General features: G+C 34.7%; 6 protein-coding genes and 1 pseudogene across 10 annotated transcripts; 2 read left to right on the top strand and 5 right to left on the bottom strand.

Moving 5' to 3' along the window:
* The first annotated feature begins 21,622 nt into the window (after nt 1-21,622).
* LOC107435551 (xanthotoxin 5-hydroxylase CYP82C4) lies at nt 21,623-23,577 on the top strand. Its single transcript, XM_016047182.4, has 2 exons — nt 21,623-22,599; nt 22,818-23,577. Exons 1-2 carry the CDS (start codon nt 21,652-21,654, stop codon nt 23,439-23,441), a joined length of 1,572 nt encoding a protein of 523 aa, XP_015902668.3. The 5' UTR covers nt 21,623-21,651; the 3' UTR covers nt 23,442-23,577.
* Nucleotides 23,578-23,732: 155 nt separating this feature from the next.
* On the bottom strand, nt 23,733-25,347 carry LOC107435555 (uncharacterized). Its single transcript, XM_016047186.4, has one exon. It carries the CDS (start codon nt 24,766-24,768, stop codon nt 23,881-23,883), a length of 888 nt encoding a protein of 295 aa, XP_015902672.1. The 5' UTR covers nt 24,769-25,347; the 3' UTR covers nt 23,733-23,880.
* A 1,332-nt stretch (nt 25,348-26,679) lies between these two features.
* On the bottom strand, nt 26,680-29,149 carry LOC107435550 (pentatricopeptide repeat-containing protein At2g15630, mitochondrial). The gene has a single exon (XM_016047181.4). The coding sequence runs from the start codon at nt 28,897-28,899 to the stop codon at nt 26,974-26,976; it is 1,926 nt and encodes a 641-aa protein (XP_015902667.2). The 5' UTR covers nt 28,900-29,149; the 3' UTR covers nt 26,680-26,973.
* A 531-nt stretch (nt 29,150-29,680) lies between these two features.
* On the bottom strand, nt 29,681-31,728 carry LOC107435558 (diphthamide biosynthesis protein 3). 2 transcript variants are annotated; one of them, XM_016047192.4, is made up of 2 exons: nt 31,454-31,728; nt 29,681-29,935 (listed from the first exon to the last, which is right to left on the bottom strand). In XM_016047192.4, exon 1 carries the CDS (start codon nt 31,717-31,719, stop codon nt 31,462-31,464), a length of 258 nt encoding a protein of 85 aa, XP_015902678.1. In that variant the 5' UTR covers nt 31,720-31,728; the 3' UTR covers nt 29,681-29,935; nt 31,454-31,461. The 2 variants fall into 2 exon arrangements, with proteins under 2 accessions (XP_015902678.1, XP_048336795.1); XM_048480838.2 differs by having other exon boundaries at nt 29,855-31,084.
* A 348-nt stretch (nt 31,729-32,076) lies between these two features.
* Nucleotides 32,077-51,519, top strand: LOC107435549 (uncharacterized). Of its 4 annotated transcripts, none has more exons than XR_007243029.2 (17): nt 32,077-32,319; nt 32,694-37,581; nt 38,129-38,317; nt 39,353-39,467; nt 40,394-41,447; nt 41,751-42,198; nt 42,629-42,682; nt 42,838-45,694; nt 45,805-45,918; nt 46,132-46,262; nt 46,481-46,573; nt 47,249-47,518; nt 47,625-48,282; nt 49,227-49,302; nt 49,380-50,309; nt 50,849-51,068; nt 51,169-51,519. XR_007243029.2 is itself a non-coding variant. In XM_025067987.3 (15 exons), the coding sequence occupies exons 1-15, from the start codon at nt 32,081-32,083 to the stop codon at nt 49,477-49,479; spliced, it is 11,286 nt and encodes a 3,761-aa protein (XP_024923755.3). In that variant the 5' UTR covers nt 32,077-32,080; the 3' UTR covers nt 49,480-50,551. The 4 variants fall into 4 exon arrangements, 1 of the variants encoding a protein (XP_024923755.3); XR_007243030.2 differs by having other exon boundaries at nt 51,150-51,519; XR_007243028.2 differs by having other exon boundaries at nt 50,849-51,519.
* A 2,444-nt stretch (nt 51,520-53,963) lies between these two features.
* Nucleotides 53,964-59,762, bottom strand: LOC107435565 (extra-large guanine nucleotide-binding protein 1). The gene is made up of 8 exons (XM_016047199.4): nt 58,055-59,762; nt 57,814-57,951; nt 57,609-57,713; nt 57,349-57,522; nt 56,895-57,066; nt 55,875-56,107; nt 55,522-55,682; nt 53,964-54,885 (listed from the first exon to the last, which is right to left on the bottom strand). Exons 1-8 carry the CDS (start codon nt 59,144-59,146, stop codon nt 54,288-54,290), a joined length of 2,673 nt encoding a protein of 890 aa, XP_015902685.3. The 5' UTR covers nt 59,147-59,762; the 3' UTR covers nt 53,964-54,287.
* Nucleotides 59,763-63,832: 4,070 nt separating this feature from the next.
* Nucleotides 63,833-63,942, bottom strand: LOC112489446 (U6 spliceosomal RNA; annotated as a pseudogene).
* Nucleotides 63,943-64,539: the final 597 nt, after the last annotated feature.

Below are 64,539 nucleotides of genomic sequence, written 5' to 3'. Positions count from 1 at the left end.
ACCCAAACTAGCTTCATCCAAAATAATTAGAATATAAAAATTTAAAATAAATACTTGTTCATAACAAAACAATTATCAATATAATTAAATATCATCTCATTGATATATTTTTACATATGCATACTCATTGAGATGGAAGTTGACGTCCTCGTGTTGACGATATTATACCCTCATACTACATATGGAAAAATAAAAAAAATTATTAACACTTATGCAAAATAAATTAATAAAAACTTAATCATTAATAAATTAATTTGTAATTTGATAAATGAAAATTTAATGAATATTTACCTTCTTAAGATTTGGTGTGGCACATTTCTCCTAATTAAAGTGGAAAACACATAAGAAAAAAATAATTAATGAATAAATAAATATTGCTTAAAACATAAGTTAATAGATATACGTACCAATTTATTTAGAAGATATTGTTTATCCATATCCCCTCATAGTCATTACGAACATAGCCACTCTCACATTCATCCTCATGATCATTTGCATCAACACTTGTCAATTGTATGGCAAATGGATTGTGAGCCATTGTAATATCGCCAAGAACATCTTCTTTAACTAATTCTTCTTCAACAAAAGTACAATGTCATGGTGGAGTTAAAATAACAGACCATCTCGAATCAAGTTGATCTTCAACATAAAATATTTGTTGAACTTGTGAAGCCATGATGAATGGGTCAGATTTATATCCAATTTTACTAAAGTTAACACATGTAAACCCCATTTCATCAACTTTCACACCACTACTGTCAACCCAATCACACTTGAATTTTGGAATTCGAAACATAGTGTAATCGACGTCCTAAATCTCTTTTATGATCCCATAGTATGCCATCTCAGCTAAAATTGGGTTATTATCCTTAGCACTAGCAAAATGCTCACTTTTGGCAATAACTTTGACACTACTATTCTGGGTGACCCTCTTATTATCCATATTTATAGTATTGAATCTAACCCCTCTAATGACATATCCTTCATGTTTCGTTACCACCCATTGCGGACCATGGGCTAACCATCTTAATGTTTCAGAAACTGTGTTATTAGGTTGACTTCGCTCCTGTGCAATCTAGTCAATTGAAAAAAATATGAAAAATTAAAGATAAAACAATGATATTATATATTGAATATTTAACTTTCCCATACCTTATCACGTAACCAGTACATAAATGTACGTTTGTGTTCGTCTTGAAACCATTTTCCTTTTTTTCCTTGATTTTTTTTGCTTGACTTCAAGACTTCAAAATGAATACTAAAACAAATAAAAGTTGTTGTAATTAATAAAAATATCCAACATATCAACTTATTGATGTATATTAATATATTCAAAATGTCAACTAAATTATACATGTTGATATATATATATATATATTAAAAATATCAACTAATTTATACATTAACATGTATATACGCACCTGACATACGATTCCACTTCTGGTGTATTCGAAAGTACGCATCTATGGACTTGCTCCCAAAGTTATTGATCAATTGATTGATTTTTTTCCACCTTTAATGGGGGCACCAACATCATCCGTATCATTTAACTTTTGATATCTACCAATTGGGTTTCCAACTGCATCTAACCCTCTCTTAAGGTCACTACAAAACTCAATCACTTCTTCACATATGTAACCCTCGGCAATACAACCTTCTATCCGATTTTTATTTCGAACATAACTTTTTAATACTTTCATATACCTCTCAAACGGGTACATCTACCTGAAATGTATTGGTCCACACAATCTTATCTCTCGAACAAAATGTACAGTTAGATGAACTATTACATCAAAAAATGATGGTGGAAAGAATTTCTCTAGAAGGCACAAAGTTGTAACAAGATCATTTTGAATATTTTCCAATTCAGCAACAATGATAGACTTCTTGCAAATTGCATTGAAGAAAAAATAAAGTCTTGCAATTGCATGTCTCACATGTTTAGGAATTGCACGAATTGCAAGAGGCAAGAGTTGTTGCATCAATGTATGACAATCATGAGATTTCAATCCTACCATCTCTAAGTCCTCAATTGAAACAAGATTCCTAAAGTTTGAAGAATAACCATCTGGAACCTTTAAGTCCGCTAAACACTTACAAAACAATTTCTTCTCATGTTTTGATAATGTATAGCAGGCCGGTGGTAGGAAAGTCCGATTTCCTTGAGGCTTAGGGGCCAAGTCTTTTCACAAACCCATTTCTTGTAAATCTAATCGAGCATTAACTCCGTCCTTCGTCTTACCAGAAATATTGAGCAATGTACCATATATGCTCTCACAAATATTTTTCTCAATATGCATGACATCTAAATTATGTTGCACATGGAGAAATTTCTAATATTCCAATTCAAAAAAAATGGACTTCCTCTTCCAACATTCTTCAGAATCAATAGTCCTTTTCCTCTTATTTGAGTTATCAAATCTCATTGCATTAAGCTTATCTAAGATTTCTTCTCCAGTCAATGGTTTTGGAGGCACTCCAAATTCTTGAAATCCATTGAAAGCATTCTTTTACCCTCTATAGTGATGATTTGGAGGAAGAAATCTTCTATGCCTGGTAAAACTCTTTTTTTTTTCCATGCTTTAGCCTTGTAGCAAAAGTATTTTTACTGCAAATTGAACAAGCATAATATCCCTTCACCGCATGACCGGACAAGTTACCATAAGCTGGGAAATCATTTATTGTCCATAGTAACATTGCCTTCAAAGTGAATTTCTCTTGATGGTAAGCATCGAAGGCCGTAACACCTCATTCCACAACCGCTGCAGGTCTTCAACTAATGGCTCCATACATCAATTTGATTTCCGGGTTGCTTCGGTCCAGAAATTAGAAGACTTAACATCATAAATTTCCGCTTCATACACAACCAAGGAGGAAGATTATACACAACCATCATCACAGGCCAACAACTATACCTACTACTCAACATATTATGTGGATTAACTCCATCGGTCGCGGTCCCAAGTCTCAAATTCCTATCTTCGGATGCAAAGTTTGGCCATAAACGATCAACCAACTTCCAAGATGGAGAATCCACAGGGTGTTGCATTTCCCCTGTCTTAACGTTTCTCCCATTGGCATGCCATGTCAAATTCTTAGCCGTTTCAACACTACAAAACATTCGTTTAAAACGCGGAATAATAGGAAAGTACCATAAAACTTTATTTGGAATATTGCTAGCAACTCCATTCTTATCAATTTTCCATCTAGCAGATCCACATTTAGGACATTCATTAAGGTCCACATATTCCTTCCTAAACAGAATACAACTTTTAGGACATGCATGAATCTTGATGTACTCCATTCCCAAAGCACTCAAAGTCTTCTTAACATTGTACATGGATGTTAGCAACATCTCGGATAACAATTGCAACAGTACATCAAAGCTCTTATCAGAATATCCATATCTTGCCTTTAAGTTGTACAATTTAACCAAGGCCGACAACTTGGTAAATTTGGTACAACCTAGGTATAAAGGTTTCTCCGCATCCTTCAATAAGATAACAAATTCATTAAGATCATTATCAAAAGTTTCTAATGCAGCACGGGTCATGTCTAAGCTATTGAAAGCCACGTCTTCCTTACTACTACTATCATTTTCATTATATTCTACATTAATATTCCCAAAATGAGAAGATGGTCCAATACCATCAGCACATGACTTACCATGCCAAATCCATCGCCGATAGTTGACATCAAACCCATTCCAATATATATGGCCGTTAATATCCTAATAGTATGGATTTTCATATTCCCACATTGCATGCAAGGACACCGTATGGCATTACAATCATTGGCATTCTCCATGCTAAATTTCAAAAATTCACTCACCACCTTAGCAAAATTGCTTGAGGTTCTAGCCTTTGTTATCCACGATTTATCCATTTCCCTATCAATCTAAGCAGAACAATATCAAACAATATCACAAAAAAAATTATCGGCAAAAGCAAGATTAAGAAAACCAGCGAACCTAACCTTCGGTTATAATGAATAAATAAATAAATAAAAAATAACCCAATCCACCACATGTCAGGACCCGTCCAGAATTCCTCCTCCGGAACCCTAGACAGCCCTGATCCCAGGGAAATACCACCGAACCTTCCAACGGAAAATCCGGCAGCACCTCCCCTAAGGGATTTACTTACCACAAATTTACCTGCACTGAAAACACACTTCAAAAATATCCCCTTATTCCTCCCACAAACTACAAACTGGTTCCACAAATTTCAGCACTTCAAAACAAAAATACAGTAATCCAGTGCAAGATAAATACAACAAGAGTGAAAGAAATAGTACAACTGCAATAAAGAAGAACAGGGTACAGTACGAACTAAAACAGCGAGGAAGATCAAGTCCGCTCCGAGTGAACACCGACAACCTGGTACCTAGAGGAACGGAATTTAAGAGTGTGAGATGCTAATCATCTCAGTGAGCGACCCTACTACTATACCATATAATATCACAGTAATAAGTATAAATAATAATTATTTGGAAATAATATTTTCTCTCAAAACCCTTACAATTCTCTCAGTTGGAAAGGTTCCCCTTTTAAAACAATTTCACAAAACCCTTTATCCATATTCCCCGAAAACCAAGACATCAATTAAATACCAGAAGCGGTAACAATTATATTTTTAATTCCAATTCAGTTTCCAAACATTTTATTTTTAAAACACAGTTCTGAAAATCATTTGATGCACCCACTATATACCAGTGGCGCCAACAGTACCCAGCGTCCCAAGGTACCGCCAGACAGGAGGTTATAGAAAGAAACCGGCATACGGTCGCGTGGCGTCCCACAGCGCCGCTGTTAACCTGGTGTCCCGGCCAAAGGGGGGTGGCCGCCCTCTCCGATGGCATCCACAGGACACCCTCATAATATCAACCGCGCGCTACTCACACCCACCTGCGCGCTAATCACATCACCTGCGCGCTAATCACACCCACCTGCGCGCTAATCACAACCGTGTGCACACTAACCATATCACATATACCATATCACATAATCAGAACACCAGTACGTGCACGGTGCATCTAAAAATCATAAAATCCATAAATTTAAATCATAAAACAAATTTCACATTTTTCATAAGCATAGCGGGCATAATCCATCCGCTTGAACCGGGAAATTCTCCACAATTTCCTTATAATTAATACCATAAATCCCATGATTTTCAAATCCACCAACTCCCAAATCCATCAATTCAAATATCCACATTTTTTCCAAGCATAAATAATTTCTCGAAATATCATAATCAAATCCCATAATATTTTATGGGCATATTTCATAAAAATTGAAATCACCAACATAACCAAATATTTTCCTTGAAATATTTGAAAATCGAATCGTGCCCAATTTACCATTAAAACCACACCAATTTCAAAATCCTCAAAACCATAAAATAATTCCACATGACATAAATTGTAGAATTCGTATTTTCTTAAATCCAATAAATTCATAAATAATTCTACAATAAATCCAATAAATATTTGGCACATAGAAATTAAATTCCAAATATTTAATTCACACATAATATATTCATCAATTAAATTCCCCAAAATTAATTTGAAGGTGGGTCACTCACCTGGAGCACGCAATTAACCCATGATCCACTACGGGATCAATTCTACGACTCACCGGTGCTCCTAGAACAAAATTCACAGACAGTCAAATAAATTAATATTTTATTCGGGTAAATAATATCCGGTACCCGGGGGGTCAAAACACAAACGATAACTAAAATTTACGAATCATATACCGAATCGAAGCTCGAGTGATGCTAATCACAGATCCGGTCTTAATTTTCGATGATCGTACCCGACGGGGTTTGAATTTTATCGGGAAGCTTTTCGGGTTTCGGCTCCGCAATTCTCCCAAACCGTCGCGAATTGGTGGAAACGGAAGTCGGATTTGGGTTCAGGAGGTCGAACACTGCAGACTGGAGCTGGCCGGAATTTTCGGGTACTCGCCGGAACAGTAATTTCCGGCGGGCCGCCACGTCACCGGCAACCGTCGCCGGAACAGTAATTTCCGACGGTGGCCGTTTGCTGTGAAATTTTGCAGATTTGTAGATCGTGAGGAGAGCAATCCAACGGGACCGACGGTGAGCAAAACGGAGGTCGGACGGCGGAGAAATCACCGTTTGAAGATTTTCGACCCCTCGCCGGAAAACGCTCCGATCCCGGCGCGTCGGTGGTCCGATGGCCGTGATTTTTGGTGGGTAGGCCGGACTTGAGGAGAGGATCAAGGCTGTCAGGCGCGTGTGGCCGGAAAATGGCCGGAACAGTGCCGATTCGCGGTGGCCGGCGGTGGAGGGGAAAAATCGCCGCCAAACTTCGGACGTCCGATCCGGGCGCGTCCGGCGGCCGTTCGCCGTGAAATTTGGAGGTTTTGCCGGAAATGAGGTGGGCAATCTGGCTGGCCGGCGCGTGTACAGTAACTAGGCCGGAAAAACGTGAAAATGGCCGGCGGCCGGCGGGTCCTCTCTCTCTCTTTCTCTCTCCTCTCTCTCTTTCTCTCTCTTCTCTCTCTTTCTCTCTCTTCCCCGAGAGTTTTTCAAAATTAAAACCCTGTGTGACACTGTTCATGCCACGTGGACCACTCAGAAGCTGACACGTGGCATTTCACTGTTCACGACCCAAAAACATTAAAATAATACGGTATCCGGTAAACTTCAAACGTCCATAACTTTTTAACCGGATGTCCGTTTTGAGCGTGCCGCTAGTCTGTGAACTCGTATCGACGAGCACTTCACAACCATGCATGAGTCAAAGCTCAATTCCCCATAAACAAAAAGTCAACTCCGGCACCCCTTGGACAGTTTGGACCGCAACTTGTTTCGTCCATAACTTTCAAACCGTAGCTCCGTTTTCGACGTGCTACCAGTCTACGAACTCGTGGCATCGTGCACTTCGCCACGGTGCCCTAGTCATCTCGAAATTCCCACCGAGTCAAAAAGTCAACTTTTGACCCCTTTGGTCAACGGTCAACAGTCAACCTCGGTCAACGTGCACGGATTCCGGTGCGATTTGGGACGGGGTGTTACACCACATGTCACCACCAATCATAAAATGAAAAGAAACTCACCGAAACCATGGAGACGAAGAAAGAAGAAGCCAAGCTAACCACGAGGGCGACACAGAAAAATCCAACTTCCAGATAGCAATGCAAGCAAATGGAAACTTAAACACGAACTATCACACTCTTCAAGTCTCTTTTAGATTGCTTCCAATTCTAACACCTATTATGAAGTGTACAAACACATATTTTGTGAAAAGAAATGGTATTCAAAATCCCGCGTAAAATTTGAAAACGTGCCAAAAAATTTAAGAAAATGGATAAACAGGCGACGTATTGAGATAAACTGTGTCGCTAAAGAATAAACAGTTTCATAGACGCCCCTTTTTTTTTTAATTCTTTTAAAACAAAAAAGTTTCTTCAAGTACTGTTTATTTCCTTCTTAAACTTTTGGCAATAACTCTAAAATTATAATTTTTTGTTTAAAAAACTAGATGAACTAGCGACTTATTGAAATAAACAGGCGACGCATTTACATATAAAAGGGTCGCCTCATCCAATAGTAATTAAAATTTATTTTTTAATTTTAGTTACTTTTTTTAAATTACATCTAAAAATATTTCCACATAGCATTCCAATGAACATCAAGTCAATTAATCTAAAAATAGAAACAGTTTTATCAATGCTCTTTTCAATTATTCACATATATGTGTACACACAAACACAAAAACACATCTCATGATATAATTTGAGATAGGATATAACAATTGTAAATTGATCTAAAGCAAGGACCCATAGTCCAATTGCTCGACGTAAGTATGTTCAATGAGTTGAACTTTCATGTTTTTGGCTATCAGTGATAGTTTCTTTGAACTTAAATAAAATAATAGATTACATTTGTTTCTTCATTTCAAATAACAAGGGACGCATTAAATGATACATGGGTCGCCATATCATATAAGGCGACCCTTTCGAAGACAATAGGCGATGTATAATAATATTTACGCGTCGCCTGTCAGCAAATATATATATTTTTTTGGCTTTTTTTTTTTTTTTTGTCAATCAATCTGATTTTCTTTTAACATCAAATATCCAGTAAAAATATTTAAGCAACTTATTAACTGAACATATTTTTTTTTTTTTAAATCATGGTAACAGGTGACAGATAACTATAGTTGTGCATCGCTTCTTAGCAAATCTTTTTTTTGTTTTGGTAGGTGCGCTTTCTGTTTAATCAATCTGATTTTTTTTCAACATCAAATCACCAGTTAAAATATTAAAAAAACATAAATGAGTGTTTTTTTTTTTTAAATCATGGTAACAGGCGACGCATAAAAATATTTATACGTCGCTTGTTAGCAAATAATTTTTTTTTTGGGGTGTGTGATCTTTCTGTTTAATCAATTTGATTTTTTTTTAGCATCAAATCACCAGTAAAAATATTTAAACAACATAAACTAGTGTTTTTTTTTTATTATTATAAGTAATAGGCGAAGCATAAAAATGTTTCTGCATCGCCTCTTAGCAAATATAATTTTTTTTTGTTTTTTTTTTAACTTAATCTGATTTTCTTTACAACATCAAATATCCTGTGAAAATATTTAAACAACTTATTAAATTAACATTTTTTTTGTTTAAAATCATGGTAACAGGCGACACATAAAAGTATTTATGCATCGCTTGTTAGCAAATAAATTCTTTTTTTTTTGTGATTTTTCTGTTTAATCAATCTGATTTTCGTTCAGCATCAAATCACCAGTGAAAATATTTAAACAACATAAACTAGTGTTTTTTTTTAATTATTATAAGTAATAGGCGAAGCATAAAAATGTTTCTGCATCACCTCTTAGCAAATATAATTTTTTTTTAACTCAATCTGATTTTCTTTACAACATCAAATATCCTGTGAAAATATTTAAACAACTTATTAAATTAACATTTTTTTGTTTAAAATCATGGTAACAGGCGACACATAAAAGTATTTATGCGTCACTTGTTAGCAAATAATATATATATTGTTTTTTGATCTTTCTGTTTAATCAATTTGATTTTCGTTCAGCATCAAATCACCAGTGAAAATATTTAAACAACATAAACTAGTGTTTTTTTTTTTTTAATTATCAGTAATAGGCAACGCATAAAAATGTTTCCACGTCGCCTGTTAGCAAATATAATTTCTTTGTTTTTTTTTTTTTTAACTCAATCTGATTTTCTTTACAACATCAAATATCCTGTGGAAATATTTAAGTAACTTATTAAATTAAATTTTTTTTTTTAAATCATGGTAACAGGTGACGCATAAAAGTATTTATGCGTCGCTTGTTAGCAAATAGTTTTTTTTTTTTTTTTGTGATCTTTCTGTTTAATTAATCTGATTTTCCTTTAGCATCAAATCACCAGTGAAAATATTTAGACGACATAAACTAGCGTTTTTTTTTTTGTTTTTTTAATTATCAGTAATAGGCGACGCATAAAAATGTTTCCACGTCGCCTTTTTGCAAATATAATTTTTTTTTATTTTTTTAATTCAATTTGATTTTCTTTACAACATTAAATATCCTGTGAAAATATTTAAGCAACTTATTAAATTTATATTTTTTTTTTAAATCATGGTAACAGGCGACGCATAAAAGTATTTATGCATCGCTTATTAGCAAATAATTTTTTTTTTTTTGTGTGTGTGATCTTTTTGTTTAATCAATTTGATTTTCGTTCAGCATCAAATCACCAGTGAAAATATTTAAACAACATAAACTAGTGTTTTTTTCTTTTTTTTTAATTATCAGTAATAGGCAACACATAAGAATGTTTCCACGTCGCCTGTTAGCAAATATAATTTCTTTTTGTTTTTTTAACTCAATCTGATTTTCTTTACAACATCAAATATTCTGTGGAAATATTTAAGCAACTTATTAAATTAACATTTTTTTTAAAATCATGGTAACAGGCAACGCATAAAACTACTTATGCGTCGCTTGTTAGCAAATAATTTTTTTTTTTTTGTGTGTGTGATCTTTCTGTTTAATCAATCTGATTTTCTTTCAGCATCTAATCACCAGTGAAAATATTTAAACAACATAAATTAGTGTTTTGTTTTTTGTTTTTTTAATTATCAGTAATAGGTGACGCATAAAAATGTTTCCACGTCACCTGTTAGCAAATATAATTTCTTTTTTTTTGGTTTTTTTTTTTTAACTAAATCTGATTTTCTTTACAACATTAAATATCCTGTGGAAATATTTAAGCAACTTATTAAATTAACATTTTTTTTTAAATCATGGTTACAAGCGATGCATAAAATATTTATGCGTCATTTGTTAGCAAATAATTTTTTTTTTTGTTGTGATCTTTCTATTTAATTAATCTGATTTTCTTTCAGCATCAAATCACCAATGAAAATATTTAAACAACATAAATGAGTTTTCTTTTAAAATATTTTTAATCAATCTGATTTTCTTTCAAGTATATTTATTTTTTATTTAAACTTTCAAAAAACTTAAAATTTATAAGCTTTTTAATTTTGATAGGCGAAGTAGTTTCTTCTTTATAAGTCGCCCGTTCTAATTTCTTTTTTTTTTCTTTTGTATTTTGATTTTTTCTTTTGTTTGTGTCTTTAAATATTTTGATTTGCCCCTAAAATGTTTTTAATAACCATTTTTTATTCCCCAATATTCAGGAAATATTAAAAATAAAATGGCACGTTATTCGATGGGCTTTCTTTTCAACAATTAACCCCAAGTACAGATACTTGAGAGTTGGAAGCAATCTAGGAAGTATGAGAAGATTTTGAAGGATCATGCTCTCATTAGGCATTCGTGTTTCTTTTAAGGGTTTGAAGGATTTTGTGGGTTTCTTTCCTAAATTTCAAAGTTCCTTCTTCCTCTGCTTCTTCTTCTTGCTGGTGGTTGGGTTGGAAGCACTTCACCCTTTTGCCGTGGCCGTGGCCGTCGCCATGTTCGGTGGGTCGTGTACTTCGTTGTTGCGGTGGGTGGCTGGGATTTTTGCCGTCTCGTTGTCGGGATTGGGTTGCTGGGTTTCTGCCGTGCCATCGTCGTCGCCTGTTGTGGTGGCTTGAAGTTCCTTTTGATTGCTAGATTTGTAAAGGTGTGCTGTTTTTCATCCGTTTTGGGGTTCGGTGGTGTATGTGTTTGCTTAAAAAAATATTCTGTTTGTTGTTTTTTTTTTTTTTAAATATTTGTTCGTTACTATAATTTTGGTGGGGTTTTATGTTGTTAAAATCATGTCTTGTCGTCGACAATGGGTTAGCTAAATTTTGTTTGGAAAAATAGCTATATTTATTGAGTGGGGTTCGATTGTATGTAAAGCAAAATGATATGCTAATATTTGTATTATGTGTTTATATGTTTAAGTTCAAGATATAGCCTTTATAAATTGCGTGGGAAATGTCAACGGTATCACAGATGGTGCTCCGTTGCGGGTCTTAAAATGACGTCGTTTGTACGGCTCAAAATCCATTAGTGATTTAGTCGCCTTTTGTGTTTGAAAATGTTAATAACTGTTAAAGAGGATAGATGTTAAGAGAAGATACTATTACTGCATCACTTGGTAAATAAATTACATGAATTTATCGTTTGTTATTGTTATTAATGGTTTATTCATTATACTACACCCTATGTTCATATTGTTAGTAATATTAATTTGTGTTTATGTTGTTTGTATGTAGAATTATGGATCTTTTTAATGAACATGTCCTCTCGGATGGGGATGGCGCTGGATCACCATCCAGTGATATGGAAAGGCTGAATACGTCATCCCTAAGGCATAGAAAACGAGGGGCTACAACAATGAAAGGCCTTAGGAAGTATTTGGCGGGAAACAAAAGCTTGGAACCTCAATATAATGAGGTTGGAGTTGCTATTAACTCTAAGGCCATTCAACTAAACAATTTGGAGGGCTCGTTGGCTAGGAGCATAATACCAATTAATATACCTAATTAAAAAGATGTGTCAGATAGGTTAAAAGATAACCTATGGGCATCAATAAAGGTACGGAGTGCATTATTGTTAAATATTGTTTATTATGAATCATATTTAATTGATGAAGATTTTATAATTCCTTTTTTGCATTTGTAGCTTGTATGCATTTTACTTGCATTTCTAACTTACCGCATTTACTTGTCAATCAATGTTACTAAATATATATATATATATTAATTTTGCAGCAATATACGGGTAAAGATGATAGTTTTAGGAAGGTAACTTTAAAAGATTGTTGTGACAAATGGAGAAAATTCAAGAATTACTTATACAGATATTTTGTTCGACCATATATTGACACACCCGAAAAGTTGAAGCATCGACCCTCAATGTATGAATTCATAAGCCAAGACGTGTGGGATGATTTTGTACAACAAAGGTTGTTGGATAAATTCCAGGTATAGTTTTATTTAATGCACGTTAATATTGTATTAAATTGCACTGTCATTATTTATATAAAAATTAAAATTTGTTATGGTGACTTAAATTATTTGGGTTTTCTAATATGTATGTTTATAACTTTTGTAGGCATTAAGTCAAAAATATTCAGAAAAACAACAATTAAACAAGTATTCACATAGGATGGGTGCAATGGGCTACACGAGATTAGAAAGAGCCATTGTATGCAATTTATTTTTATTTACATTTAACCATATTAATTTTGTCATTATTACTTGATCACTTGCATTATTAAAATTAATTTATTTGTAACTTTTGAAGCAACTTGAAAGAGGCACTGAAGATTATGTAGACCGAGATGACCTATGGATACGGGCACGTATGGGGAAGGATGGAAAATATGCAAATGAGGAAACTGAACATGTAGCGGAAAAAGTTGTGAGTATTGTATTTTTTATGAATATTTGTTGCATATATTATTATTTAGTTCATTATTATATAAACTGATATATTTAATCATTTAAACAATATATTGTAGAATGACTTAAAGAAGAAGGCAACAGAAGGAGAAATTCGGCCTTCGCCTCCGATGGATATCCTCACACAAGCTTTGGGAAAAGAGGAGTATGGAGGTAGGCTTAAGGGTCGAGGCAAAGGATACACGGTGACTAACGTTTTCCATACTCTTAAGCCGAGTTCACAAAAAAAGACCAAGTCGGAGGGAAGTGGAAACAATGCAGTTTATGAGATGCTGCTCAAAGGTCTAGTGGCGATCAACATAAATTCAAGCAGCAGCAGCGTTGCCCAAGTTGATGCGCTCATATCGGCATGTGGTATTGACATTCCGTCACTCACTCATCTAGCCGATGCTGTTGCTGCTACTGGGACCTAAGTCGATGATGTTGTTGGTCAAGGGACTCTCCCATCCGATGATGTTGATGCTCTTGGGACCTAAGTCGATGATGTTGCTGCTCATGGGACCCACCCAGCCGATGATGTTGATGCTCTTGGGACCCAAGTCGATGATTTTGCTGCTCATGGGACTCAATCTGCATCTTGGGTTGATGCTCCTCGGATCTATCATGAGGTAATTATTTCATTATATATATATATATATATATGTTTAAGTGGGTTATTATTATCTATATAGCTCTCATGGTTGAAGAGCCCTACCTACCGCCATGAGGTCATGGGATCGAGTCTTTAAGTTGAAGTAATATTGTCATGTGAACATATATTAATTTATTTATTTATTTTTTTAACTTTGCAAGGTGTGAAATGCAATCTTGCACAAGGCAATGTTGGCCATATAGTAGCACGTGGCACTTTGGTACCTTCACTGCCAACGGATATGTGCCATGGTGTGAAGCTAGGTGCAGCAAATTATAAGGTCACTATTGATGATGTTATTGATGGATTTGCACCTTTGCCTATTCCGTCATTTGACATTATACGTGTCAGTGATGCTGAAGGTGCATTTGTTGCATGGCCAAGAGATCTTGTTATCTTGCCATCTGAGGAGGTATTGTTCGATGCAGCTATATATATTAATGAAGTTTAAAATAATTTCGTTTTTGTATATAATAATGAAGTTTAAAATAATTTCGTTTTTGTTCTACTTTAAATGTTGTTTGTTGATATTTGTAGGGAAGCTCGAACAGGTCAAATGTTGAGAATGATCAAGATGATAATGTTGATCCCTTAGTCGTTATCCCAACGATCCGAGAGTTGCTATGTCGGATCAAGGACGTCGATAGCGATCATTTATAGTTTTTTAATATGAAAGAAGAGATCTTTGGGGAAGAACAACAATTGGGCATAGCGAGGAGAGATATAAACAATTTTTGTTGCATGCAAGAATTATCTTCCGAATGCATCTTGTTCTACATAAGGTAAACTAAATTTGGATGTCTTTATAACTAATTCTTCAATTTAATTAATTATACACTATAATTACTTGTAATCGGATTATGTAGGCATTTATGTGAGGGATTGAGGGGCTACTTTGAAGGGAATTATTGCTTTGTTCATGTAACAGCCCAATTCACCCGCATGCGATATTGTCTGCTTTGGGCCCAGCTCGCATGGTTTTGTCAAAATGCGTTGCAAAGGGAAATGTATCCACACCCTCTTTTAAGGCATGCTTCATTTCCCTTTCCAACCAATGTGGGATCTCACAATCCTCCCCCCTTGGGGCTCAGCGTCCTCGCGGGCACACCGATCCGGGTACTGGCTCTGATACCATCTGTAACAGCCCAATCCACCCGCATGCGATATTGTCCGCTTTGGACCCAGCTCGCACGGTTTTGTCAAAACGCATCGCAAGGGAAAGGTATCCACACTCTCTTTTAAGGCATGCTTCATTCCCCTTTCCAACCGATGTGGGATCTCACAGTTCATTTGGATATTATTGCTTCGATTGGTCATCCAAACCCTCATGAACGGATGATAAATATATTAAGTAGATGGCAAGATGCAAGAAATAATCAACTATCATTCTTTCCCTACTGTGCAAGGTAATATTGTGTTAGTTTTAATTGAATTATGTTGTGAAAATATTAATTTCGAAAAACATCATATTAACTAAAATATTTTTTAGTGTTTTTAGGAATCATTGGATGCTATGTGTTGTTGATTTATACAAAGCAGTTGCATGGTTTTTTTATTCTTTAAAGACTCATAAGAATATAATTGATAAGGATCTAAAAACTTTGATCGATGAGTAAGTTAATAACTCTAATTTTTTTAATTAATTGTTCTTATATTGGATTTGTACTTTTGAAGCTACAATATAATCTTATACAATATCTATATTTCTATATAGTTCCTTCGTTGCATGGAACCAAGGAAAGACATCTGAAAAAAAACTTTGGTGGCAAAATACTAAGGTAATTATTATATATAAACTTAGCATTATTAGTTGTTAGTTAATTTAAATACTTGTATATATTCGTATATAATATTACACATAATTTACTGTTTGTAAATTTAGACACCGATGCAGCTCGGGAGTACGGCATGTAGTTACTATATTATGATGATAATGTGAGATATCATTAGGCACAAAGTTCCTCCTCGGGACTTAAGAGGAATGGTAAATTATTATTAATTTAATGATTTCATCATACTTCTATTATGTAATAATTAATATTTATGATTATTTGTATATGTATTAACAAAAGTTTTTCATGTTCAGTACGAAAGTGTCACTTGGTTACAAGCTGAAAATGTCAACGAATTTAGAGATGAATGGGCAACAGTAATAATCACAAGTATTTCAAACCAATGAATATCTATGCATGGTAGTGAAATAGCTAGCTTTTGTTAATAGCTTTTGTTTGTACATATAAAATTAAGTAGACCAATTTGTGAAAATCGCCCATAAGGTAATATTTGTTTTGCATGAACATTGGTTTTAAACATACCAATTTTACAAAAATTCAAACAATATTAAAAATAATTAAAATAAACTGTGAACAGGCAACGTACAATATGCTTGAGAGTCGCCTAATACAAATAATGCAAAAAAAAAAAAACAAAAACCATCACAGTTATGTGCTTAAATATTTTAACTGGTTATTTGAAGTAGAAAGTAAAACAGATTGATTTATATTTTTACAAAACCCAAAAAAAAAAAAAAAAAGGTGAACAGGCGATGCACAATAAGCTTTAGCATTGCCTGATACAAATAATGCAAAAAAAAAAAAAAAACCATCACAGTTATGTGCTACAATATTTTAACAGATTATTTGATGCCGAAAGTAAAACAGATTGATTAATATTTTTACAAAATCAAAAAAAAAAAATACAATAAAAGGTGAACAAGCAACGCACAAAATGCTTGAGGGTCGTCTGCTACAAATAAAAAAAAAAAAAAAACAAAAACCATCACAGTTATGAGCTTAAATATTTTAACTGGTTATTTGAAGTTGAAAGTAAAACAGATTGACTAATATTTTTAGAAACAAAAAAAATAAAAGGGTAACAGGCGATGCATAATACGATTATTTGTCGTCTGATACAAATAATGCAAAGAAAACAAAAACAAGAACAGTTATGCTTCTTAAATATTTTAACTGGTTATGTGAAGTTGAAAGTAAAACAGATTGATTAATATTTCTAAAAACCAAACAAATAAAATAAAATAAAATAAAATTGTAACAGGCGACGCATAACCATATTGTGTGTTGCCTTATACAACAAAAAAAGAAAAAAAGCCAACACAATTATGCTTCTTAAATATTTTTACTGGTTATTTGAAGTTGAAAGTAAAATAGATTGATTAATATTTTAAGAAAACCAAAAAAAAAAAAATTCCAATACTAATATAAAAGTCTAATAGGCGACGCACAACGTGATTTTGGGTCGCCTAATACAAATATTTTGTTCCAAAAAAAAAAAAAATCAAGCTCTCTGATTCTGCTTAAATATTTTCACTTGTTATTTAAAGTTGAAAGGAAATCAGATTGATTAATATTTTATGAAAAACGAAAATAAATAAATTTTTAGGGAACATGCGACTCACAATATGCATTTGTGTCGCATGATAAACATATTTTTGAAAAAAAAAAAACAAAAACAAGCTCTGTAAAGCTGCTTAAATATTTTCTCTTTTTATTTAAAGTTGAAAGAAAATTAATTGATTAATATTTACAAATATATATATATATATATATATTAATAGGCGACTCATAGAGATGTTTATGTGTCACCTTATATCAATAATATGCTGACAAAAAAATTAACAATTCAGCTTTGTTATTTTTTTTAAGTATTTTCACTGGTTTTTAAAGTTGAAAATAAAATCAAATTGATTAATATTTTTTTAAAAAGTAAAAAAAATAAATATAAGGGCATCGGGTGACGCAAAATATACCTATGCGTCGCCTAATACAAATATTTTTTGTAAAAAAAATTTAAAAAAAAGCCCTGTGTTGCTGCTTAAATATTTTCACTTGTTATTTAAAGTTGAAAAAAAATCAACTGCTTAATATTTACAAAAAACCAAAAAAAAAATAATAATAATAAATTAACAGGCGACGCATAATGTTGATTATGCATCGCCTGATATCAATAATGTGTGTTGCAAAAAAATAGAAATCCAGCACTGTTATTTTTCTTAAATATTTTCACTGGTTTTTAAAATTGAAAGAAAATCAGATTGATTAATATTTTATGAAAAAGAAAAATAAATAAATATAAGGGAATAAGGCGACACAAAATATACCTATGCATCGTCTGATACAAATATTTTTTGGAAAAAAATAATTAAAAAAAAGCTCTGTGATGCTGTTTAAATATTTTCACTTGTTATTTAAAGTTGAGAGAAAATCAACTGCTTAATATTTACAAAAAACAAAAAAAATAATAATAATAAATTAACAGGCGACGCATAATGTTGATTATGTGTTACCTAATATCTATAATGTGTGTTGCAAAAAAATAAAAATCCAGCACTGTTATTTTTTTAAAAATATTTTCACTTGTTTTTAAAGTTGAAAGAAAATCAGATTGATTAATATTTTATGAAAAAAGAAAATAAATAAATATAAGGGAATAAGGCGATGTAAAATATACCTATGCGTCGCCTGATACAAATATTTTTTGGAAAAAAAAAAAGAAAAAAAGCTCTGTGATGCTGCTTAAATATTTTCACTTGTTATTTAAAGTTGAAAGAAAATCAACTGCTTAATATTTACAAAAAACCAAAAAAAAAAAGTAATAATAGATTAACAGGCGACTCATAATGTTGATTATGCGTCGCCTGATATCAATAATGTGTGTTCCAAAAAAATAAAAATCGAGCACTGTTATTTTTCTTAACTATTTTTATTGGTTTTTAAAGTTGAAAGAAAATCAGATTGATTAATATTTTATGAAAAAGAAAAATTAATAAATATAAGGGCATAAGGCAACACACAATATGCCTATGCGTCGCCGGATGTATATATTTTTGTTAAAAAAAAAAATCTCTATGATGCTGCTTAAATATTTTTCATTTGTTATTTAAAATTGAAAGAAAATTAACTGATTAATATTTACAAAAAACCAAAAAAAAAAATTAATAAGTTAATAGGCGACACATAGAGTTTGTTATGCGTCGCCGGATATCAATAATGTGGAACAAAAAAAAAATTAAAATCCAACTCTGATATTTTTCTTAAATATTTTCACCTATTTTTAAAGTTGAAAGAAAATCAGATTAATGAACATTTTTCTTTAGTATAGCATTTAAACAATACAATTCATATAAAATATACGCACTCTATTAAAGGCGATTCCATTGGGCTGAATATTCAGCGACTCTTAATGGATGCGTCGTATGTTGTTGTTTCTAGCAACTTCTTGATGTCGACATTTTTCATATGTGTCGTCTATTTATTGAATTTTTATTGACGCATTAACCTCAGAGTCGCGGTTTTGTTTTTTTAAACGCATTTATTTCGTGGCGTCGCTAAGAGTGTGTCACTAGATTTTAATTTTCGCATAGTGACTTCTCCTTTCGACATAAAACAAAATTACAAATTAGTTGATTATGAGTTTCTGGTTACTTGAAATTTCATTGACATGGAGCTGTTGTTACTTGGCCAACTTGGTCGTTTAACTCCACTTTATGACGCCCTCCAATCTGAAATTGTTTCCATGTTGATGAGGACATGCAGGACTGATGGGAATTGGCTTGACTAGCCAGCCCATCTCCATAGTTGTTGGCGGTTTGATAAACCTGCTCAAAGGACATGTAGGATTGATGGTAAGCAACTTGACTAGGTAGTCTATCTGTCTCCATGGTCGAATTACATTTTGGTTCCACCAGGGGCACCGAAAAGATGTTGGGCAATTTTCCAACATCGTATCTCTCAATGATGCAGGCATGTCACTTAAAAAATTTAAAGTATTTTTGAAAAAATTAGAATAAGAAAATAAATAAAATTACTGTATGTATAAAAATCTGACTAATATCAAACAATTGAATTAAAGTTACAAAGAACAAAACAATTTAAAAGTTTTTTTAAATGCCTAGGTCTTAATAATGAAATTCATTTAAAGAAAATAGTAGAAATTTAGACAAATGGTAGAACAGGGACAAAAATAAAACTTGCTGGAAAAATAAACTTACTTACAAGGTGATGGCATTTTAGAGATTTCCAAATGTACTCTAAGATAAGATTTCTAAGTTAAAAGTTTTGATATGTATGAAGATGAATCCCTTTCTTCTTCCTTCAATACCTATTTATACGTGAATGATCCTTCAAGTTATGCATAATAAAGGCAAATCATCTTCAATTCCTCAAATCAAGTAATTATTACCAAATGAAGTTTTTCCTTTTATTACTCGGATCAAATTTGAATAAATTTCATGAATAGCCATCAAACCATTAATCTTCTCAATCAAACATAAAATATGAACTCGACCTTATTTAGGCCTTTCTTCAAAGAAACATTTATTATTCCAAAATTATATAATAGCCTTATTCAACCTTTCTGACAGAATTGCTCTCTTGGCCATTTCTAGAAACCCAAGATGGCTCTGCCTAGAGAAACTCCCTTGGCAAAACCGCAGGTTGTTATGGCGACGACTGACCATCGGACTTGGGGTTTTTGGTTGCCTGGACGTGGGTTATCTCAGTGGTTAGTGTGTGTAAGGTTTTGGCATCAAGAAAGGGGCAAATTCGGCATGACCTCGGTTTGCCGTCAAAATGGGTTGTATGTCGGATCGGTTTGGATTTATGGATTTGGAGGGTTTTTAGGATTTTTTGGATATTTTGTTAATTTGTTTAGTGTTGGGAATACTCCTTAATGCATATATATATATATATATATATAAGTCTAGGATTTACTAAATGATAAATTTTAATATTAGATTCAACATAAATAAATATTCATATCAGTACTGATTTTCACACAGATAAATATTGATATTTAAAAATTTTTAAAAGCCAAAATTTTCTAACAAGAAGTGAAAATTAAATAAACCGCTGATTTACGAGCTATACATTAGGATGTTTTAGTCAAACTAAATTAAATTTAAGGTCTATTAACAGTTAAACTAATCATTCCCAATTTAACCACATAAAATTTAAATTCCAATTGTTAACAGATTAGCATGTTTTACAAAAGAATAAAAAATAACTAATCACTCATAGAATTACAGAAATAAATATGTAAAAAAAATAAAATCAATTTAGAGTGGTGGTCTTATCACAAAGATATTGGAAATATGATAACCCATTCCATATTACATATATATTAACACATAATAATAGAACTTTTATTTTCTTTTTCAGTTTTTGGGCAACAAAATTGGTGCAAGAATGATCAAATATATAATATATTATAAATTCCAATACTGATTTTAGTTCTTTCTGTTTAGCTTCTGCCAAAACTCTGTATGGTTTGGGTGAACATTTGCTAGGAGAGACCATCTTTTTAGTTCCCAAGTATTATCTTAAAATCAAATAAATAAAACAATAACTCAAAAGATTATATATCATACTCAAAATAGGAAGTAGAAATTTGCAAGCCAATGTTATTGGGTCTCTAAATTTGGGAAATAAAAGTCAATGTTTCCACAAGATTGCTTCAAACAAATTTTTTTTTTTTTTTTGGGTAATAATTGCTTCAAACATCTTTGCTCCATATTCTACCCTCCATTTGGATTCCGTATTGAATTGGAATGGATTAAAATATAATAAATTTACTCCAGTCTCATATTTGATGCAACATTATTTTTCTCATGGGACTGAACAATAAACAGTGGAGCCTTTATCCCATTTTTAATCAAGTGGATTAAGTAATCTTTTTAAAAACATGGGTTTAGATGGGATTATCTCATTAGAAATTGACTGGCATTGAGAAAGCACTAGATCTCAGATGTAACTAATTACTTGTTGTCCAGGCAAACAGTTGAAGAGGCGTGATTGAATCAGAAAGTAACAAAATTGTATGACATCCTTGAGCACCATAGTCTACATAAATTACGCAAAAAAATAAAAATAAAAATAAAATGTTTGTACTTATTCAATTTTTAAATGTGGTTGTTCTCATGCTTGTTTAATCAAACCAAATGAATCGATTCCCACCTTGAAATTCTTTGGCTTGCCTTTTTTTTTTGTTTTTTTGTTTTTTTGTCATTCAAAGAAATAAAATTGAACACGACACGATACCAACTTCAATCCAGCTAGCTACTTAAATGGGATTATTCCATGCCGATCCAAATTCTTTACTTGCTAAAAATCCATGGAGTATTTCCCTAATCAACTGCAACAATTTACCCTCTGTGGAACACTTGTTGCTATCATCAGCATCTTGATTGTACTATACAACGTTAAAAAGAACAAGAAAAACAAAGGTAGAAGACCACCAGAGCCAGCAGGAGCATGGCCATTAATCGGTCATCTTCATATCCTTGGAGCAGACAAGCTGTTTCACAGAGTTCTTGGAGCCTTGGCTGATGAGTATGGACCGGCTTTCTCAATTCGAATAGGAATTCATCGAGCACTTGTGGTTAGTAGCTGGCAAGTAGCTAAAGAATGTTTCACTACCAACGACAAGGTCTTCCCATCAAGACCAAAGGCCTTGGCTGGGAAGATCATGGGATATGACCATGCCATGTTTGGTATGTCACCTTATGGTCCATACTGGCGTGACATTAGGAAGCTAGCTACAGTCCATCTACTCTCGAATCACCGGCTCGAGTTACTCCAGCACATCCGAGATTCAGAAATCAACTGTTTCATGAAGGAGTTGTATGAGCAATGCATTGAAAATGGTGGACAGGCTTTGGTGGAGATGAAGGATAGGTTTGGGGACTTGGCAATGAACATAACAGTGAGGATGCTTGCTGGGAAACGCTTTTGTGGTACGAGCGGTGATGCTCAGGAGTCAAGGCTGTGTCGAAAGGCCTTAGGGAGTTTCTTCTACTTTTTTGGGATGTTTATGGCTTCAGATACAGTTCCTTTTCTTGGTTGGTTGGACGTTGCTAAAGGGTATTTGAGGGAGATGAAGAAGACGGCAAAAGAGCTGGACTGTGTGTTTGGGAAGTGGGTGGATGAGCATCGTCATAGGAGGCTCAGAGGAAGCATTGAAGAGGAAGAGCTTGACTTCATCCATGTTATGCTTTCTGTCATGGATGAAGGAAAGCAGTCTGTTCATGATGCCAATACTGTCACTAAAGCCACTTGTTTGGTAAGGTTCTGACACACATTAAAACTTGTCTAACCATAATAAAAAAAGCTAAGGGGAATTTGTCGCAATATTAATATATGATTCTATTTTTGGTTTTGGGGCAACAAATTAATTAACTACACTAGTGTTGACCTAAGGAAACTTTGAATGTATGATTACAATGTCTAAAAATCAATAAACAGTTAAGAAAATTATATGAAATCAATGTTTATTTGCAGAGCCTCATCTTAGGGGGCAATGATACCACGGTTGTTACTCTTACATGGGCAATCTCTCTGCTATTGAATAACCCCGAAAAGCTAAAAAAGGCACAAGAAGAGCTTGATATTCATGTAGGAAAGCAACGCCGAGTGAACCAGTCAGACATACAGAACTTGCTCTACGTACAGGCCATTGTCAAGGAAACTCTACGATTATATCCTGCTTTGCCACTTTCAGCACCTCGCGAAGCCTTGGAGGACTGTACCATAGCCGGCTTCCATGTTCCAGCAGGGACTCGCCTCTTCGTCAACCTGTGGAAGTTGCAACGTGACTCAAGCATTTGGTCCAACCCATTAGAATTCCAACCGGAGAGGTTCCTCACAGAGCATGCTCATTTCGATGTTAGAGGTCAGAATTTTGAGTACATACCATTTGGTTCTGGTAGGAGATCATGCCCTGGAATTTCATTTGCTCTCCTTGTCCTACACCTTACATTGGCTAGGCTACTTCATGGATTCAACTTGGAAAGAGTCTCTGATAAACTGGTTGATATGACTGAAAGCCCAGGGATGACCATCCCTAAAGCAACACCATTGGAGGTCGTCTTGACCCCAAGGCTAGCTTCTGTGCTATATTGTTAATTAATAAGCAAAAAAGCTATTAGATTATCTGCTTTATTTTTACCAACGGTCTTCATTTGTCAATACTTGGTATATTTGTAGTATTGTCGTATTATCTGTCACCTTTTATGATATGCAACAATTACATTATTGTTTATGATGGTAATATTATTTAACATTACTCGAATATTTTTACTGAGAGTAAAAACAAGAGTGAAAAACCCATTACAGTGACTACGTTTTTTTTTTTTTTTTTTTTTGGCTCTTTATGCGGATATTATGATCTGATTTTGAGTAGATTCAAGTGACAAGTTCACAGAAATAACTTGCTTGGTCTCACACTTCTTCAGCTAGTGTAGTTTAGTGATAACATGTTTATTGGTTCCCATATACATGCCCTTAAAAGGCCATGAACATAGATGTCAAACGTGTCAAGTTTGACATGCATACTGAAATATATTCAGGGGTGAGTTTGCTTGAAACAGTTCATAAGTATCTGGACATCCGCTCCTCTACTGCGAAGTTGTTCATACTCGTTTGGAGGTTCCCTTGGAGTGAATTTTGCAGCTGATCTCAGGCACATGGATCCCGTGATTATCAAAATTCCTGAAAGTATCCAACTGAATTGCAAGTTGGCCAATGCTCTTGCCCTAAAATCTGCATCACCAGACCCACAAATGACTGCACCAAGCATGTCATCACTACTACCCTCAGCGGAATTCAGATTGCAACCCAGTGGAACAAACCTAGGAAGCCATAGCATGAACCCCATGTTCATAAACCAGCAGCCTTGAAATACCACAGAGTTTGACAGAACAAGAGCTGCTGGAAGACTGGTTGGGAAGCAACTTGCTGCCAAAGCTGCTATAAGAGAAACAAACACTATGAGTTGTAGAAGCCCATGGTAATGCCCTTCAAGCCCAACATGGTCAGTTGAGTGGAAATGGAGTAGGAAAAGCTCTTGTCCAAAAACAGAGGCGACAAGTATTCCTGCAACCCCAGATAGGATCTGCATTGAATGGATCAACTCAGCAAAAAATGTAAAGCCTGCAAATAAAGCAAGATGGATGAACATAGTGGCATGTTCGAAGTTGTCAAGTTTGAAAGCAAAACGAAGGAAAGGAAAGTCTAGAATTTGCATGAAGATTGCAAATAGAGAGAAAGATAAGATGAAAATGAGCTCCAGGTGTTTAAGTTTTGAAGGAGGGCTGTTCAATGGGTACCAAAACCTTACTGTAAAATTAGAAGGGCCTTGGAGAAAGTAGGATCTGATGGTATTGATGGTGTGCCATAGGCCAAGGAGAGTGAATGCCAAACCAGGTATTATGTGTCCAACAAAGGTACCCATTTCAAGCAAGCTTGTCTCGGAGATAAGCTTTTTTCTTGTCTATCTGACAATGACCTCGAGATGGAGCTTAGAAACACAAGAACTCATATATAGAAGATATCTTGCCACAGATAATTATTAAAAAGCAACACGATTACATTGGGGTAAAATATTCAAATCTTTTGGTGCATAATGCATGTATTTCCACAAACAAAAATTGCAGAAAAGGACATCCAAGCGTGCACAACATCAGGTGGGAAAAAAAAAAAAATGGAAAACCGAAAGAGTTAAAAAGAAAATGGGGTATTGGAAATGGAAAATGAAAATATCCCCATAAATTATTTAATGTGTTTTCTCAATTTACATAGTCAGATTGCACATCTTAATAGTTTCCGTTCCTGTTACTTAGGATGCTAGCACTTGTATTAAAAGTTATTGTACTGGTTAAACTAACTTGATGTAGATAATCAGATTTGTATTCCATGAAAAGTTATTGTACTGGTTAAACTAACTTGATGTAGATAATCAGATTTGTATTCTATACTTTTCATACCATGCAAATTGATTCAACGGAGAATAGGAACAGACAGGGTACGATCATGTTCTGTTTCATCATGGTAATATATATATATATATATATATTTGGTTATTTACTATGATTGGTATTCTTGTATGGGACAATCCTTTGAAAGGGATAAACTCGTGGAGTTGTGAGAACCACAAAATGTCCATCTGCATGTAGTGGAAGAGTGAAGTGTTTCCAATATATTGAAGTGTGGCAACTAAGATGTTCCCACTTGTTCACCATATTCAACTAAACAACTACATAAATTATAATAAAGGTTTCTAGGTATAGCACCTTACTGCATGCCACACTAAAGAAGCATGGAAGACTATCTCCACTAGGAAAAATAACACTTTATAGCGCCTGGAAAGAAATTACTATGGATCCAGCTGACAGAATTTGAATGAACCAGCAGCTCAAATTAAAGAAACATAGAGCTCTAACCAAACATTTTCAACTAAAGATTTTGAAACCTTTGCAGAGTTTGGAATATCGGATTGGATTGGACTATTTTAAGTCCTGAAATAGTCTAATTCAGTTTCAGTTGGACCACACTTGAAATAATTCAATCTAATCCAGGCCAGCCCTGCATTTGAAACGGACAGATTTTGCGAAATTATATTAGATTTTCTCAGACATCTCAATGAAACAGAATCAGTTGGACCACACTTAAAATAATTCAGTCTAATCCAGACCTGTCCCGCATTTGAAACGGACAGGTTTTGCGAAATTATATAAGATTTTCTCAGACGTCTCAATGAAATGGAATGCATCCTCCCATCTTACATGGGACTCAAAATGAGGCACAGTTGGCTTTTAAATACGTTTTAAGTGATTTTATTAGTGCTCAAATAAGGGATGTTAATCATTCAGAAGTACAATCACTTATCATGAGTCCTTCTACAGTCAGGACAGTCTGCATACGGACCAACATAGACAAGGGAAAACAATGATTTTTTCCAAAACCATTGTCGTTTCCTTAGTCCGCATGCGGATGGTCCTGACCACAGAATTATCCCACTTATTATTATCTGTTTTTATTTCTCTTGTCTGTATGCTCCCTAAAATATAATAGAGAATTTAACTTCCTATTTGCATCTAAAACTACGTCAGGTCTTGGGACAGATTCTACTGTACTTATGCTTTTCTTTTCTGTACTAATTTCCTACTTTTTCATTTTTTTTTTCTTTCTGCATTAATTATGTGTAATCACAGTCACACTTGAAAAGAAAAGAGGAGCATTGGTATTGCACAAAATTGAAAATAAAGTAGGAAAGATTTATGTCTCTTAGTGCTGTAACATTTAGTAAGTGTGTCGCATTTGTTGCATCTTTCACTGATTATTTATCAAATCAAAATTGCTAACGTGAAAAATTTTCCAGGCAATGACTTCTGCCTTTATCTCATTACTCTTTCAATGCATAATATACTGCAGCAACATTGAATTGCAGTGCAGCTACAAATATATTGCTCAATACTGATAATAATAAATGAATGAACACCAAAGAAACAGGATGCACGACCTTACAAGAGAGTGTGACCAAATGGCAAAGGCCTCAGTTGAGCATGTCAATTGGCTCAATCTTTAAAGAGTAAAACAAATAAATAATGCCAGACTTTTACCCCTAGAAAGTACAGAACTTCAGGGGCAAACAAGTAATTCATGAATCAGCACTCTTCAAAAACTCACCATCTTTCCCAATTCCCTTGATTAGAGAAATATAGGTGCTGTCTTCAGGTTTAATCCCTTTGCTTACCATTTCTTTAAGCAGCTCTTCAGCAAGAACACCTTCCTGGTTTTTGCATAGGCCTTCTATAAGGGCATTATAAGTGAGAAGGGTAGGATCAAAACCTATACTCAACATTTCATCCCGAACTTTAAACGCGTCCTTCATATCACCTCTTTTACTATAACCACTAATGAGGGTATTGTAACTAATATGATCAGGCTTAATTCCTCTTCTCTTCATCTCATTGAGAAGTTCACGAGCTTCTTCAACCTTTCCTTTCCTGCAATGTCCTTGCATCAGTGTATTGTAAGTCACTTCATCTGGAGGAACCTTCAGTTTATCCATCTCCTCCAAAAGTGAGAGCGCACGGTTGATATTACCATTTGCACAGTGACCATCAAGCAATGCATTGAAAATCACAAGATCAGGCAAAACATCTTTATCGATCATCTTCTCAAATAAGTCATCTGCCTCCTTCATTCTATTCCGTTTACTCAAAACACAAATAAGTGATGTATATGTAATCTTTGTAGGCTGAATCCCTTTACTCAACATTTCATCAAAAAAGCTAAATGCTTTCTTCACATTCCTACATCTGCTATAGCCGTTGATTAAGATATTATAAGTAATGGAATCAGAATTTATTCCCTTCTCTCCCATTTCTTTAAACAGGTTGTCAGCTTCGGCCATTCTTGCTTCCATAAACAATGCATGAATCAACATATTGTAAGTTGACACAGTCGGCATTAGACCCTTCATAACCATCTCATCCCTATAACTGAAAGCTTTCTCCAAATCACCTTTGTTGCAATAACCATCGATCAATGTATTATAGGTCACGGCACTAGGGGCCAACCCGGTTTCCACCATTTTATCAAACATCCCAGATGCTTCCTCAAGTTTTCCTTCCTTGCACAAGGCACTAATAAGTGAACCATATGTATATGAATCCGGCTCAACACCTTTGCGTTTCATTACATTAAAGATTGCATGAACCCTTTCAAGTTTCCCACTTGAGCAAAACCCATGAATGATTGTATTATAGGTAACAACATTGGGCTTCACCCCCAAACACTCCATAAACCCAATAAATTCTTTTGCCTTCTTCAACTTCCCTTCTTTACACAACACATTAATCATTATGTTAAAAGTATAGACGCTAGACTTTATCCTCAACTTAAACATCTCAGCATACAAAACCCATGCCTTCTCCAATCTATTCAGTCTCAAGAACAAACTTAACATATCATTACAAGTCTCAATCTTTGGAACGACTCCATCCTCCTTCATCATGTGAAAGCACTCAAAAGCCTCATCAGCCCTCTTCAACTCACAACAAGCCCTTATCAACAAATCAAAAACAATGCTACTTTTTATACTCAAACGTTCTCTTGCATCCCTCAGCTCAACAAATATCTCCTTAATCATTGCAATGCCACTATTGATAACTTTGTTTAAAAGTTGTAAAGTGGGTTTTGGGGATGGTTGGCGAGCGACAATGGCAATGGCGAGGCAGTGGTTTCTGACATCCAAACACCCAACATGGGTTATGAATTGAAAAACGAGCTGTGGGTTTTTCTGGAGACTTAACAAAGTATCCGAAATTGAAGCAGGGGAGAGCTCAGCCGAGACCTGTTCGATTAAATGCCACTGAGAAGAGTGGATCGAGTTCAGAATGAACTGCTGGGAGACATCATTTGTGGGATTTGTAGGAGGGACATTTTGGGTTTGCTGTGAAGTGTAGGAAACAGGAACTGAAGAAAAATATGGATGGGAGTGAGATTGGTTTGTGGGGAAGCAACGTCTCAGTTTGTGAAGCTTGATTGCTTGAGCATAAAGAACTGTATGGGGTTTCATTGACGGCGAGAGAAATAGAGGAAGTGAGTGAAGGATAAAAAGAGAGAGGGAAAGAGAACGAGCTCCGACCGATTAAAGACAAAATCAGAAGAAGAAACGGAAATGTTTTGCCGCGAGTTGCTTTGAATTCTGGCCCCAAATTATGATTTCTGCTAGCAAAGAAACAGAGGATGTACTTCTATTTGAAGCGGTCAAGGAAAACGAAATTGTATGCATATAAAAACCTCACATACAGGACTTATAAAATTACGGGGACATTATTTTGTAAAAATGCTTTTGTGCCCATGATTTTGAATTACATTATCAATTCTTTTTTAAACATAACTTTAAATTACAATTGATTTATTTTTGGTTGCAAAGGAAAAATATTATTCAACAGGAGATTATAAAACATATTAATTGCACTGTGAATAATAATTGATAGATTTTAAAAGGACTAAGATAATACGAATGAAATTTCTAATCTTAAAAATTATGCTTATCAAATAAAAAGAGAATCATAAAATTATGTATATAACTTCCATCTTATTGTTCTTTCAGAGAATCATTTTTAGCCAAACGCAAAGCTTATAGTTCTTACCTTGTTTCTTTTTTTTTTATCAAAAAGATTCGTTAAAACATTCACATTCATATAAGTTCGAGCCACTACCATACGTTTATTTTCCTGTTTCTATTTTTACTATCAGACGGTATGAATTTGAGATAGGCTAACTTGGTGTGTCATTGAAAGAGGTGTTAATTTAATTCTCCAAAATTACTTCAAATTAATACAAAACTAAACTTGCATTAAACTATTCATTCAGATATATTTCAGCGTAACCATAACAAATAATAGTTTCTTCTGGTACATGACAACAATGGTTCTGAAAATCGTATGTAAATCTCATCATTTCACTCTCCCTTCTTTCCCATTTTCATGGTTAAATACAAAATAATTTTCCATATCTATCACTCCCTCACATACTTCATAACTAGTCAAGCTCTAACAAAACTTTGGAATTATCGTCTGCCACTTTGCCACCTCCATTGCATGTCACTGCAAAGACAGGAAAAGCATTATAGCTTATTCATTAAGACACTGTCAAAAAAAAGCCCATAGGAGGTAATAAATGAATTATAATTTATCACCCTTTGGAATAGAAATTGTTACGAACCTTGAAACATAAATAAATAACATCTGCCATTTAGATAACTAGAACTTAAAACGTGCTTATGGAAATGTACAATGGACTCTTAAACCATTACTCAGAGCATTCCAAAGTACAATACAAAGTAGGAAAAATATTCCTTCCAAAACATTGTTTCTCGGTCGTTGTCTCGCATACAAAGAGCAAATAGTTTAGGTTTAGGTATTTCATTTGAAATACACTATACGATGAAAGACTAGCTATCCAAACAGTATGCAAGAAACTCAGGAAAATGAATTAAAGAACTATTGTCAATTCACATGAGGCCTAGTAAAGTTAGTGAATAATTAAATATAATATTAAATTTAATCATATACAAATTCTAATTTTTTTATTACTCCTCAAATATAACCAAATATAATTAAAGAAACATTGACTGTTTGACCATTTTTTTGTTTTTAATTTTTAAAATATTATTTTAAAAATAAAAAAATAAACTATTTTTATTTATTTTTTGAAAACAATAATGTTTATTTAAAAAGAATTTTCAAAACTAAAAAATTAAAAATTAAAAATATTATTTTAATATTTTTTAAATTTATTTTTAAAACTGGCCAAACCGTGAAAAACATTGATTTTAAAAAACTAATTCCAATAAAGTAGATTTTGAAAACCAAACCCTTCTAAACTTTAACATTTTCCAGACGATACGTAACCAGAAAACAAAAATCAGTGGAACTAGAAATGGGAGATGCCACAACATTATGGTAATCCTTCCTCAAGGGGTAATTAAAAAAAGATAGAAAACAAGATCAGCATTTATCTTGCTTTCCAAACTTCATGAACCATAATCGAGCCAAATATTGCCGAATTACTCAGAAATTGAAACAACCAGTACACGTTTCATGATTGAGCAACAGTTTCACGAGGTTATTATTATTTTTCACCTTAACCTAACCTCTGCAAGTTATGTTTGAATACCGTTCAAAAAAGAGTGAAATTAAAAGTAAAGCTAAAGCCCTTTATAAAATACTTCTGCAAAATTTCCCTTCTTTTCCCTGCATCATCCAAAAGACCCATATGCAAGTCATTCACAGACAGCTACAGGAAAGGTTCTCTAATAGTACAAAAAAAATAAATAAATAAATAAAAATTTCTATCTAAATTTTTAAAATCCAATTTCCTTCTGGGAGAAAAAACACATGATGGAGTTGTAACATATAACATCTTGAACATCAATGGCCATATATTGGCGCCTTTGCAAGACAACCATGTAAATGTTATTTAACTTTAACAACAGTAAACAAAGTTGTTTTTATATTCTACGCAATTTCAAAACCAAACCAATAACATCCAAAATAAAAAATAAAAGGCAATAAACGACAAAGAAATACTTAAAAATTCAAAAATTGGCAATAATAACTAACATGGAGATTCAAGCAACGGTGACGGTTTGCTGCTTGGACGGTTCGAGGCCCTTGTTGGTTTTCCGATCAGGTTCACCGGAGAAATCCTCCATGTTGTATATGACGGTGATGTAAAGCGAACAGCTAGGGCACCGAGCTATCTCTTCCCCGAGCTTGAGGTCGTCCTTGGTGATCTGAAACAAATCTCCGCAAGGGCAAGGGTACGTGTAAGCCTGAAGCTCCTCGTTCCACTCCATGTCCTCGATCTCCACGTCGTCGTACGACATCGTTTTTTTTGTTGCCAAGTCCAGAGACTTCTGAATCCAAAAAAAAAAAAAAAATTGCTCGGAAAATTCGATGAGCTTTGATAGAAAAACTCGATTTTGCCAAACCTCGGAGTTTGTTTGTTTTCTAGGGTTTTATAGAAAGGAAGGAGACGATAGATAGAAAGTCGGCTTGTCAAACTATTCCCTCTGGTGTGGTGGACCGTGGTGGTCTGCCACGTCACATTCTAAATTCCACGTGGAATTGTAAATTTTCAGATAAATAAAATAAAAAATAGAAAGTATATATATTGGTTAAGAGCAGAGTAAATTGAAGAGAAAGCAAAGAGAGATGAGAAGGTATGAGCAGAGCGTGGGACGTTGAATGATGCAGGGACTTCACCATCAACAGCAGCAACTAGCGGCGCTTCTCTCTGTTGCGCTTCCCAAGGACGATTCCGGTAACTCCTCCGCCGGCGGTTCTAACTCCGACGACGATGACTCCAGTAGACTCGCCGCCATTAATTCGCTTCACCGTGCCATCATTTACCCGTCGAACTCGCTCCTCGTCACTCACTCAGCCACTTTTCTTGCCCAGGGATTCTCTCAGCTTCTCTCTGACAAGTAAAGAATTTTGCATTATTCCGATTTTGAATGCTTTCTTAATTTTTTTTTCCTTTTTTTTTTTTTTTTTTTTTGTGATGAGGTATTATTGTTATTTATTTAATTTTTTTTTTTATCAATTTCGTTAATTAGTTAAAAATATGTGAGAAATTTAGTGCCTTGAAGTAGTCGTTTAAGTGGATAAGTTTTGCTGGATTAGTTGATTTTTTGTTTGATACTGAGAAAATTTTGGAAAGTTAAGGAATTAAGCTCTATATTACACTTAAATTTGGGAATTTGCGAATCATGCTTTGAATTGTTAAGAAGTTGAGTAATTATTGTTTTTGGCTGAAGTTATGGTTTCATGTATGTAACTTCTGGAAATTGCATTTCAGGTCGTATTCAGTGCGACAGGCTTCAGCTGTAGCATACGGTGCTCTTTGTGCTGTGGTTTGCTCCATCCCTTTAACATCGAATGGCAGACAGAACCATGTTTTACTTGGAAGTTTGGTTGATCGCTACATTGGTTGGGCATTGCCATTGCTTAGCAATGTTCTTGCTGGTGATGGAACAACAGAATTTGCATTGGACAGCTTGAGGGAGTTTCTTAATGTCGGAGACGCTGGTGGAATTGAGAGATATGCTTTGCCAATTCTCAAAGCATGTCAAGTACTTCTTGAGGATGAGAGGACCTCCTTGAATTTATTACACCCACTTCTAGGTGTTCTAACTCTGATTTCATTGAAGTTTTCAAGAACCTTCCAACCTCATTTTCTTGATATTGTTGATCTGCTTCTAGGGTGGGCATTGGTACCAGACCTTGCTGAATCCGATAGACAAATCATTATGGATAGTTTTTTGCAATTTCAGAAACATTGGGTGGGTAATTTGCAGTTTTCACTAGGTTTGCTGTCGAAGTTCTTAGGTGATATGGATGCTTTGCTTCAGGATGGAGGTCCTGGAACTCCACAGCAATTTCGAAGGTTGCTTGCACTGCTTTCTTGTTTTTCATCAGTTTTGCAGTCCACTGCTTCTGGGTTGCTGGAAATGAATTTACTTGAACAAATAAGTGAACCGCTCAGCAGAATGGTTCCTCGATTGTTGGGATGCTTATCTACTGTTGGGCAGAAATTTGGATGGGCGGAATGGATTGGGGATTCATGGAAGTGTTTGACTCTCTTGGCAGAAATATTATGCGAAAGATTTTCCAACTTTTATCCGCATACAGTTGATATCTTATTTCAAAGCTTGGAAACAGAGTGCACCAGCCAACCAAGAGGAGCTGGAAAGATTACATCCTTTCAAGTTCATGGGGTTTTAAAAACTAATCTCCAGTTACTATCTCTGCAAAAATTTGGCCTCCTTCCATCAGTTGTGCTAAAAATATTGCAATTTGATGCACCAGCATCTCTTCTGCGTCTTCATCCAAATCACTTAGTAACAGGAAGTTCTGCTGCCACATATGTTTTCTTACTTCAGCATGGAAATAATGAAGTTGTCCAACAAGCAGTGACTTCACTGGCAGAGGAGCTGGAATTTCTGAAGGGAATGCTAGGAAAGAATTTGGGTCATGGAGATGGGTTGAGTAGTATTGGGTGTACAAAATGCTATTCAAAACCTGAACTGTATGCACTCATCAAATTTGATCTGGAGGTTTTGTTAACATGTGTTTTATTGGGTGGGGATGGTAGTTTAATTGGCCAACCAGATGTTGCAACATTATGTCTTGAGAGGTCAGAAAAGTTGTTGTCATTTATTATTGAGAAGCTTAATCCTTTTGATTTCCCTATTCAGGCATGTACAGAGTTGCAAGTCAATGTTCTCAAGACATTGGACAGGCTAACCACAGTTGAATTCTGGAGCAAGTGCTCTATAAGTAATCAAAACGGTGGGCATTCAGCTGTCATTGTTGAGCATCTGAAGAAGTATAATATTCTTTTTGTTAAAGGTCTCCTTGTTTCTTCTCCCCTTGCAGTTAAAGTAGTAGTTCTCAGTTGGATTCAAAGATTCTGTGAGAATGTTATTTCTATCTCTAAGAAATCTAGCAGAGAAACTTGTTTCTATGAAGCTTATGGCTGTGTTGGGATTATTAAGAATATGGTTTCCTCAGTTTTGGATGCTGCATCTGACAGGGAGCCAAAAGTGAGGGCACATGTTGCATTAGTTATGGAACTGCTACTACAGGCAAGGCTTGTACATCCCATGTACTTTTATCCCATAGCTATAGTGGTCCTAGAAAAACTTGGTGATCCAGATAGTGAGATAAAATATTCATTTGTGAAGCTGCTCGCTCAAGTTTTGCCTACTACAATGTATGCATCTGGTCTGTGTGATTATGGGACATCTACTCTGTTCAGGACTTTTGATCTTAGGTTGGGAGATAATTCTGATTTGCATTGGAAGCAAGTTTTTGCCTTGAAGCAGCTGAATCAGAAACTTCATGCACAACAACTTGTTTCCTTACTAAGTTTCATTTCACAAAGATGGAAGGTGCCTCTTTCTTCTTGGATCCAACGGTTAATTCATTGCTGTTCAAAAGAATCAGTCTTAAGTCAACTTGAAGAAACAGGAAGTTTTGTTGCCAATGTTGTATGGTTGGACAGCAAAGTGGATGAAGATATTCTTGAAAAAAATTGCTCAGTTAATAATCTGGCTGGTGCCTGGTGGGCTGTACATGAAGCAGCTAGGTATTGTATTTCCACACGCCTTCGAACTAACCTGGGTGGGCCTACCCAGACTTTTGCGGCATTAGAGAGAATGCTTTTGGACGTTGCACACTTACTGCAGCTTGATAGCGAGCAAAGTGATAGCAACTTAAGTATGATAGGGGCTTCTGGTGCTCACTTGTTACCAATGAGGTTATTGTTGGATTTTGTTGAAGCCCTAAAGAAAAATGTTTATAACGCTTATGAGGGTTCTTCTGTTTTACCATCAGCTACTCGCCCTAGTTCCTTGTTCTTTCGAGCTAACAAGAAAGTTTGTGAGGAGTGGTTTTCTCGGATATGTGAGCCAATGATGAATGCTGGATTGGCTCTACAATGCCATGATGCTACAATTCAATACTGTACTCTGCGTTTGCAGGAGCTTAGGAACATCGTGGCCTCTGCTTTAAAGGAAAAGTCTAGGGCCCAGTTAGCTGATAACCTCCACAATATCAGGGGTAGATTTTCTGCTGATATCTTGAGGGTTTTGCGTCACATGGCATTGGCTTTGTGCAAGAGTCATGACTCTGAGGCTTTGGTTGGGTTACAAAAATGGGTTTCAATGACATTTTCTGCCTTGTTTGGGGAGGAATCTCTAAGTAATAGTGGAACATTGGGACCCTTTTCATGGATTACTGGGCTTGTATATCAGGCAGAAGGTCGGTATGAAAAAGCTGCTGCTCACTTTATTCACTTGCTACAGAGTGAGGAGTCACTTGGTTCTATGGGATCTGATGGTGTACAGTTTGCCATTTCACGTATCATTGAGAGTTATAGTGCTGTGTGTGACTGGAAATCTCTAGAATCCTGGCTGGTAGACTTGCAAACACTTCGTGCTAAGCATGCTGGGAAGGGTTATTCTGGTGCTCTAACTACAACAGGCAATGAAATTAATGCAATCCATGCCTTGGCACGTTATGATGAGGGTGATTTTCAGGCAGCATGGGCATGCCTTGATTTGACACCGAAAAGTAGCAGTGAGCTCACACTTGATCCCAAACTGGCCTTGCAAAGGAGTGAGCAAATGCTTTTACAGGCAATGCTTCTTGAAAATGCGGGCATGGAAGAAAAGGTGCTACCTGAATTACATAAGGCCAGGTCAATGCTGGAAGAAATACTGTCTGTTTTGCCGCTTGATGGGTTAGAGGAGGCAGCAGCATACGCCACCCAGTTGCATTGCATTTTTGCTTTTGAGGAAGGTTATAAGCTCAAAGGTGGCCAAACTGAATCAGAACAAATGCCATCAATTTTAAGTTCATATGTCCAATCCATGCAATCCCCAATAAGTAGAATTTATCAAGACTGTAACCCCTGGTTAAAACTTCTCCGGGTCTATCAAGCCATTTTCCCAACTTCTTCAGTTACTATAAAGTTCTGTATGAATTTGTTGAATTTAGCTCGTAAAAAAAGAAACCTTACATTAGCACATCGTTTGAACAGCTATCTGAAGGATCACATGTCAAGTTGCTTAGAAGAAAAACCCCATGATTTCCTTGTTTCGTATTTACAGTTTGAGGGCATCATGCTAATGCATGCTGAAAACAAATTTGAAGATGCTTTTACAAACCTTTGGTCGTTTGTGCGTCCTTGCATGGTTTCTTCGGCATCTGTAGTTTCTGAGGCTGATGAAAGTTGTTTGAAGGCAAAAGCATGCTTGAAACTCTCACGTTGGTTAAGACAGAATTATTCAGAATTAAGGCTGGATGTAATCGTTCTCAAGATGTGTTCAGACTTTGATAGGGCTTATTCTAATTTTGGCAGAAGTAGACCCTCCTCCAGTGATGAGAACCTAAGCTTTGGACCATCTGTTGGTTCAGTTATTGAGGAAATTGTGGGTTCAGCTACAAAATTGTCTACCCAGCTTTGTCCCACCATGGGAAAATCATGGATTTCTTATGCTTTTTGGTGTTTTAATCAAGCTAGAGACTCTCTCTTTAATCCTCATGAAAATGTCCTTGAGGCATGTTCATTTTCTCCTATTCTAGTCCCTGAAATTCTACCTGGGAGATTCAAGTTAACTGAAGATGAGATTGCAAGAGCGGAATCTATGATTTCACAGATCTTCCAGAACAAGGATGGTGGTAACAGTTTTGTCGATGAACGGGGAGAGCGGAATTTGAGCATTGACAAGCCTGTGAAGGCCTTGGTACAGCAAGTAGTGAATATTATTGAAACTTCAGCTGGGGCACCTGGTACAGAAAACCTGGGTGATGAATGCTTATCTGCTACTGTAGCTTCTCGGTTAAAGATTTCTTTCCTAAGTACAAGTTTCAGCCTAAATGAATCTGAGATATTGGCTGTAGTTGATGAATTACTAAGTCTTTGGTTGCATTTGAGGAGGAGAAGGGTGTCCCTCTTTGGGCATGCAGCTCATGGCTTTGTACAATATCTTTCATATTCATATACAAAGATTTGTGATAATCACTTGGCTGGCTTTGATTGTGAGTCATTGAAACAGAAAACTGGCAGCTATACCCTAAGGGCTACATTGTATGTCCTGCATATTCTTCTCAACTATGGGGCAGAGTTAAAAGAGACACTGGAACCTGATCTTTCGACTGTTCCTCTATCACCATGGCAGGTGAGATGTTGTTCATTGTCCAATGTGCTGCCTTGTAATTTTTAGTTAGGTAATATAAGAGTAATTTGGAGGAACTTCACTGAAAAATAGCAGGTTTTCTGGAAAAATTGAGAACTAGTTCATTGTAATGAACATAATAAGACATAAGTGCCATTTCTTAAAAATTGAATGTCTAAAGAAAAAAACACAAAATACTTTTATGAAATGCGGTCACCAACTAGAACCCTAACCTGAGTCCTGACCTTGCAGACAGGTAACATTTCTCCTCTGCAAGGTTGTAGCTAGTGCTGGTCTGAAAAGAAACCTTGTTTGCTGGTTACTGAAGAAAATTAAAAAGAATGATAGATGATAAGGATTTTTTTGTTTGTTTAAGGATTTTTTTGTTTGTTTCTTTCTTGTTTCAACAAATTATGGTTATATTAGTCTTTTTTTGTCAAAACATACTACTTAGTTTTATGGAAAATATATGACTTTCTTCAAATATTTTATTTGAACAAATTGCCCATAAAATAATATACCATTTTCGATGGAATGTATTGGTTTGTAGGAAGTGACACCACAATTATTTGCTCGGCTAACTTCTCATCCTGAGCAAACCGTACGGAATCAGTTGGAGGGCTTACTGATGATGCTGGCTAAGCAATCTCCTTCACCCGTTGTTTATCCTACCCTAGTTGATGTGAATGCTAATGAAGAGAAGCCTGCAGAGGAGCTCCAACATATACTAAGTTGTCTGGTAATAGGAATTACTTTTGCTGATTTGCTTCTCATTTCTGTGCTTATGTTATTAAAAAAATAAAATAAAATAAAATAAATGGTTACCCTCATTTGGGTGCATATGCATAGAACTTTCTAAACTGTTTTCACCTCTTTGATTCAGGTAGTTGACACATGTAATTTCACTTTTTTTCTGTTTTGGAAGTTGTAATTTGGTACTGTTTCTGGCTTGTTGTTGGCTGAATATATTACAAAAACATAATAATTAAAAATTTTAGGTGCCGTTTGTTAATGTGTTTGTTTTTTGTCTTTTCTTTTTGGTTTTTTTCCCCCCCACTAAATTGTGTATAGTATGCTTACTTGAATTGTTTGTTAATGTTCATTAGTGGCAGTTAGAGTTTGTTAGACATATCAATTGCAAATTGTGTTTCATTTGATGTTAAATTTTTTTTTTTTTTTTCTTCCCTCAGATTTGTAGTCAATTAAGATGTTTAACAAGCTCTAACCATCACTAACTTTCACTAACAAACAGTTCAAGTAAGCAAACTACATACAATTTATTTAGAAAAAAAAAATATAGAACCAAAAACCAAACATGTTACAAACGGTAGTTGTTCAGTAGTTTCTGGTTATTTTTTCACAAAATGTAACTTAAGATTTTTTAGTTGTTTGCACATCTTTTTCAGTCAGAAAGCCCTTATTATGCACATCCTGTAAAATTTTGTTGTGCTTAATAAGATGTGAAAGTATGAAGGGCAATGTCATTGAAGATTAAATTTTGCACATTAGGCAGCATACTTTCATGATAATATGGCACATGTATAAGTTGTTTCTAGTGTGAAAGTGAAGTTGATATGAAGTTGAAACTGCTTGCCATGTATCATTGCTATTCTTAACATTAGTTGTACCAATTACGTATAGTCCTTTAGATTTATGCCTTTGATATTCTCATGCATATAATTCATGATTATGTTGAGTTATACTCATCTGAATTAGAACTTGCTTGGTCGAAGTAGAACATGGAGTGATTAAAAAATTATTGTGTTATATGTAGAGTAAACTTTATCCAAGATTGGTTCAGGATGTTCAGCTTATGATAAATGAGCTGGGAAATGTTACTGTTCTTTGGGAGGAGCTATGGCTCAGCACGCTTCAAGATCTTCACACAGGTTTGCTTCACTTTACGTGGGACTTTTTTTCAAAGTGATTTCTATTTTGAGACTTGATTTGATTTCGTCAGATGTATGAACAAACTGTTGAAATTTGAATTTTATCTTATAATTATGATAAACTTTGTAATAAGGTTGATTTTCCAAGTAGTTAATTAATATCAGCCTTAGGAAACAAAAAGGCTCTCATATACTTTGCTCAACTATAATTAAACTGTAAAAATATGGTCTATATTAATAATGTGATGGATTTTTATGCATAGGCTCAACTATATTCATTAATAGTGTAATGATTATTTTATTTCAACCATGAAGCATATATTTATCATTAAGATACAAAGCTATAAATAAGATTGTTTCCTATTAAAATTATTTTACTTTGAAGATGTAGAAATCCTCTGTTTACAAACTAATTAGTTGGCTCTAACTGGTCCACTTTTTTTTAATATATAAAAGAAAATTCTTGACCCATTATAAATTTTATTATTCTTATTCTTTTCTTTTTCGTTTATTGTAACTTTTTTTAATCATGGTTAGACTTTCGGTTTCTTTTATATTCTTTATGTTGGAAACTCTTTTATTTTATTCCTTGTGCTTTCGGAGAATGGCTCTTGGATTTAAAATTTGGGAATTATTACTGGGAAGTGATTACAGTCAAAACACTAGCCTTTGCAAACGCTTATCACTTCCATGTCGTATTCTGATGCATTCCTCAACATTTCTAGATCATTGTCCTTTGATCGAGCCAAACAATGGATGATATATAGTTTCCTATAGAGTAATATTTTCTTACAAATCGTTTAGCTTCTAAACAAACTGAATCTTAGGACTTTATTTTGTTATAAATAGTAAGAACTGTTACTAATATCATGATTTGACAATTATTTTCTTCAAGAAAAGAGATAACTGAATAAACTTTATTTCAGATGTGATGAGGCGGATAAATGTGCTGAAAGAGGAAGCTGCACGAATTGCGGACAATGCCACTCTTAGCTTGAGTGAGAAGAACAAGATAAATGCTGCTAAATACTCTGCTATGATGGCTCCTATTGTTGTGGCGTTGGAACGGCGTATGGCTTCGACATCTCGAAAACCTGAAACTCCTCATGAATTATGGTTCCACGAGGAATATAGAGAACAATTGAAATCAGCCATCTTAGCCTTCAAGACACCTCCTACATCTGCTGCATCACTTGGTGATGTGTGGCGGCCATTTGATAATATTGCTCAATCCTTAGCATCTTACCAAAGGAAGTCATCAATATCTTTGAGGGAAGTCGCACCACGACTAGCTATGTTATCATCTTCTGACGTACCAATGCCTGGTCTTGAGAAACATGAAACAATATCTGAATCTGACAGAAGCATTGGTAGTCTCCAGGGAATTGTCACAATTGCTTCTTTCTTTGAGCAAGTGGCTATCTTATCAACCAAGACAAAACCCAAGAAACTTGTTATACTGGGTTCTGATGGTCAAAAGTACACATATCTCTTAAAAGGCAGGGAAGATCTACGTCTTGATGCCAGAATCATGCAGCTGTTGCAAGCTATAAACGGTTTCTTGCATTCATCTCGTGAAACTCGTAATCATTCTCTTGGGATCCGCTATTATTCTGTGACTCCAATTAGTGGTCGTGCTGGTCTCATACAGTGGGTTGACAATGTGATAAGTATATACAGTGTCTTCAAGTCTTGGCAAAACCGTGTACAACTTGCACAGATTGCAGCATTGGGTGGTAGCAATGCAAAAACTTCTGTTCCTCCACCTGTTCCACGGCCAAGTGATATGTTCTATGGCAAAATCATACCAGCACTCAAAGAGAAAGGCATAAGAAGAGTAATTTCAAGAAGGGACTGGCCTCATGAAGTCAAGCGTAAAGTTCTTCTGGATCTTATGAAAGAAACCCCTAGACAACTTCTTCATCAAGAACTATGGTGTGCTAGTGAAGGATTCAAAGCCTTCAGCTCAAAACTGAAAAGGTATTCCATAACCATCCTTGAACTTTTCTTCCATATTTGATGTAGACCGAATGCACTAGTCTTCATAAGGATGTTTACTTGATGTTACTGTAATATTTTTTAGTTACCTAAGATCAAAATGAAAGTGATATTTTTCTGCTAAGTTTACAATGTAATGAAGAAAGAAGCTTAGCATGGTATTATGGCTTCAGATTGTGTGTTTGAATTTGTTTTCAAATCTTAAAATGGTATTAAAGCTTCAGATCGTAAGCATACAGAGCATCATGAAACATAAGAAATGATAATAGTCTTCTTTACTTATAGGTATTCTGGGAGTGTTGCAGCAATGAGTATGGTGGGCCACATTCTCGGCTTGGGAGACAGACATTTGGATAATATTCTTGTAGATTTCTGTAGTGGGGATATTGTACATATTGATTACAATGTTTGTTTTGACAAGGGACAAAGACTTAAAGTCCCAGAGATTGTTCCCTTCCGTCTTACCCAGACCATTGAAGCAGCACTAGGCTTGACTGGAGTAGAAGGTACCTTTAGGGCGAACTGTGAAGCAGTTATTGGTGTTTTAAGGAAGAATAAAGACATACTGTTAATGTTACTAGAAGTATTTGTTTGGGATCCACTAGTCGAATGGACTCGGGGAGATTTTCATGATGATGCAGCAATTGGTGGTGAAGAAAGAAAGGGTATGGAGTTAGCTGTTAGCTTGAGTCTATTTGCATCTCGAGTGCAGGAAATCCGTGTTCCCTTACAGGTTTGCATCCCATTCTGAAAAAAATCTCACCTAAAACATATGCATATATAGCTGACAGCTTGATATGTGGAAAATTTTGCTCTTGGCACTTCCTGTATATATATATATATTTATTATATATTTTTTATATGTATTGATTTGTGTTAATTGTTGTTATCTTACAACTCCTAATCATTGCTGGAAGCCACATTGAAAGGAGTTGGGTTTCTTAACCTAGCAATGACATGAATTGAATTTTTATTATTATTATTCTTTCTTTTTTTTTTTTTTTTAATTTGATGCATGAATCCTATTTCTTCAACATGTCCTCAGTAAATATATATATATATATATATATATATACATGTGTCTCTGTTTCTTTGTTTATGGTTGTATATTTGCATATAGGCACATAGAGTATTTAATATTATATGTTTTTAATCATGACCAGGAACATCATGATCTTTTATTGTCTGCCCTACCAGCAATTGAATCTGCTCTTGAGGTATGATTAGATACTGGTTAAGACTATTTTTCTGTTGTTTTCATTTATCCTCTAATTACCACTTTCAGAGTTTGTTTATTTGTTAGTTTTTTTTTTTTTTTTTATTGACTGCTTATTTCTTTGTTTTTATGGGGAAAAAAATATTTATGCAACAGAGGTTTGCTGATGTTCTAAATCAATATGAGCTTGCCTCTGCTGTCTTTTATCAAGCTGACCAAGAGAGATCTAGTCTGATACTGCATGAGACATCTGCAAAGTCAATTGTTGCTGAAGCAACTAGTAATTCAGAGAAAGCTCGTGCTTCATATGAAATTCAGTCCCGAGAATTTGCACAAGCAAAGGCTATGGTTGCTGAGAAAGCTCAAGAAGCAGCAACTTGGATGGAGCAACATGGAAGGATAATTGATGCTTTACGAAGCAATTTATTTCCAGAAATAAATTCTCACATAAAGTTGGGTGGTATGCCAGAAGCCTTGTCTCTTACTTCTGCTGTTGTGGTGGCTGGAGTTCCACTGACTATTGTTCCTGAGCCTACACAAGCACAATGCCATGATATAGATAGGGAAGTTTCTGAGCTAGTTTCCGAATTGGATATTGGAATCTCATCTGCGCTAACTGCACTTCAAGTATATTCTTTGGCTTTGCAAAGAATTTTACCATTAAATTACCTTACCACCAGTGCAGTGCATGGCTGGTCACAAGTTTTGCAACTATCTGTCAGTGCCCTTTCCTCCGATATCCTTTCTCTTGCCAGGAGACAGGCTGCTGAACTTATTGCTAAAATACATGGGGTTAATCTTGATTCTGTCAAACACAATCATGATGATCTTTGTATTCAACTGGAGAAGTATTCTCTGGAAATAAAGAAGGTTGAAGAGGAATGTACTGAGCTAGAGAACTCAATTGGTTTTGAAACTGAATCAAAAGCTAAGGATCGTCTTCTGTCATCATTTACAAAATACATGCAATTTGCTGGTTTTCTAAGGAAAGAAGATACTATTCCATCCCTTCAACCAGGACAAACTAAATATGATGGGATAAAAAATGCTAGAGCCCTAGAGGATGTGGATGAGAAGAGGGATAAGGTATTATCTGTTTTGAATGTAGCTGTTAGTTCCCTGTATAGCAAGGTCAAGCATCGGGTGCTTGACATTTTCAGTAGTCCAACTCAAGGAGTAACTGTAGACAATAGGTTGCAGTATGATTTTGAAACTATTTTCTGTGAGTTTGAAGAACAAGTGGAAAAATGTACACTGGTTGCTGGTTTTGTCAATGAACTATGGCATTTGGTTGGTGTAACAAGTTCTGATTTGGATAAAGACCATCCAGAATATTATTATGGAAAAAATTGGGCTACCATTTTTAAAACCAGTTTACTTTCCTGTAAGAGCTTGATAGGGCAAATGATTGAAGCAGTTCTTCCACACATAATAAGATCTGCTGTCTCATTGAACTCAGGAGTCATGGATGCGTTCGGATTAATATCACAAATTCGGGGTTCTATTGATACAGCACTTGAACAATTTGTGGAGGTTGAAATGGAGAAAGCATCCTTGGTCGAATTGGAACAGAACTACTTTGTTAAGGTTGGTCTTATCACCGAGCAGCAATTGGCTCTTGAAGAAGCTGCTGTGAAGGGCAGGGATCATCTATCTTGGGAGGAGGCAGAGGAGCTTGCCTCCCAAGAAGAAGCTTGTAGGGCACAGTTGGACCAACTTCATCAAACTTGGAATCAAAGGGAAATCCGCACTTCTTCTCTCATTAAGAGAGAATCTGACATAAAGAATGCCTTGGTTTCTTCTGAACACCATTTTCAATCTGTCGTTGTTGATGAAGAGGAAAGGGAGCTGCATACATTGGGAAGCAAGGCTTTATTAGCAACATTAGTTAAGCCATTTACTGAACTGGAATCAATTGATAGAGCATTCTTTTTGGGAAGTTCTTTTGCTTGTAATTCAAATGAGATTTCTAAAGTAGAAGATATGATGAATTCTGGGTATCCAATATCTGAATGTATTTGGAAGTTTGGAAGCTTATTAACTAGCCATTCCTTTTTTGTTTGGAAAATAGGTGTTATTGATTCTTTTCTTGATTCTTGCATACATGATGTAGCTTCATCAGTGGATAAAAACTTAGGGTTTGACCAGCTTTTTAATGTGGTGAAGAGAAAGCTTGAGAGGCAACTTCAAGAGCATATTGGTCGGTACCTAAAAGAACGAATTGTTCCTGCTTTTCTGGCTTGCTTAGATAAAGAAAACGAACATTTGAAGCAACTGACAGAATCAACAAAGGAACTTGCTCTTGATCAAGTTAAAAAAGATGGTGGAGCTGTGTCAAGGGTTCAATGTATGCTCGAGGAATACTGCAATGCACATGAAACTGCAAGAGCAGCAAGGTCAGCTGCTTCCGTTATGAAAAGGCAGGTGAATGAGCTTAGAGAGGCTCTGCACAAGACTGGCCTGGAGATTGTTCAGATGGAGTGGATGCATGATGTCACCTTAACCCCATCATATGATGGCAGGGTCATATTTCACAAATTTCTTCCTAGTGATGATAGTTTATGTCCTGTTCTTTTAAACCTTAGCAGACCTAAATTGCTAGAAGCTATACAATCTTCTGTGTCAAAGATTGCCAGGTCTACAGAGTGCCTGCAAGCTTGTGACCGAACTTCTATTACAGCAGAAGGGCAGCTTGAGAGAGCAATGGGGTGGGCATGCGGTGGCCCAAGTTCGAGTTCAACGACAAATACTTCCAGTAAGTCTTCTGGAATTCCACCTGAATTCCATGAACATCTGAAAAGGAGAAGGAAACTGCTATGGGAAACTAGAGAAAAAGCTTCAGATGTTATTAAAATTTGCATGTCAGTGTTGGAGTTTGAAGCATCAAGAGATGGTGTTTTTCGAATTCCAGGAGAGATCTATCCTTTCAGAACAGGTGGTGAAGGAAGGACATGGCAGCAAGCTTACTTGAACTTATTAACAAGACTGGATATTACTTACCACTCCTTTACACGTAAGATTGTAGATGCATTGTTGGACTTGCTTTTGTATTGATTTCACTGTTATGATCATTATGATCACTGTTATGATTATTGAATTATGCTTTCTGGTTGCTTTTATTAGGTACTGAACAGGAATGGAAGCTTGCACAAAGCACCATGGAGGGTGCTTCCAATGGCTTATATTCTGCAACTAATGAGCTTTGTATTGCCTCTCTGAAAGCAAAGTCAGCTTCAGGTTGCGAATTTTCTGTGTTAACATTTGCATTTAATGCATGTGCATGTCTTCATGGAGAGACTCATGTACATTGCTTATATTTGCTTTTTGCTTGCACCTGTTTCTCTCTCTCTCTCACACACACACACACACACGCGCGCAGCATGCAAATGCACATAATCATAAATAGGAGGGACCAATGAATACATTCAAAAGACTGATTTCTCTTTATAGGTGATTTACAAAGCACTGTTCTCACAATGAGGGATTGTGCGTATGAAGCCAGTGTTGCATTATTGGCATATAGCGGTGTTTCAAAGAGCCATACTGCTTTGACTTCTGAATGTGGTTCCATGCTTGAAGAGGTCTGCTACAAATTTATAAGCTAGTTACTTTTCTGCCGAGTATAGTATTTGTTTACTCTCTACTCTGTTAATATTTATATAATGCGACAATGAGAATTCATCCTATGTTTACTTTCTGTAATTTTATATTACATTTAGGGAACTTTATTTTTCTGTCTGTGCGTGTATGGGGTGTTGAAAATGCTGAAGTGGCTTAAAGTTTTTTGTACTTTCTGAAGGTCCTTGCAATAACTGAAGATCTGCATGATGTTCATGGTGTGGGAAAGGAGGCTGCTGCATTACACCATTCCCTTATGGAAGATCTTTCAAAGGTTAATCTTCTTTTTCATCTTGTTTTCTAGTTTGGCTTTTTCTTTGTAATCAACTTTAGTTTTATCAATTGCTTGTTTTTAATAGTATTTCAATCTCTATAGGCTAAGTACCTGAACTTTAACAAATTAACTTAGATATATATAGAAAATTCAGATATATATAGAAAATTCTGATTTCAGGCATTAGATTGTTTAGATGGATAAGGTGGTTTTAAAATCAAAAACCTGTAGGGTGAAGCAGCAAACCACAGCACTTGCCAACATCATTTAACTTATACAAGGATTCCTTATTATTTATAGAGTTCATACATATACATATAAGGATTCGAGGGAAGGACTGGACCTTATGAACTTTCTATGTGGCAACCCATATCATATAAATAATCACATTTCATTCAAAACTCTTAAGAAAAATTTTCAGAAAAAAAGGAAGATGGGGGGGAGGGGAGAAGGACAAACCATAGCATTTGCATGGGATCTGCTGGTAATTATTATTCATGGTTGATATTTTTAAAACTTGATTGAATATCATTTTCTATCATGACAGCTGGCTAGCAATTCCACTTCATAAGGTTCTCATGCAGTCCTTACCATATCAAAACTATGTATATATTAATTAGTTTGCCAATCGTTATATTTCTTGAGACTATTTTTGATTGTTCAACTCTTGGGCAGGCAAATACAATTCTTCTTCCCCTCGAATCATTGTTGTCTAAAGATGTAGCTGCTATGACTGATGCTATAGCAAGGGAAAAAGAAACCAAGATGGAAATTTCTCCCATCCATGGGCAAGCCATATACCAGTCTTATAATTTTAGAATTAGGGATGCTTGTTCGAATATGAAGCCTTTGGTACGCTCACTTACGATGGCTGTGAAAGGACTCTATTCTCTGTTGACCAGGCTTGCAAGAACTGCAAGCCTCCATGCTGGCAATCTTCATAAAGTACAGTCATTCTTTACACTAACTATGGTGATTATATATATTAGTTATTGTATTTTGGCAATTGCATGATTCTCTCTATATCTCTCTGTCTCTTTCAATTTGATAGGCTCTTGAAGGACTAAAAGAAAGTCAGGAAGTAAAATCACAAGGAATTGATGTGTCAAGGTCTGATATAGCTGTTGATACTGCCGACTTTGATGATAAGGAGAGAGAGAATCTATCTGTATCTAATAGTGAAAGCACCAAAGATTTTGCTGACATTACTGAACTTCCTCTGGAAGATAATGGATGGATATCTCCACCAGATAGTGTCTGCAGTAGCAGCTCAGAATCTGGCATTACCTCACAGAATGCAAGCTTTCCAGGTAGCTTCAATGATCCATCTGAAGAAAGTGGGCAAGTTTCGAAGGAGCCCAGTAGCATTGAAGCACCAGTTGATCAAAACTCTGCTTCTATATCTGAAACTGGCTTTCAAGAAATTTCACCTTCTGGGAAGTCTGAGTCTAAGATCACAGAGGTTAATAACAATTGTGGGGTTTCTTTTGAGCCAGCAACTAACGAGCCTAATGAATATCTGGGAGCTGTGGCCTCGCAAAGTGATGAGTCGGTAACTGTTGCTCCAGAAACTTTGCATCTTGTGAACAAGAACTCAGAGGAGGAGAGTGAGAGCAGAGGTGAAATATCTTCATTAAATAAGGTGAAAATTCTACATGGAGATGATCATGAAGCTCATGATATGCACGCTGGTGGTCGTGTTGGCAGGGGTAAGATGGATTTTATGCTATTTAGTCATTATTATATCGTCTATATTCTCTGCCCTTTCTGTTCATGTTTTCCAGGTCAAAACTTCTTTATTTAGCGCCCATACAAACCAGATATTCATTTGAGACGTCCAACTAAAGCCACTAAAGGTGTTAAAATTAAGGGTCACCTTTTAGTCCCTAAACATGTTCTTCGAGCAATCTCACCCTTGAATTATTTAGAAGTGTTCTATTGAGCTATCTGTTAGTATTTTCTATAAAATGGATGACGGACAAGGACATGATACATCTCATACACACATACAGAGTGGAATTGGTTTGGGGTTTGTGTGGTGGGTGGCCATTTGGGTGGATATTGGTGGCTGTAGGGTGAAGGAAAAGAAACAGTAGTTCCTTATATTGATGCAATTTTTATTTTGGAATTAGGTTTTATACTTTAACAATTTTATTTCATCTTCTCTAATTCCCCAATTTTACGCTAGAATCCAAATAAATGAATTAGTTTTTCAACTGAATTTCACTGTCCTGTTTGAACTCCTTGTTCTTCGTAGATTGATGGCCAGGCCAATAAGAAGTTTGAGTATGATGGAAACAGACCCACAAATACTGATAAATAAGAAGCTAAATGATCAATGATTTAGACGGGCGGGAAGCAATAATGATGAGATGCCCTCGCCTTTTAGATGAGACGTCTAGGTGCTCTAGTATTGACCTCTCCTATTAAGTTATTTACTTTCCCGTAAAAATTGTAAATAATCCAATAAACTCATAAAATGGTTTCTCTGAATATGCTGCTAGGCTTCAAAGGTCAAGCTGAAATACTGATTGAATTTATTTTCAGTCTGATAATAGTTGGATGTGTGATTGCTTGAGAGTCTATAAACTACAATCTTCTATACACTTACATTTTTCTGTCTTATATACATATATACATATATATTTTCCAGGTAAAAATCCTTATGCAATGTTGGTCTTAAGGCGAGTAGAGATGAAACTAGATGGTAGAGATATTGTTGACCACAGGTATTTGCTTTCTTTGGAACTCTAATTGGTTATGGGTAATAATATGCATTGACAATAACCATTGTTTATACTTGCAGAGAAATTAGTATCTCAGAGCAGGTGGAATATCTACTAAAGCAGGCCACTAGCCTAGACAATCTTTGCAACATGTATGAAGGTTGGACACCATGGATATAAGCTGTGAACAGGCTACGGACTTCAGTCATTTTGGTCAGAAACTCAGGCTTGTTTTCAGTATGCCATGCACATTGGTCTTACATTGTCCGAGATGCATGTTGAACATAGTTACCACTTTTGTGATAGGGCATCAGACTTGAGGTTCACCCCTGTTAGCCTGCCTAGGGGAAGCCGCTTCAGCATTTGATTTTTTTTTCCTAATACTCTTTTGGCTTTATGATCCCTTGTTCTTATCACAAAAGGAGCTACGGCGGCAATTGGTGAGAAACACGGTGCAAATGTTTGAGCAGCTTTTAGAAGTGCTGCCCTCTATCTGGCATGTTTCCTACCTTAAAGGGCCAGCAGTTTTTCTGGCAGAATATATTTCGAGCATTTGCGATGGGAAAACCCTATGGACTGGATTGAATTTTCCCTCTCCTTTTCCCCTGCCAGATGCATTCAAGGAAACCAGACTCGTGGATTGGCAAGTGATCTCATTTGCAGTATTCGCAATCCGCACAGCGAATTCAAAGAACCCTTTGGATCTGAAGCCGGAACCTGTTTCCAACACTAAGCGCGCTAATTTGCAATATTCGCAATTTGCACATCAAATTCAAAGCAGCCTCTTGGGTCTGAAGCTGGAACCTCTTTCCAACGCTAGTTGGGCATACTTGACCATACACTGTTTTGAGATGCTTACATCCAGATGCGACAACTTTGGCAGAGTATTGCCCTCGCAGAAATGCTGGCGGAGGTTTTGAAAATTCTCCTTTGAGACAAGCCTGCGGATGGTTGAAAGACAGCATGCAAAATCATGCTTTCTAGAGCATTTGTGCCGGGAAACTTTCCTGGTACGTGTATTGTATTTGTAATTTGCCATTTCGAAAGTCAGTTTTCCTATTGCTCATTCAACCCCTCATATTTTGTTACTGGGAGAGAAGATGTTTCATTTTTTCTTTAACCTAACTCCCCAACCCCCATTTCCTACATTATTGGTGATAGCTTTGAATAAATTAAGATTTGAGACCTTATGCTGACTCTCACAAATACTGTTATTATTGCTAAGTACATGTAAAGCCAAATTTGGCATTAATCTTTTTGCCCTTTGCTGCTGCATGATAATGGCCTCTGAAACGTTTCCTGATACTGTGTTCCGTTTAGAAATGATGTTTGTTTTAAGAAATGTGTTTTTTTTTTTTTTTTAAATATTATTAAAAAAGTTTTTAATTTCTTGAAAACTCAATCAAACCAGAGCTACTATGACGTCATCTATAATCACAATGGCTAAGATCTTATCCCATGCAAGTCAAATTAGTTATTAAACATCACTATATTCATATTTTTCCCTTCGTTTAGTGTATAATACCACTAGTTTGCCGCGGTTTACTAGGTTCTTGTGGGAGTCGAAAAGAAGGCTGTAACAACCGACCAAAATGGCTATTTGTTCCCATCTAAAGCACAAAGATAAATATATATATATATATATATATATATAGGAATCATCTTATATAAACCCAACTAATTTCGATCCCATCACAAAAGAATCAATACACCATAAGGTCATAGCATTAAATATCTCATATCCCACGAAGAACTTGAAGATATTTTTGGTGAGAAAGAATTTGAAGATTTTTTTTTTTCTTTCTTTTTGGCTTTCACTTTTTTATTTGTCATTATATTTGTGAGAGTAGACTAGATATTTATTTTCAGTCATGTCAAAGCTGGTCGACAAGTGGAAGACTGAGATGGCTAAGCTGCAGCAAAAGGGCCAAGCCCTTTTCTCCAGTGAGTCTGGTGAATCTCTTCCTTCTAATGCTGGGTGCAGTCAAGGGGCACGAACCAAAGAAGGGAACTCAAATGGGTTGGCTTCAGCTTTTGGCCGAGTCATGCGAGTCAACTATTCTGATGCTTCTGTTTTCATGATTGTTGAGTGCTTTAGTCCTTGAAGAACATCAAACTTTTACGTAGCTACGGGATATCAACCTTTTTTTAGTGAATTGTAATATGAACTTGTGTAGTTCTTTTAACATGTTGAATTAAATCTTGTTCTGAAGTTGGAAATGGGTCTCTATTTATTTTTGTTAGATTTCGGAGCAATAATACAAAATATAGCAATAGAAAAAAAAGCAAAGCAAAGAGACTTTGGCTGGAGAAAAAATCAGCTCAGAATGAAAGCCGACAGTGCTGCATTTTGTGTTGTTGTTAAAAGTTGACAGGGGAAGAGGACAAACTTTGACCCCACATACATTTGCATTTTCTCTTCTTTTAACTTACCCCACAAAAAATAAAAATTAAAAAATTAAAAAAAAAAATTAATCTTCTTTTAAATATAATGATTTACATGATATATTCGCTCAAATTCCTTTGTTCAGAATTAATATCATATTCTCCCCACTTTATTCTATTTCAATTAAGGAAAAAAAAAACGAATAATGTTTATATATAGAGATCTATAGCTTCTCAATAATCTTTGTCTTTTATGTAAAAATCTTTCTTTTCTTTTTTTCATTTGCTGTTTCCATATTGCATTTGGAAATAATCCAGTATTCCAATGGTGATATGACCTAGTAGAAAAATCTCAAACAGGATCAATCAACTCTATAATTTGAGCTGATTTGTACTAAGAAGATATTTATGTATTCAACATGAAATGAAAAAAATTAAGATCAAAATATCTGGTTGCTTTTTCAATTATCTTGTTTGAGAAGAAACAAAAGAATAAATAAATAAATCATTTATTAAAAAATAAAAACCTTTTCTGATTTGAGCTGATTTTTCTTTTTGTTCAAAATACTTTTCTGGACCACTTGACAATCTGTCTTTTTTGGATGGGATGTAAACGCATGATGTATGAAGAAAAGAACACCACCCCTCAATTGTGGTTTGGGTTTGTGTTCTTCTCACCTCAAAAACCCTTTGCTCAGGTCATATAGTAAATGAAAAAACAAAATGGTTAAAATTTAAATACTAAAAACTTCTATTTTCCATCATAATCTTCCTTTTAAGTATTTGTATTTGATGATGAATATGACATGATGCTTTCAAAAATATCTTTCCCCAAGGAAAAAAAAAAATTTTAATTGGGCTGTCCTATAATCTCTAAGCTTAAAAAAGAATTAAAAAAAAAAACCAGTTGTAACAGTATGCCAGTACATTTAAATGATTTTGTAGATTAGTGAGATTTTTATTTAAAAAAATTACATGTCAAATTACTAATGGTAATTTGCATAAATGGCGTGTTATCATCGTTACATCAAAGAATAATTAACAGCAAACTAGAACACCGCTTAACAAGATCAGATCAAACATGCATTATGATCCATTATGAACATGGAGAAGCAATTAATATCTATCTTACAACTTTTTTCCCGTGGAAATTTAGACGCCCACAATATAAATGTCAGAACAAAGAGTCCCCACACGGCAGTTTTTGATTCACAAATGCTACAAAAAACACTCACAGCCACACAACCCCAAAACAAACACCGACTAGAATTTTCTCTTTCTAAAGATATCCCCATTATTATATTCCGTGTGCTACAACAGTATATCCAAGGGATGCTTCGCCCATTGAATTTTTTACATCTGTCCAAAACACTGTTCCACCAAAATCAGCTGCTCCAGCCTTGTGATTTTGATCAAGATCAAAACAGCCTTTGGATTCTGCTTTTCTCTTCTTTTTCTATATAAAACCCCCAATACCCATTTTCTGTTTTCTCATTTCAATCAAAACCCAGTAAAGGAAAAAGCTTTTTTAACATTACAAAAAACAGATTTCTTATTTTTGGTTCCTGTGGAAAAATGTCTGCTATGGTGGAGGTATGGATGAGTGAGCTTACAAAGCTCAGAGAGAAGGTTGAAGGAGGAGCTAGGAAAACATCTATCTTGTCAAAGACCAGAGAAAGAGGTCAAGTTAAAGAAGAAGGAGCAAAGGAAAGTAGGAAAGAGCTCAGCAAGGTGGTTCAGAAAGACTATACGCTGTCTGAAGACCCTGTTGTGTTTTTGCTTATGGACCGATTTGCACCTTTGTGATAATGGTTTTCTATGAACAAGCACTCTTGTTGGAGAATTAGTTTCTGTTTTTGTATGCATTTGTGTATATCTGTAGTGTAGTATTGAGGTTCATAATTCATAGGGCCATTTTTTTGGCCATGGAAAATGAATCTCTTTTGGTAGTTTAATGAAGTGGGAAGGAGGAGATCCTTTATTAACGTCAAATAAGTTGTATTTTCTTTCATTATTTTTTCTTAATCAAAACGTGAAGTTTATGCAAGTGATGAAGGAAAATTTTTTCTTTTACTAACAAGGGTATTCTTGAGAGTCAAATGGATTTATCATTTGAGCATGTATGATTTGGAATTTTAGCAATGAATCCAATTTGAAATCCAATTGCAACAAGCCCAAATCAGCTTTTTTAATTTGTGGGAACAAGAGCGACATGATTTCATTGACTTGGGTAATCAATTTATATAAGGGGAAATCAGAAAGGAATATTAAACAAAAAATAAAATTTAATAGGAGTGGAATTCGAATTCAGTTTCTTGAATATTAAAACTGCATCTATAAAAATAGTTACGATGGAAATGTTGGTGGTACTTTACAACAAACTTGTTACATGTTACACATCTATGCTTTATTTCCAAGGGTACAAAAATGAAAAGAAAATGCAGTTTTTCTTCTTCTGTAGCCGTATGTGTGTATGAGCTCGTGAACACATATACATATATATATATATATATATACACAACAAATTGCATTACAAAGGATGATTATGAGACTCCCCGCTTCACCGACATAGAGGAGGAATGTTGAAAAGGAAGCCCTAGGAGTCATTTCTGGTTACTAGAGGAAGAGCTTGCATCAATGCTAGTGGAAGATGCCTCATTACCATTGCGTTTAGGTTCCTCTTCAACCCATTTTAGGATCTCCCTGGCATTTTTGAGAGCTTCCTCAACAGTATCAGGCTCCAATCCCGTAACTGCCGAAACATACAGCTTTCGATCTGTTAATGTGTGGAAGAGTCTTTTGAACTTCATTGCTATGTATTGGAAGGAACGGTGAGCTAAGGGAGGGTTAGTACTGTTATTATTACTACTTCCAGGATTGTTGCTGATCACTGGATTGAACTCTCGAAACCATTCACATCGAGAAAGAGGAATTTTCTCTTCAATCTTTTCCTCAAGTAAATCATACTTGTTGAGTATTAGAAGGAAGTTTTTCTGATCAAACAATGGATGAGTAATAATGCTTTCGAAAAGTTGCTTGCTTGCCATCATCTTGTTCATGCAAACTCCATTATTATCTTCAAAAAACTCGTCGTAATCAGCCAACGAAACACAAAAAAGGACAATATCGACATCTTCAAACATGTCCAACCACTTGCAGTGTTCACCAAGGCTGCTGGGATGTATCCTAATAAGCTGGAATCTGCATTGCCAAGGACTTGATGTGAGTAACAAGCTCAAATTTAAATGTTATTAGCCATTTCTTAATCAGGCATTACAAACATTCAAGGCTTCTTATGAAAAATATTTTATCCCAAGAGAGAAAGTCAAATCTGAATTTCAAACATAAACTTTAACAGCGTCTGAAGCTTTAAGTATGAAAGACTATTATTTGTTGACAGCAAGTAAGAGATTGGCAGACAAGGATTGTTTAGATAAAAGGCCATATGAGAAAGATGATAAAATTGTTGTATTTTTGAAGAATTGAAGAAGGTGGGTGTCTTCATGCTCAGACTTAAATGCTTTAATTGAAAATTTGAAGCTATATGAAGAATTTTGTTATCAACAAATTCTTCTGTCCATGGACCCACAATTGGCAAAACATATATAGACTCCACTATGTATTTTTGCAAGTATTTTAAGCCTTAAACATGCATAAGATTTGTAGCATTGAATCTGTTGATGATTATATGTCCAGGTTGAAACTGATCTGAAGTGTAAAACAATTTTCTGCCCATATAGAGAAAGTGAATTTGCATTGAATTTATTAGTAATTAGTGATAAAGAGATTTTATCACAATTCCCTATTATACAAAAAAATGATTACAGGAGAACTGACCTCATTGACAGATCATGCTCATAAATAGATTCCAAATTATCATGTATCGACTCTGGAAACGAGAATTCCATGGACATAAGGCTGTTAGAAGAGCTAATTCCCTCAGCATACAAGATGTCCATATCAGAGGGTTCATAATCCATCCTCAAAATCTCAACAGCCTGCAAAGGACGGCATTTTTTTAAGTACACAAGTAACACAACACGTATGTCGTAGTGATTACATATAATCATTTTTTTTTCCATTGATTTTAAAATATATCAATATAGTCGTTGATGTGTCCATAAGTTTGGATGGTATTAATATTTTCATAATTGATAGTAAACAAAGTAAATTAAAGAGCATGTCCTCACCCGATTTAGGAAATATGTAGCAACTCCAGGTAGTGTTTCTAATTCATTCCTTCGATTATAGGTAGCTTGGATGGCAGCATCATTCCACAACTCCTCAATAAATGGTGCATAATCCTGATTAGCAGCTGGAAATGTGGCTTCCAAATTACCTGAAGCCATAACTTTGAGCAGCCAATCCACAAAAGCTTTTAGCCTTTCGCTAATGGAATAAATTGTTGTAACTTCATTCTGGTCTGCATTCCATGTTAGCAATTAATGAACACAGATGATACTCCAAAAATGCCAATCACAGGTCATGCAAAATGTCATCAACTTTTGTTTGTCGTTTTTTTTTCTTTTTTCTTTTTTCTTTTTTCTTTTTTTTTTTTTTATCTCACTGATAATTTGATTACCAATTTCTTGTGGATGTGTCTATCCAAGCACTCCAACTTGTATGAGTGCATGTAGTGAAAAACAGACAAGTATGAAATAACCTGCAATCCATAAAGTACCAAATGCATTCTTAAGGAGAAGATCAACACAAAAGGTACCGAGTTTCCAAACAAAAAATCATTTTAGTAGTTTATGGATGACAAGCATCGGCCTAAGAATCAAGAGCTCTCTGTATTTGTCACAAGCTGTCAGTTGACTTGAGAACCATATAGCTTAGCGGTCAAAGGAAGCTTCAATCTCTTTATATTTCTCACTATGAGAGTTTCTACTGCCTTTCGACCAATGTTCATAAAATCTTATTGTTTTCTCAGGTTGTTTGTTAGGTGGAAATTTGACATAATGCTATTCTATATATTCCAGAAAGCATCCTCAAGTATGAAGCTTTCCAGGTCAAAAGAAGAAAATAAGTATTATCAAATGGCAGCTTAGTGAGTTGATCAACCATTTGGATGACATCAACATGAAGTTCTTTCCAGGAAGCATAATATCAAAAAGGTTTGCACCTTCATATGAAACTTCAATTTAAAATGTCTATTCATAAAAACATAACGGAGAAGGGAAACAGGATAACAACAATTTTCAATGTACCTGAAGAACCTGGATCTATTACATGTCTTTTTGTCTCAATCAAACTTTCTTCTTCAAAACGTTCACGCCCTTCGAGCAGAAGAGCAAGATAGCAGAACAACTTGCTTTGGATCACAGATTTAATGTTTTCACGCTCATCTTCAGTGAAAGGAACCTTGTATATAAACTTGGCCTATAACCAGAAGGTAATAAGTATACCAAAATCAAATCATCATTCAAGTTGAAGAAAATAAAAATTTATCGAGTTTAACTGTATAAAAATGTTATCAATTGTAATCATTTGAAAGTGTTAAACATCTGATATAATGAAAAGCAAAAATGGTCATCATCAACAAATTACACTTATCAATTATGCAGAAATGTAAGGAACAAAGTTATGAGTCTTTCAGCATAGAAAAATTTATTATACATCAATATCTCCTTCAATAGATGCAGCTGTTCAAATATTGCTAACCTGCTTAAATATGGTACTTGTGCCAGATTTATCTGACCCAACTAAAAGAAGTTTTTTAAGCTTTTTTTCCTCAAAGGGAGTTGGAAGAATTCTATCCCCTTCTTCCGCTGATGGATTTGGAGGACCAGAAGGATATGGCAAAAGCAATAAAGCACAAACCAGCTTGATTCCAGTCTATACAAAGAAGAAATAGGAAGTTCAATGCATAAATATTTAGGAAAAAAAACAAATTGTTATTGCAACTCAATATGCAAATGTACCTTGTCCCATATTTTCCCTTTTACATTGTTCATTCCCTCTTCCTGATAGGACCCATCTTCACTCACCCAGTAGTTAATCTTACCTTCACACGGAACGCCTGCAAGCTACAATAAATTCAACAAAAATGACACTTTGATATCATGAAGTTTTAGAAGTTGTATGACTATAATCCACATGAAAGTTGACTATGTCCAGCATAATAACCTTCAGCATCTGGAGCTCAGCTTTAGTAATCTCTCTACCATTTATGTGTACATTTGTGTTGCCTTTGCTAGCATTTTGCTTTATGCGACCCCCGATTTCTAGATGGGCACTAATTATCTGGCAAGGTTTATGTCCTTCCTGTTTCAGTATTAAACCAGAACAATAAACAGAAGCTTAACATAAAATTACATATTATGCAAAAGAAGAAAAAAAGGAAACATCTTTCAGAGTTCAATTACACCTTTCCCCACATGCCTGACATATTGTCATACCAATATGAACCTGGTTTTAGCTTTCTTGGCGGATGTTGGCAACTCTGCAATCTCACAAGCTCTTCTTGACTAAGAGGCTCTTCATTCACAAAAACTAGATTCCCAGGTAGTTGATTCACTTTGCAAGATATCTCAAATTTCATTATCTGTACAATTTCCAAATCAGTAAGCAATCTCTTGAGCAACCTAGAACATTTCCCGAGCTTCCTTCTTCTCGTTTCATCGATCCTATAACCAATACAAGTGACACATTTTCTACCTTCAGGCATAGATCCCATTGCTTTAAGCACACATTTGAAACAATACTTGGCACAGCAAACAATGCAAACCTCTTTCTCAGTGAACCTGTTTCCTTTATTGCATCTATAACAAGACCCTTTTTTACCCCCACTTCTCTCAGCTTTAGGTCTCTCCTGGGCACTCTCAACCTCCTCTGATCGATCATATTCTTCTTCCACAACTATGTCATCGGAATTGATATCCTTGAAAGTCACAACCGATTGCTTTCTAGCATGCTGAGGACTTTCACCACCACCACCACAATCTTCTTCTTCTTCCCACTCCTTGTGAGAAAAAACCTCAGAGGAAAGACTCCTTGAGCTTGTTCCAGATTCTGTGGATTCCCAATTCTCAGGGTTCATGTAATTTTCAAAGCCCGCACCTTTTTCCACCAAACGGGAACTTCCAACACTTTTTCCATCACCACCACCACCGCCAACAATTCCTATTTCGGCAGCAGAGATTGCTGAGCATGGTGAAACTTGTTCTGCTTCCTCCTCTTTGTTGACTTTGTTCTGTGTCTTTTTTCCAATCTGACTTGTTCTTACAATTGGTTGGATTACTGGGAGGGAACTAGACAGCAGAGAAGCTGAAGCAACCGCAGCTGCAGTGGGGATTTGATGAATGTCAATGGGACGTGCCTGTGGAATATCATAAGCAACAGGAGGACCATGATACTCCATGGCAATGGAGTAGTCAAAATTAAAATCTTCATCACTATCAGCAGCAGGAAGAGGATTTGAAGTTGCAAAAGTATAAAATTTTCTCAAAAGTGCAACCATTTTTCTTTTCTCTAGCTAAAAAATTTCCCTTTCTTTCTTTTTTCTTTTTTTTTTTTTTTTTCAGCGACAAAAAAAGACACTTTTCATTCTAATACTACCTGAAGATTCCGAAGAAACTCCCACTCAACCATTAAAATATCACAAACCCATAAAGCTTAATCATTTCCTTGAGAAAACCCATCAAGGAAAAGACTAAAATAAAATAAAACTAACTGTCATAAACCCATCAATCTAAAAACATCCAAATACGAGCTAGAAACTCCAAATTCAGCAACCCAAAAGATGCAAAAGCTGAAATTTTTACAGTTGTTGTTTCTAAGTCTGATCAGACAGAGAGAGAAAGAGAGAAATGTGGAGGTGAGGGGAGACGGGGGTGACTGAAATCATCCATGGAAAATTTATTGAGAGGAGTGAAAGTGGTCGGCTGCCATGAAAGTCAGGTGAGAGAGAGAGAGAGAGAGAGAGAGAGAGGAGGCGCAGACTAAGAAAGAGGACTGCGAGGACCCTTTAGACATCCCACGCGATAAAGACGAAATTGCTTGGAATTTCTGACCGAAGCAAATACCTCCAAAAATGTTTTGATGGAAGAAGTCCAACAGATTGGTAGCTTTTTTTCTCTGCAAAACTTTCCAGGAAAACCCCTGTTCAAACTCTCTTTTATTCTTATGTAGTTGTACATTCAATACCTCTAATGACCTCGAGGGCAGTATTTCAGCGAAATGTACAATATTATATTTGAATGTATATGATGTTCGTGATGCAGAGGAGTAAAATCAGGTGTCCGCACTGTCACTTGTTTCACACGCCAAAATTTATTTGAAAACGTTGAATTTGTCTTCCCACTCTTTTCTATTTGATGGCGCAGACAATGGCCTGGTCAGACTTTGACTCTGTCTCTCTCTCTCTCTCTCTCTCTCTCTGAGCTTTGCAAAGGTGCGTATAAACCGTGTCACCGAGTTTTGTTTTTTTTTTATTTTTATAACACGGATTAATTTGTTTTTTATTATTTGAGTTTTGGTTATGTTTTAAATTTACATGGAATTAATCTCATTTTGACTTCTCACTAATATGCTTAATTTACTTAATTGTACTTAATATATCAAATTAATGATGACAGTGATCGAGGTTGATTGATTTAATCGTTTCATTGGTGACTATTAAATATAAGTGACTTCTAAATTTAATTTCTGGGCCCAAAAATAGCATATGAAGTCAATCTTTTGGAATGATTAAAAAATAATATTAATAACTTTAAAGATATTTTTTGGATTTGGATGCAAATTTCAAAGATTTAACACTTAAACATATAATCCATAAAATACGAATCTCAAAATTTCTAAGGGGGTCAACCAGTAAAGTTTTATTTATTTTTAATCCATATATATATATATATATAGCATACTATCATATCGATCATTACCCAAAAACATATATATATATATATAGCTTATCTCAAAAAAAAAAAAATACATATATATATAGAATACTATAATTTGCAATATTTAAAAAACTCCATCGGGGTTATTGCCCTTGGTTTAGACATTTTTTATGGTTCATGAATATAAGATTTCATATCATATAAACAATTTCAATGGAACTAATAATGGGAGGAATAATGATGTGGTAATTATTTAAGTTTTCGTAACTATCTCCAACTACATTTCTAGTTGACATCATAGTTCTTTATTATAAATTGAGAGTATAATTTTAAATTGTATACATGGGCAAGTTCTATATATGCAGAAAAATATTTGACAAACAAATGGCATCGAAATGAGATACAAAAACCTATATCAGCAATCTCTCCCAACAAATAAAAATAAAATAAACCATACCATTGAAAAATGTACTAAGCAATATATACTTTTTTTTTTTGGGGGGGTAAAATAATCAATATATACCACTTGGATTAAAGCTGTATCATCAACAAATTAATCATCTACTTTGATTTTATTATTATTATTTTTTTATCTAGTCCATGCACATAAGAAAAAAAATTTAAAAAAAAAAAGCACATTTGATATTCCAGCTTCCAAATTCTCCAAACTAATTAAATCTCATGCCAAGATAATTCAACCAAAACACAACCAGGAAACTCAAAATGCAGTTCAATCAATGTCTCCAAACACCTGGTCAGCTTACTTGTTCCAATGGACTAATATTTGTCCTTGCTAATAAGTCCTCTTATAAGTATCAACTATTCTAGCCGAAGTCCTTTTTTTTTTTTTTTCTTTTTTTTCTTTAATGGATTTCTTCCTTTCTCTAGTTATTTATTTGACCATATATATTTTCGACGAATATAATTCAATGCACAGCTTTTTTCTACAAGGTTTAAAATCTTCCTCGAGTATTCTTTGATTTCTTTATTATTTTATCAAAATGAGCTGACGTATTACATAAAATAAGTGGAAGGTGATCAGTGTAATATTTTTTGTTTAGGTTCTATATATGTAAGAATTAAGTATTTGTAAAGCTACTTTTATTAGTTTTGTTTTTGCAATATAGTTACTTTTCATACAAATTTTCTCTATGCAGGATAATTAACATGCTAGTTGAACATATTTCTTAGCAAAAAAAAAAAAAAAAAAAAAAAAAAACTTGCATTGAATTTCTGACCAATACGAATTATGGATTAAAACAGTTTTCATTCATTAATTTTTTTTTTTTTTTTTGCTTCCCCCGGTTGAGTGGGTGACCTCTTAACTAAGAACATTGACTTCAGCGTTCCCAGAAAATGTAGTGTTCTATGATTTATTTGTTTATTTATTTTAATTAAAGAAGTCATGTTGCATTCACTAATATTCATCGTCCTAAAATCTTTATAAATCCATACATACATATATACATACAAAACCTATGTATATAATTGTAGCCACCACCATTAGTACCATTGGAGTAGGTCAAAATTTGTGCCAAGTGGCTAAATCTGGCTAAACCCTTCTATGAATGTTATGCCTCAGTTCATCATTTTATCCAATCAACATCGAGCAGGCCCCCTTTGCGGGTTGCCACCCAACTAGTAGACTTTGACTTTAAAATGGAGAAGTTTCCAATAAAAAGAGTTTTCCAATTAAAAAAAAAAAAAAAAAAAACACTGGAGAAGGTTCAAATAATTATAGCTGTTCGGCAATATTTTCTAAAACCATTTTTATAAATCAATTTGTAAAATGAAAAAGACAAATTTGATTTTGTATATTTAGAATTTTAAAAAATGTTCGATATTTAAAAAATATTTTATGAAAATAAAAATGGTAAAATATGTTTGATAAATGTTAAATATATTATATATTTATATGAAAAAAAATATAAACCTCATGTCTTTAAAGAAATTCAAAGACTAATAAGAGATGTTCAAATGGAAAAAGAAATTTAAAAACTAATAAAAGATGTTGTGATGGAAAATCCATTACAATGTTCTAATGAGGAATTGACCAATATATTTATAGTCAATCTTTCATCAAGACATCTTAATGGATTTTTCATTTAGGACATCATTTATGAACTTTTAAAACTCTTTAAAGGCTAAAATTTAAAAATGGATTTGGAGTTTATACGAGTTTAGTAAAACATTAAAATCCTAAGAGGACAAAGTAAATGCTATCATCACTCATATAATCTTAAATCCATATTTAAATTTCAACCCTTGAAAAAATCTAAAGATTGATAAAAGATGTTCAGATGAGAAACTGAAAATACATATCTATAATCAATCTTTTATCAGGGACTCCCTCTATACTGGCAGACCTATCATTTTGTCGATAATTTCCAATTTAGCCACTGCACTAGGAGGTCGGTATGAGATTTTTTGTTCATAACTTCCTAAAAGATCGCTCATCCAGCTGATATTGTCCTTAATTTAGCCACCACACTAGAAGATTTATATGGTATTTTTTGGTCAATGCTAATTTAGCCACTGTACTAGAAGGTCAATATGGAAATTTTTGTTCATAACTTCCTAAGAGGTTACACATTCTACCGATATTATCCTCAATTTAGCTACTGTATTAGAAGATTGATATGAAATTTTTTGTTCAAAGCTTCTCAATTGATCATCCATTTTTGGATTACTCTTGCTTGACCATCCTTAATTGGTTTTTTGTTCAAAACTTTTTAGAAGGTCACCATCCTTAGACTACTCTTATCTGAGCATGTTTAATTTTACATTTCTTTCAAACCTTAAAGCATCTACTTTAAAAAGGTTTCGGTGTTATAAGAATAACTATCATTACATTCGAACCATCTCATTATCCACACCCAAATGATATGGGATTAAACACCAAATAGCTTGTCAGTACCTCTTGATTCACCCCTTTAGAACTCAGCATCCTTACTAACACACTTCTAGTGGATACATACTTTTATGCCATTTCTCGATTTATGCGTGTCATTATTTTTGGACCACTCTTGCTTGATTATCCTTAATTGGTTTTTTATTTAGAGTTTTTCAGAAGGTTATCCATCCTTAGATTACTCTTATTTGAGCATATTTAAATTTACAGTTCTTTCGAAGCTTAAAGCTATCTACTTTGAAAAATCTCGTTGTTATTAAAATAACTGTCATTACATTTGAATCATCTCATTATCCACACCTGAGTGATATGGGATTAAATATCAAGTTGCTTGTCAATACCTCTTAATTCACCCCTTTAAGCTCAACATTCTCACTAGCACATTTCCAACGAATATATTCTTTTATGCCATTTCTCGATTTATGCGTGTTATCTTTGCGCAAAGGCTATGCTAATCTTCTCTATATTGTTCCACTTATATTGAATGTCCCCAGCACTCTAATGGACTTTCCTTTAAGGTCTTCCTTATATGCCTTTGAAGCTAATATTTAAAGATAGATTTGAGATTTACATAAGTTTATTAAAATATTAAAACCCTAAAAAAGTAAAGTAAATCCTATCAAACTTATATAAACCTCAAATCTATTTTTAAATTAAAATGTTGATAAAAAATGTTTTGATGAAAAAAAAAAAATCAGGATATCCTAATAAGATACTGGCTATATATATATATATATATATAAAATAAATATTTTTTTTTGAATTTGAAATGATAAATATTATCTATTCCCTTTAATATCTCTATTTCCAAAATTTTCTAAATATATGTAACACATCTTTGTAGTGTGTTCTAAATTTATCTATATTTTAAAAATATTTTCAATTTGTTTTTTAAATTCTATAATTGAAAAAGAATTATCAAATGCATTTTTGGTCATTTTCAATTTGTAAAATAAAAATCTGTTTTACAAAATGGCCTTTAGCAATTTCATGCAATCCTTATTATTTACTTATAAGCTTTTAACCTTCAGCATTTGAGCCGGATGCTCGGATTAAAAATTAAAATTGAAAAAAAAAAAAAAAAAAGTCAACAATCGGAAAAGA

The sequence above is a fragment of the Ziziphus jujuba genome, chromosome 9 (genome assembly GCF_031755915.1).
Source record: "Ziziphus jujuba cultivar Dongzao chromosome 9, ASM3175591v1".
Lineage (NCBI taxonomy): Eukaryota > Viridiplantae > Streptophyta > Magnoliopsida > Rosales > Rhamnaceae > Ziziphus > Ziziphus jujuba.
Note: the sequence above shows the minus strand (reverse complement) of the source record. Positions and strands in the feature narration are given on the sequence as shown.

Bases quoted from the DNA above. Each gene is read 5' to 3' on its own strand.
- LOC107435551 (XM_016047182.4), top strand. From the start codon at position 21,652: ATGGAGTATTTCCCTAATCAACTGCAACAATTTACCCTCTGTGGAACA. The intron at 22,600-22,817 runs GTAAGGTTCTGA...GTTTATTTGCAG, and splicing joins TCACTAAAGCCACTTGTTTG to AGCCTCATCTTAGGGGGCAA.
- LOC107435555 (XM_016047186.4), bottom strand. From the start codon at position 24,768: ATGGGTACCTTTGTTGGACACATAATACCTGGTTTGGCATTCACTCTC.
- LOC107435550 (XM_016047181.4), bottom strand. From the start codon at position 28,899: ATGAAACCCCATACAGTTCTTTATGCTCAAGCAATCAAGCTTCACAAA.
- LOC107435558 (XM_016047192.4), bottom strand. From the start codon at position 31,719: ATGTCGTACGACGACGTGGAGATCGAGGACATGGAGTGGAACGAGGAG.
- LOC107435549 (XM_025067987.3), top strand. From the start codon at position 32,081: ATGATGCAGGGACTTCACCATCAACAGCAGCAACTAGCGGCGCTTCTC. The intron at 37,582-38,128 runs GTGAGATGTTGT...ATTGGTTTGTAG, and splicing joins TTCCTCTATCACCATGGCAG to GAAGTGACACCACAATTATT. The intron at 46,574-47,248 runs GTTAATCTTCTT...ACTCTTGGGCAG, and splicing joins TTATGGAAGATCTTTCAAAG to GCAAATACAATTCTTCTTCC.
- LOC107435565 (XM_016047199.4), bottom strand. From the start codon at position 59,146: ATGGTTGCACTTTTGAGAAAATTTTATACTTTTGCAACTTCAAATCCT. The intron at 57,714-57,813 runs GTTATTATGCTG...AATTTATTGTAG, and splicing joins CTGAGCTCCAGATGCTGAAG to CTTGCAGGCGTTCCGTGTGA. The intron at 54,886-55,521 runs GTCAGTTCTCCT...TTGGCAATGCAG, and splicing joins GAGCATGATCTGTCAATGAG to ATTCCAGCTTATTAGGATAC.